Consider the following 72089-nt stretch of genomic DNA (forward strand, 5'->3'; position numbering starts at 1 on the left):
ACATTGTTCTGTCTTCTTTGGGGAACAGAGTAATGATTCAGTAAATATTTGCTGAATAAATGAATTATTTCTAGTTTGTGGGTCTCCAGAAAATTGCACAAATCCAATTTTTATTTTGTATAAGCCCCATGCTCATATAAGCAATTTTTTATTGCAAAATTGGACTTAAATGTAAAAGGGGGTGCTACCATTTGTCCTAATTAGGCCAAGGTGAAGCATGCCTTTTGTAACACACCAGCGAGAATAACTATTATTCTTCACAAAAGATTCAGCTGAGAAACAGGATTTTTAAATATAGCAATATTTAGATTAGAAAGCAGACAGTAAGCCTTGTTAGTGAGGGCTACAGCAATAGAACAGAGCATCTAGAACAGTATACAGCATCAAACATTTTATTGAGCATCTGTTATGTAAGGAGAGTTGTAGAACTTCTTTCTTCAAAAACTCAATCATGGGGCTTCCCTGGGCACAGCGGTTAAGAATCCGCCTGCCAATGCAGGGGACACGGGTTCGAGCCCTGGCCTAGGAAGATCCCACGTGCCGCGGAGCAACTAAGCCTGTGCACCACAACTACTGAGCCTGTGCTCTAGAGCCCGCGAGCCACAGCTACCGAGCCCGCATGCTGCAACTCCTGAAGCCCGCATGCCTAGAGCCCCTGCTCTGCAACGAGAGAAGCCACCGCAATGAGAAGCCCATACACCGCATCGAAGAGCAGCCCCCGCTCGCCGCAACTAGAGAAAGCCCGCGCGCAGCAACGAAGACCCAACGCAGCCAAAAATAAAAAATATAAATAAATAAATATTTTAAAAATTAAAAAAGTCACCTAAAATCTCAGATACCAGTTCTTTTTAAATTTTATTTATTTATTTATTTATTTTTGGCTGCGTTGGGTCCCCGCTGCTGTGTGCGGGCTTTCTCAAGTTGAGGCAAGCGGGGGCTACTCTTCATTGTGGTGCGCGGGCCTCTCATGGCGGTGGCCTCTCTTGTTGCAGAGCACGGGCTCCAGGCACGTGGGCTTCAGCAGTTGTGGCTCACGGGCCCAGCAGCTGTGGCTCGCGGACTCTAGAGCACAGGCTCAGTAGTTGTGGCATGTGGGCTTAGTTTCTCTGCGGCATGTGGGATCTTCCCGGACCAGGGCTTGAACCCGTGTCCCCTGCACTGGCAGGCAGACTCTTAACCACTGCGCCACCAGGGAAACCCAGATACCAGTTTTTCAATGAAAGCACATTTATCACTGAAGAGTCGCACAGTGTAAAATTCCCCTTAGGAGTGGTCTCCGTGTCCCTCAGACACCTTTTCTCAGGTGGGTAAAAGAGCTGGAGAAGGGAGAGCAGTGCGACGGGTACACCATGCTTGACAGAGACCCATGTGTGCAGACACGGGACTGCTCTGAGTTACCACCTCACACACTGGCACTCCTCTGCCCCCAGACAGAGAAGATCGGCGGAGACTAACCACCTACCACCCTCTACCTGCAATTTAGGGAAACTGCTTCTGCTGCCTTTCATTGCTGGCCCCTTAAAAGGACAGCTTGCTGCAGATGCTTGAGAAACTAGTGGAAAGGGGGAAGGAAGAAAATTATAATCACCACTCAGAGATAAGCATAAGCACGACTCATGTGTACACACACAAACACACAATTTGTGCTCATACCACGTATGCAATGTGAGAGGCTGTGTGGGTCAAGGTTACAAGCCTAGCTGCTGGAGCCTGACGCTAGGTGTGGAGCCCGGCCGCACACTCACAAGCTCTGTAACATGAACAGATGCTCCGTCTCTGCTCCCATTCCCCCACCTGCAAAATTAGAATAAGAGTAATATTGATAGTATCTGCCCCACAGGCTTGTTATGGGCTTAAATGAGACGTTATGTATAAAGTGTGTAATAATACAGGACACACAGAAAGAAGATGCAGCTATAAGTTATCATGATGACACAGTTCTCCATCTGACCTTTACTTAACATTTCATCATAACCCTGTTGTCAAATATTCTTTGAAAATACTATTTTTAGAATTATAGTGTTCTGTAGCCTACCTTTTTTTACTTAACACTTTACCCTGACTATATGTTTTAAAATATTATTCTTGACGTCTATATTTTAATACTCTATTGTCTAAATATACCACAATTTATCATTTTCCCCTGTTGCTGGATATTTAAGTTGTTTCCTATTTATCACTATTATAAATAATACTGTGATGATATACTTAAAACTTGGGCCACATCCCTGGTCCCTTTCTTAGGATAAATTTCTAACATCGAATTTCTAGAATGAACATCATTCAATGTTCATGTTACCAAACTGCTATCCAGAAATAATAGGCCAAGTTTACCCTCATCAGTCCTGTGTGCAATGGCCTGTAACTATGCCATTGATAGAATTTTAGTAGTATCTCTTTTTCTTCTTTGCTATATGAGAAGAGGAAACTTTTTACTTCATTTCATTTTGATTTTGATAACTCGTGAGGTTAAACTTTTATGATTATATTGGTTGTGAGTATTTCTTCTTTTGGGAATCTTCTGTTCATGTCCCCATTTTTGTTTGTCTGATTTTTTTTAGTTGAGTTGTAAAGAGGTATTTTTCCATATTAATTGATAGATGCACTTTATATATTAGGAATTTAATTTTTCCGTCACATTTTCTTTTTTCCCAGTTTCCTTTATGGTTTATGTTTTACTTTACTCATCTATTCAGCATGGAGTTACTGAGTGCCTGCTATGTGCTGAGCACTGTGGTAGGTGCTGGGGATTCAGCAGGGAGCAAAGCTGACTAAAATCTCTGTCCCTGGAGGGCCTACATTTTAGTGGGAGCTTCTAGTTGAGGGTGTCATTTCAGTGGACACAATCATCTAGTTCCTGGAATGACCTATAATTGAGAAGGACCTATAATTACTTAAACATAATTGGTCCATTAATGCCATCTTCCTTTCAGAAAAGCACTGTACCCACATGAATATGGAGCAAGAGAGACCCCAGAGCTCAGCCTAAGAGAGAAAATTTGATAATATTTTCAGACAAGTATGACTAAAAAGACACCCTTAGACTTTCAGCTGGGACTCAAGCACACTCAGTGGTTATTTCTTTTTCTCCCTTCCACACAAGTGCCTCTTAAAATTTTACAGCCAGAATTTCCTGGTGGCGCAGTGATTAAGAATCCGCCTGCCAATGCAGGGGACAGAGGTTCGAGCCCTGGTCCGCGAAGATCCCACATGCCATGGAGCAACTGAGCCCGCGTGCCACAACTACTGAGCCCGCATGCCACAACTACTGAAGCCCGCCTGCTTAGAGCCCTGCTCTGCAATAAGAGAAGCCACCACAATGAGAAGCCCACGCACCGCAATGAAGAGTAGCCCCCGCTCGCTGCAACTAGAGAAAGCCCGCACGCAGCAACAAAGACCCAACACAGCCAAAAATAAATAAATAATAAATAAATAAGTTTATTTAAAAAATTTTTTTTTGCAACCACCTGTATACCTCACGATCTGGGGCTCGAGAGATGGGGGTGTCCAGGTGGGGTTGATGAGAAGAGGGAAGTTTGGGGTCTTACCTTGGGCTACTATACCAAAGTACCATAAACTGGGTGACTCATAGATAACAGAAATTTATTTCTCACAGTTCTGGAGGCTGGAAGTCCAACATCAGGGTGCCAGCAGGGTCAGGCTTCGGTGAGAACCTCTTCCGTGTTGCAGACTGCTGACCTCGTGTTCTGTCCTAATGTGGAGGAAAAAGATGGAGCTAGCTCTCCAGCCTCTTCTTAAAAGGGCACTAATCCCATGCCCTTGACGTACCTACCCAAATACCTCCCAAAGGCCCCACCTCCAAACACCATCACATTGGCGAACAGATTTCAACATGTGAATTTTGAGGGGATACAAACATTCAGTCCATAACAGGTCCCATAAGTAGAGAAGACTGCGCCAGGAATGACTTTATGGAATGACAGATGCAACAGCCAGTTTCACAAGAGATTCCTTTCCCTCAGTGGGGAAAGGAATGGGACTTGCAAAAGGAGCAAAACTACCTCTTCAGCAAGCTGTGTGCACATGTGACTCAAGGACCAGATGAGTGGCCACCCTCCAAAGGCCACCCTTCAGCACTTGGAAACAACTCCAAGGGAGGGGACTTGAATTCAGGAAGGGAATCCTGAATTGACAGAGATTGCGTTTGGGGCAGCAGCAGAACAGGAAATCAAAACAGAAGTTGAATGGAGTGATAGAAAGATAAGGTTCTATTTCTTATACATCTGAAAGATATCACTGTTTTTAAGAGGAATCACAGAAGAAAGAGAAAGAGAGAGAGAGAGATGTCATCATTTAAACACTTAAATTAGAATTTCCCACAATCCTGGGAATTCCCTGGCAGCCTAGTGGTTAGGACTCTGCCCTTCTACTGCAGGCGGGATGGGTTCAATCCCTAATTGGGGAACTAAGATCCTGCAGTCCACATAGCCAAAAAAAAAAAAAAAAAGAATTTCCCACAGTCCTTAAGAAGAAACTGAAAATGCAAATGAAAAATTCCATTAAATTAGTATAAGTTCAAGCTAATTTTTTTTTTTTTTTTTGCAGTCCGCGGGCCTCTCACTGTTGTGGCCTCTCCCGTTGCGGAGCACAGGCTCCGGACGTGCAGGCTCAGCAGCCATGGCTCACGGGCCCAGCCGCTCCGCGGCATGTGTGATCCTCCCGGACCGGGCAAGAACCCGTGTCCCCTGCATGGGCAGGCGGACTCTCAACCACTGCGCCACCAGGGAAGCCCTAAGCTAACTTTTAAAGGTGCAGTTTGGAAAACCTTATCTGTTCCAGGAATTCCAAGGTGGAGGTCATCAATTCCTTCTTCACCTGTTGGCCACTCATAAGCACCACATGCATAAATAACTCCACAGAACCAGATTAAACATAACTGACTCCAAAAGTTGCCCAGCACAGACAGGCAAGAACCTCCTGACAACAGGATCTCTAGACAGTCCTACTCAGAAGATTCCTCCTTCATCCCCTCTCCTTACGTGGCACAGGCTCATCTCTGCAGCTCCACTTAGCTCTTTCCCTCCCCCCCTTTATCAGAAGCTGGCCTCCATCACTCTCAGCTCTCTCCTCAGTGAAGCACAGCTGGCTCTTGCTAGGAGGAAGCAAGTAGGAGAAGGGTCGGAGAACCCAGATCCAAAAGAAATTTCAAAAAATATGCTCAACGTCAGTAATCACTAGGGAAATGCAAATCAAAACCATAATGAGGTAACACTTCACACGCATCAGGATGGCTGTTACAGACAGGAAGGAAGGAAGGAAGGAAGGGAGGGAGGGAGGGAGGGAGGAGGGAAGGGAGGAGGGAGGGAGGGAGAGAGGGGGAGAGAGGGAGGGAGGGAGGGAGAGAGGGAGGGAAGGGAGGGAGGGAGGGGGAGGGAAGGAGGAGGGAGGGAGGGAGAGAGGGAGGGAGGGGGAGGGAGGGAGGGGGAGGGAGGGAGGGAGAGAGGGAGGGAGGGGGAGGGAGGGAGGGAGAGAGGGAGGGAGGGGGAGGGAGGGAGGGGGAGGGAGGGAGGGGAGAGAAGGAGGGATGGGGAGAGAGGGAGGGAGGGAGGGAGGGAGAGAGGGAGGGAGGGGGAGGGAGGGAGGGAGAGAGGGAGGGAGGGGGAGGGAGGGAGGAAGGGAGGGAGGGGGAGGAAGGGAGGGAGGGGGAGGGAGGGAGGGAGGGGGAGGGAGGGAGGGAGGGGGAGGGAGAGAGGGGGAGGGAGGGAGGGAGAGAGGGAGGGAGGGGGAGGGAGGGAGGAAGGGAGGGAGGGGGAGGGAGGGAGGGAGGGGGAGGGAGGGAGGGAGAGAGGGAGGGAGGGAGGAAGGGAGGGAGGGGGAGGGAGGGAGGGAGGGGGAGGGAGGGTGAGAGAGAGGGAGGAAGAGAGGGGGAGGGAGGGAGGGAGGGAGGGAGGGAGGGGGAGAGAGAGGGGGAGAGAGGGGGAGGGAGGGAGGGAGGGAGGGAGGGAAGGGAGGGAGGGGGCGAGAGGGAGGGAGGGAGAGGGAGAGAGGGAGGGAAGGAGGGATGGGGAGAGAGGGAGGGAGGGAGAGAGGGAGGGAGGGAGAGAGGGAGGGAGGGAGGGAGGGGGACGGAGGGAGGGAGGGAGGGAGGGAGGAAGGGAGGGAGGGGGAGGGAGGGAGGGAGGGGGAGGGAGGGTGAGAGAGAGGGAGGAAGAGAGGGGGAGGGAGGGAGGGAGGGAGGGAGGGGGAGAGAGAGGGGGAGAGAGGGGGAGGGAGGGAGGGAGGGAGGGAGGGAGGGAGGGAGGAAGGGAGGGAGGGGGAGGGAGGGAGGGAGGGGGAGGGAGGGTGAGAGAGAGGGAGGGAGGGAGGGGGAGGGAGGGAGGGAGGGAGAGAGGGAGGGGGAGGAGGGGGAGGGAGGGAGGGAGAGAGGGAGGGAGGAAGGACAGAAGTAAAGAGGGAAGAAAGGAAGAGGGAAAGAAAATAGCAAGTGTTGGCAGGATGTGGAGAAATAGAAACCTTTGCGCACTGTTGGTGGGAATGTGAAACAGTGCAGCTGCTGCGGAAAATGGTATGAAAAATTAAAAACAGAATTACCATATGATTCATCAGTTGTATTTCTGGATATGTACCCAAAAGAACTGAGAGTAAGGTCTCAAAGAGATATTTACACATCCATATTCACTGCAGCATTATTCACAATAACCAAAATGTGGAAGCAACCCAGTGTCCATCAACTGATAAAGGGGTAAAGACAATGTGGTGCATACACACAATGGAATATGATTCAGCCTTAAAAAGGGATGCAATTCTGACACATGCAACAATGTGGACGAACTCTGAAGACATGCTCAGTGAAACAAGATAGGACAAGTACTGTACAATTTCACTACATGAGGTTCTGAAAGTCGTCAAGCTCATAGAGCCAGAAAGTAGAATGGTGGTTGCCAGGTCAGGGGGATGGGGTGGATGTGGAAGGGAGGAGGTAATGTGTAATGGATGCAGAGTTTCAGGTCGGGATGATGAAAACGTTTTGGAGGTGGATGGTGGTGACGGCTGCACAGCAGTGTGAATGTACTTAATGCCACTGAACTGTGCGCTTAAAAAAAAAACAACGGTTAAAATGATGAGAAAAGAACTAGGAGGAAGGAGACAGGAAGGGGTGAGGGAAGGAGGAGGAGGTGGAGGAGGGTCCCTCACAGGTCAATTGAACGGAAACAGGGAACACACAGGACTGGATTTAGCACGTGGAGAGCTGGGGTGAATTTCCTATTCTGTGGGCGGAGAAGACAAGGGGAGCGACGCTCAAGAGATCTGGCTTCGAAAAAGTAAAATGAAAGCCAGGAAGTTCTAAGGGTGTGGCACTAATGCTAAGGCTCCCAGTCCCCACCTTTGGGGAGACAGGACATCCCAGATCTCAAAGGCCTCAGTGCAGAAGTCAGGGAAGGCGGAGGGGTGGAGCCTGCAGAGGCCATTTCAAAGTTAAAGGCATATCTTAACTGCCACTCCCTCCATAGGGCTCTTCTGATGTCCCAAACCAGGCATTCTCAACGCTGGCCCTATCCTCGCCAAGGGGGCAAAAATTGTCTCCTGGAGGTGAAAAAATCTTATTCTTTCTATGCACCTAGCACAGAAGGGCACAGGGCAAATTCACACATACGCGGTGTATCTATGGTATCAAAATTTTATGGTGGGGGGGTTGGTGATTAAGGGGGGAATATCCAAAGGAGAGGGAGAGGGGCAATAACACAACCACGCAAAGGCTGAGAACCACTGCCCTAAAGCTGGGGGGCTCCGGCATGTGGCTCCGTCCTCCGGGCCCGCACAGCCCTCTGGGCTTCTCGCACAGCTCGAGCGCGTGTGGTCCGGCAGGAGAGCACGCGCGACCTCACCCCTTCCAGCTTCCGCGGCCGGGCACCCAGACGGCCGGGTCGTCGTCACGCTCACTGTCACGGCGCGCGGCCGCCCGGGAGAACCGCTCCAGCGCGCACGGGGCAGGGGAGGGTGCCGCCCCCCCGGGCCCCCGGGCCCCCGGGCCCCCGGAGCCGCGACACGCTCCGGCCCCGAGGAACTCCGCGGCTCCACCCGAGCCTCTGCCTGCAGCCCGGCTCCTCCTCGGCGCCCTCCTCCGAGGTGCCAGCGCGGCTACGCCCAGGGCGGCGAGAGAGCCGCCGCAGCCGCGGAAATCTGTACACACCGCAGCGCGGTTTCAGTAGCCCTGTCTCTGTGGCGCAATCGGTTAGCGCGTTCGGCTGTTAACCGAAAGGTTGGTGGTTCGAGCCCACCCAGGGACGAAGAAGCTTGTTTTTCTCTACAGGGATTCATTTTAAAACTACAACTCCGAGATTTTTAATCAAATAGGAGTACGACACTGCTACGTTTCTAGGCCAGAGGAAGACAACGTCCTCTTAATAGTATTCGGTGCCCAACGCAGTGAATCCAAGAGCGGCACAGCTGCTGAACTGGGAGCCCATGGATTGCTAATTCTAGTCCTACCGAATATCTGGGGGAAATGTGCATATATGCTTCAGGAGACCTGCCCAGCATTGTTCATCAACAGCAGACATTGTAACGGCAAAAACAAACAAACAAAAAACACTCAATTGCCCATTGACAGGTGAATGAATAAATACCATTGGTTTCTCTCAGAAAATCTGATACCACCAAAAAGCAAATGTAGTTATTCAATTTTGCCATATCTGTGGCCAAAAGCATTTGAGAAGCAAATGCAGATGCAAACATTCAAGAGGAGACATCTCAGAGTTCAAAGTATGTGGAGGCACCGTTATACCAAGAAACTATTTGCTGGATTAAGCTGTGTTACAGCTTTTGGATCAAGAACTTGAATCTAGGCAAAGCCTTAACGTTTTCTTTAGATTGCTGGCAGATTTTTTTCTGAAATTAAACTCAAGCAGAAATTGATCATTGATCATTAATATGGGTTCCTGTTAAAACGTCTCAAATGACGTATTTTCAACTCGTCTCACAGAAGACACAAATATTTTTCAAGCAGATGATTTGCATAAGACTTTCTTTTTTTCTGATTTTATTGAGAAATAATTGACATGTGTATCACTGTATACATACGAGTTTCTATAAAGATAGAGAACCACATGATAATATGATAACATGAAGATGTAATTCATTTCTGCCAAGATTGAGGTCATGTGGTAGGTGCTTTTTCTCTGGGTCGTTCTTATCAGGGATAGAATTTTGAGACCTAGAAGAAGGAATAGTTGACTGTCTCACTAGGGTGTCTCCTAGGGAATGCCTTGGCAAATGCTGGCTGACAATTATTTATCAAATTATGGTTGATAATAAAATATCCTCTACTGTCTCGTTAGGACCCCTCAGGAAGGAGACACAATATTGCACTTATGGTGGAACTCCAGGCAGAATGGCAGGTAGCCACCCCCCAAAAATGTTCTTAGGTAGGGGCCTTTCTGATGCCTCTCAAAATTCCAAACTTGCCACCTACACTTAAGGATAGCTTACAGTGACACAGAGAACTATATTCAATATCCTATGATAAACCATAATGGAAAAGAATATTTTTTAAAAAGTATAAAAAGAAGAATGTATATATATATATATATATATATGTATAACTGAATCACTTTGCTGTACAGCAGTAATTAAGACAACATTGTAAATCAACTAGACTTCAATTTAAAAAAAGGATAGCTTACAGTGGAAATAAGAAACGGGGAGGGGGTGGCAGTGGAATTATGTCATAAGATCATTTATACACTGTTGAAATTGAGTCTCACATTTCAAGATGAAGAAGGTGTAATATTTGCTATTACTGAAGTGATGGGGACTTAGCATGTCCTTCCACCTTGAAGCTGAGTGTACTTACACTAGGGTATAAGCTCCTTGAGGGAAGAGACCATTTTCTGTTATTAATGATCAATTTAGGGTCCAAAGGATTTCCTTCAGGACACAGTTCAAATTCTTGAGCTTAGCGCACAAGGGCTTTCATGATCCGCAGCTGTGTCTCCTGCCCAGTTTCCGCATGAGAGAGGTTATAAGCACTTACCAGGAGTTCCTTGAATGGCCCAGGATGACCTACACCCCCTTCCCGGCCAGACACCTGTCCCTACACCCCGATGTGCCCCATTCTGCTTACCTGGGTAACATCTGCTGAGGAGCTACCCCCTCAGGAAGCCTCCCCTGACACTACCTCCATCTAATTTAGAGGTCCATCCTCCACGCATGCATCACAGTACCCTGAAACCAGAGAGTTACTTGTCCCCTGCACAGGAATATGACCTCTTCAGAGTAGGCACCATGTCTCCGTTCATCTAGCACAGGCCTGTCCCATGGCACACGCTCAGGACCAGAGCAATCCCTGCCTTCTCAGGGTATGTGTTTAACAGAGACCGACAGATAAAAATGCATATGATGAAGGGTCGGCATGAGAAACACAGAAAAATGCTCCCAGGCCTTGAAGGAGGAAGTCAGCTTAGATGGGCTGGATGGTGTCTTCATGGAGGATTTGAAATGACCCTGAAAGATCTGGACACGCCAGAGGCAGAGGAGGGGTGTCTAAGGCTGGGGAAATTTCAGGACAAGATGAGGGCATGATGGGGGTGATGGACAAAGTGTACTTAAATAGGGAGCAGTGAAAACGTTCATAGCTTGTGGAAGGGCCCTGAAGAGCAAGAGAAGAGGCTGTCCGAGAACAGTATGGAGGTTCCTTAAAAAACTAAAAACAGGGCTTCCCCGGTGGTGCAGTGGTTGAGAATCTGCCTGCCAATGCAGGGAACATGGGTTCGAGCCCTGGTGTGGGAGGATCCCACATACTGCGGAGCAGCTGGGGTCATGAGCCACAACTACTGAGCCTGCGCGTCTGGAGCCTATGCTCTGCAACAAGAGAGGCCGCAATAGCGAGAGGCCTGCGCACCGCGATGAAGAGTGGCCCCCGCTTGCCGCAACTAGAGAAAGCCCTCGCACAGAAACGAAGACTGAACACAGCCATTAATTAATTATTTTTTTAAAAAACTAAAATCAGAGCTACATATGACCCTGCAATCCCACTCCTGGGCACGTACCCAGAAAAAAACATAGTCCAAAAGGATACATGCACCCCAATGTTCATTGCAGCGCTGTTTGCAATAGTCAAGCCATGGAAGCAACCTAAGTGTCCATCGACAGAGGAACGAGTAAAGATGTGGCCCATATATACAATGAATATTAGTCATAAAGAAGAATGAAATAATGCCATTTGCACTAACATGGATGGACCTAGAGATTGTCACACTGAGTGAAGTAAGTCAGAGGAAGAGAAATATCGTATAATATCGCTTATCTGCAGAATCTAAAAGAAATGATACAAATGAATGTATTTACAAACCAGAAATGAACTCACAGACTTCGAGAATGAACTTACGGTTACCTGGGGAGAAAGGGTGGAGGGAAGGGATAGTTACGGAGTTTGGGATTGACATGTACACCCTGCTGTATTTAAAAAGGATAACCAACAAGGACCTGCTGTATAGCACAGGGAACTCTGCTCAATGTTATGTGGCAGCCTGGATGGGGGGGGAGTCTGGGGGAGAATGGATCCATGTATATGTATGGCTGAGTCGCTCTGCTGTGCACCCGAGACTCTCACAACATTGGTAATCGGTTATACTCCAGTATAAAATAAAAAGTTTAAAAAAAAGAGAGAGAGAAGAGGCTGCACTTTACCCTGTAGAGTAAGAGAGTCACAATTAAAGGTTTCTGTTTCAGGACAGAATGAAATCTATTTTAGGTGGTTGGGTTGGCAACAATGTCAATAAGAAATAAGAGGGCTTCCCTGGTGGCGCAGTGGTTGAGAGTCCGCCTGCCAATGCAGGGGACACAGGTTCGTGCCCCGGTCCGGGAGGATCCCACATGCCGCGGAGCGGCTGGGCCCGTGAGCCATGGCCGCTGAGCCTGCACATCCAGAGCCTGTGCTCCGCGACGGGAGAGGCCACAGCAGTGAGAGGCCCGCGTACCGCAAAAAAAAAAAAATAATAATAATAATAATAAGAGATCAGAGGACAGTTTAGATGCAATTATATTTCAAAGGAGAGGCAGTGACGCTCTGGGTTAAGGTGGGTAAAGGAAAGAAGGCATGGATTGATTCAAGGAAAGCCTGGTCAAGATTTAGGGACTGAAACAGGAGGGAAGTTTGAGGGTGAAGCCCGCATTTAGAGCCTGGGAGACCCAGAAAATGGTGATACCATTGCTTGATGTGGGACTTTGGAGGGGTCTTAAAGAAACCTTGAAATTAGAAAAATTATAAATTGTCCGTACTCTTAGCTTTCCTAACTTGTGGCCTGTTCTCCACCATGGAGTTCATCTAGAACCTAGTCTCAGAAACAATCTTCATTTTAAGTTAAACTTCATTTATTTAAGATAAACTTCCCAAGAGACTGCTTAGGGGTCCACAGAGCCCAGTGAAAATCTGAATGGGAAGCTAAGGACCCTCTCCCCAGAATGTACACATTCACAGAGAAAATCTTATGTACAATGTCCAGGAGAGTCACAGGGCCTCTGGAGCAGAGTTCTTGGCCCCCAGATCTTGAAGGCCCGGCTTTGCATTTTATTTATTGGATTTGTATTCTAATTACTGATAAAGGTCATAAAGCATGTCAAATCCAAAGTGTGTAGGTATGGAAAAATTACTAAACTGAAGATTTTAAGGTAACACAAAGAACTAGAAGAGTCTAATATTATTGACAAGTCACAAAGAGAAGCCAGTAGCCATCTTTTTTTTTTTTTTTTTTTTTTTTTGCTGAGCAATTAATTACATATGTAAAATTAGTAATAAAGGACTTGAGACAAAAAAACTGCCTTGAGGTTTTAACATTTAATGCTTTATTGTTGTAGTCTGGAGCGACTGGAGGTACTGGCTGTAAAGGGCTTTAATATAGTGATCCTTCCAGGGTCCCTTCTATAGGGATTTACACCATCACCAGATACCAATTTGTATTTCTTTCCTTGGGAGTCACTTTAATGACACCCAGCAAACTATCATATTTTAGTCACCCCCTCATAGGATTTGAGCCCCCTTTTTTTTTTTTAGTAAAAACAAACCAAAAATTATCGTCTGTCAAAGATGACTCAAACTAGTTATTCCTAAACAAGTGAATCAAATACAAACTTTAAAATAAGGAGATCTTCAACTACCTTAGTAATAAACTGCAAAGTAGATCATAGATTATTATATGCATGTGTGAGCATAATGGTGGTTTATTTATACTTAATTATCCAATATATTCACTGGTACAAGAACATAGACTGGCTTGATAATTGGAATTCTAGTGAGGTGGATGGACCTAGAGTCTGTCATACAGAGTGAAATAAGTCAGAAAGAGAAAAACATATACCGTATGCTAACACATATATATGGAATCTAAGAGAAAAAAAAAAGGTCATGAAGAACCTAGGGGTAAGACGGGAATAAAGACACAGACCTACTAGAGAATGCACTTGAGGACACGAGGAAGGGGAAGGGTAAGCTGTGACAAAGTGAGAGAGAGGCATGGACATATATACGCTACCAAACGTAAAATAGCTAGCTAGCGGGAAGCAGCCGCATAGCACAGGGAGATCAGCTCGGTGGTTTGTGATCACCTAGAGGGGTGGGATAGGGAGGGTGGGAGGGAGGGAGGTGCAAGAGGGAAGAGATATGGGAACATATGTACATGTATAACTGATTCACTTTGTTATAAAGCAGAAACTAACACACCATTGTAAAGCAATTTTACTCCAATGAAGATGTTAAAAAAAAAAAAGGAATTCACTATACTACTACTACAGAGGTGAAAATCTGCAATGGATAAGAACTAAATATAGAACTGAAGTTTTAAATACAGAATTTCCCTATTAGTTACCAAGCACAGGATGCTTTACAGTAACCACAAGGTCCATATCAGTGGGACTCCAGTTTACAACTCAAATATCTTGACATCCTGTTGAACAGGCCCCGTTTACGTTGCCTTGGCGCTGGGGGAGTTTTAAATATCAGGTGAGTTGTAGACACACTTGAACTTCTCAGCATATTTAGATCATCTCTGCCTCCAAACCCAGTGGGAAGGTTATAATAACGAGAAAGCCGGCAGGAAGGGTGCTTGATCAAGCTATTAAGTGCCTGCAATAACTAAACAGAAAATGCATTTTCATTTTGAGATTTGAAGTATTTCATAGGAGCTCCTTTTCTCCTGATGACCTCTTGCTTCTGTGGTTACATTTAATCTCCTGATTAAACTTCTCCAGTACCAGATTTATTGTCGCTTTGGCACTTTGCTGTCTTGCAGAAGTTAATAAGCGCCTTTTGTGGGTCTACTTTACTCAGAAGCATCCTGTAGTGCCTGTCGGCCACCTTTGCCTCTTCTGTGGCTTCCTGAGGGAACACGGGTGGGGAGAAAGGGGAGAGGAGCTCCTGGAGGTGAAAAGCAAAGAAGGGCCAGAAAGACAGTCACAGATAAGCTTACTGAACAGGCCTGTTTCAGAGCCACCAACGGTATGGGGCTCTTTACCTGCGGCAGGAGCGCCCACAGGAGATGCCTCTGGAAACGGCTCAGAAAAAGTCATTAGTTTAAGGTCACTCCTTTGCGATGGTCCCTCTAACCTGCCAGCTCGATTCCACCCTTCCTCCCCTGCCGTAACACATATGGACACGGCTCACTGTTTTTGGCCCCAGATTCTGAGTTTGGAAAAGCTAGTCCATTTTGTGTTGTTTGCATTTGCGGTACCCAGGAAAACACTAAGATAACTAAACTTACTGCAGTAATCATTTCACAATATATGTAACTCAAACCATTATGCTGTACACCTTAAACTTATACAGTGCTGTATGTCAATTATATCTCAGTAAAACTGGAACAAAACTCTAATAAACTGTATCTTCTGCTTTTCATATACTTTTTCTGACTTGCAGAGTGGGTGACTGCAATAATGTTAACTGGAAGAAAAATTGGCTAAAATTGAGACTTTCCTCCTAGCCTTTTTTCCCCCCACTAGGAAATTGATATTTACACTGTTTAATTGCCTTCTATAATTGATCACTAAGTTTCTTCCCACACAACTTCAATAAACTATAGGAATTGAGTATTTGTTAACATAATATGAAAGATACGTGAATGGTGTATTTTGAATGGTTAAAGAACAGTGAGGTGATTCAATAAATGGTATTCGAACAAATATACTGTTGGGGTGAAAAAGAAACCTCACGGCACCACATCAAGATACACTGCAAAAGAATTAAAGATTCATGGAAGGAAGAAAGGGAGGGAGGGACAAAAGAAAAGAAGGAAAGGAAAGAAAGAAAAAGGAAGAAAGAAAGAAAGGAGAAAGAGAGGGAGGAAGGAAGGAAGGAGGAAGGAAGGGAGGGAAAGAAAGAAAGAAAGGGAGAGAGAGAGAGGGAGGGAGGAAGGAAGGAAGGAAGGGGAAAGAAGGAAGAAAAGGAAGAAACCTAGTTCCATTGACACGCCTACTTGCCAAAATTTATTTGTAACCCTAAAAATCAATACTTGCAGTGCTCTTGTGGTCATTTATGGACATGTACACAGCAATGAAAAATCTGAAACCCTTGCAGTACATTTGGTCCATGCCAAATATCGAGGCTCTTGCTATTTGGTATGGATCATTTGGAGTGGACCAAATATGCTCATGGACATTTTGGGTAGGACCAAATTTCAAGGACCATTGGCATGGACCAAATGTCTTATGGACATTTTTTGTCCTTTTTGTTGGTTATTTCACTTGTTTAAAATGGCCCCCAAGTGTGGTGCTCAAGTGCTGTCTAGTATTCCAAAGTGCAAGAAAGGTGTGACATGCCTCATGGAAAAAAACATGCGTGGGATGAGCTCCATTCAGGCAGGAGTTACAGCGCTGGTGACCTTGTGTTCGATACTAATAAATCAACAATATATATTACATAAGGTATCTTTAAACAGAAACACACAAAAAACAACATTTGTTGATCAGGTGACAAAAATGTTGTGACCAGAGGCTCACAGGAACCTAACTGTATTCCCCCAGGAGCGGTGGTCCGGTATTTGCTAATTCAGTGTTTGTGGTGACTTGATACAACAGAAGTACCGCAAATAACAGGAGTCAACCGTACGTATCCCCTATGACCACCCAACATTATATATTTACCTCCTTGTTTAGAAGGCAAATTACTAAAAGGCAAGAATTTCCTTTTATTTATTTATTTTTATTGCCTTATATCTGAGGTTTACAACAGTGCTTGGCACTCAGCAGAAATCTAGAAATAGTTGAATAAATAATTAATAACAAGTAAAGGACGGATAAGCAATTCCTCAAAGGAACTCAACTGGCCAATAAAGTTACAGAAAATATTCAACCTCACTAATAATCATGGAAATGTAACCAAAACCAGCCAAGGTTTTTTCCCCCTTCAATGCTACTACCTGGTGTTGGTGAGGGTTCAGCAAAGCCATGCAAACAATCATTAAGAGACTGTAAAAAAGTGCATATTCTTTGACCCAGAAATTCCACTCCCAGAAAATAAAACTTGGATCTGTGAAAATTTTTATCAATAAGGATAATTAACAATAACAAAACAATACAAATCACCTCAAAATATAAATTGGTGAAACAATGGTAATACACACAATGTAACGTTATATAGCTATCCAAAAGTTGTCAAAAACTAAGGTGGAAAAATGCTCATTAAACATTAACACAGATCATTAACAAATAGGTACAACAGAATCTCATATTTATGTCTTAAAGTCTAAATGCATAAAAATATGAAAATGTTTGCAGTAGTTATTACCACTAAGTGTTAAGATGAATGCTCCGAAATCTTCTTGGTGTTTTCCTGTATTTTCCCAGTTTTTCCTTACAATAAACATGACTTTTTATTTTGCAATCAGAAAAAAAGGGAGGGGGAGGTTTGGGAGTAATTTTGACAAATCATTTTTGCAGTACTGAGTCCCTAGCAAAGTATTCTCCCCCAAGACTGCCACCTTCAAACCTTAGTAACTCTGCTACTAACTCAAATCACTACAGCAGTGGTGCTGTTTGGGCACCCAAACTTTAAATGAAGCTAGAGGTAGAACATATGTTAAGTTCAAGCACTGTAGTAACCACTCTATACTCAATCCCAGCTCTACAACTTACTAGTTCTGTGCTGTTTCCTTATCTGTTAAAAGTGATGAGTACCTTGCTCATAGGAATGCTGAGGTTTAAATGAATTGTTTCATTTACAGTAGAATCCAACATAGGCAAGCCTTACATGCACTGCTATTTCTCTCAAAATATAACTGTTAGATGGTGTCCCACTTTGGTTACAGAAATAAATGTCTTGGGGGAGAAAGATGATACTTATAATGTAAACTCTTAGCACATCAACACAAAAATAGGTTACTTTTTCCTGTTACAGATCATTTTTTTGATCACCTAACATTATATAAAGTTCTAGTAACAAGTTTCCTGCCATCTTTTGTAAAGAGAGAAAGAGGAAACAAGTTGTATGAGGGGAGCTTACATTCTACACCACTCTACTGGTAGAAGAGACAGGCTTAGGCTCTTATGTAAGACCACAAGACCATTAGCAAAACAGTCATGTGTTCACGTATCATATACAATGACTTAAGTTTGTATCAACTAGTGTTTTGCCTGAACCAACATAACTAAAATTTAAAATGTAGAAATTTAATGTACCCAACTGTACAAACTGCCAGAAACTATAAACTACTTTTCATTTTTAACATTTTGAAATCCTCATTCTCCTACAAACACAAAATGAAGCCAACAAGGAGAACAAATTCTTCATCATTTAAACTTGTGAAACAGATCATATGCTTTGTGGGCATAACCAAAGGTAAAACCTTCAGTAGCTTACATTTTGTTCATGACAAGGCCAGTGTGTAAACACTACCTAAAAACAGTAAATTTTTCCAAGAGTAATAATAAATATTAACCTAAAAAGAGTTAACAAGCATTCAACAATTCTCAAACAGATAGTCATCAAAATGAGGGAAGTCTAATGTGTCACTTGCTAAAGAATTTAATGCGGAAGTAGAAAAAAACTCATCAAAAATATCAGTCTTCATGGGATTTTCCGAGTTCAATGTCATAACATAGGCATTATTTGTGAGTGAGTCTGGCTGAACTTTGCATTGATTTTTCTTGGTGGGGCTGCAGTAATTATGGTCCTGTCTCAGATGTATGTCTTGGGGAATATTGTTTAATTCATTAGGTACTGGTGCTGGGATATGATTATCTCCCATTTCTAAGTATCTAAAGTCAGCCTCCTCATTTTCTGAGAGCTCTGTTGAAACAACAGTTGTAGGGGACAGTAATTCTGCTAAAATTTCTTCATGAGTTTGACTACTGTATGAGGAAACACTAGGAACTGTGGCGCATCCAGATTTACTATCGGCAATATCAATTTGATGTTGTAGTTCTTTTAACAAGTCTTCTATTGATTCACAATCATTTGGAGATTCACAATCATTTGGAGATCCACAATGGGACATAGGTTCTAAATTTTCACTTGGAAGTGTTCCATTTTGGGGGGAAGACATAAGGGCAGCTAATTTCTTCTTTTTTGCCTTAAGTTTTTTAAGAAGTTTTAAACGAAGTTTATGAATCTGACCCTCAACTGAGTCTCCATGGTTTGCTGAAGAAACACCATTTTCATTTCCATGAGAATTGTGGTTGAGGTGAGCTCCATATGAGGCGTTTTCACATTTCTTCAAAACTTCCAAATCACCATAACCATTAGCAGGGAGAGAAGCTGTGCTGACTGGTGATGGATGGCTTGGTGCAGGGTTACTAACTGGAGGAGGCTTACTTGCACACCTATGAGCTTCCCTGGATGCCCAGTTACCCTTTTGTTTTGTACCTTTAGTTTTAAAGCCACCAAAATTACTTGCCCCCTTAACTGGAGGCTGCAAATCAGTCACAGTGTTTCTATTATGAGCTGAAACACGAAACGGCATAAAAGGAACACCCTTGCTTAGTAAGCCTTTAACCCAGCTTCCCACAAATGGTTTTTTCTGATTTTCTTTCAGAAATGGATTCTGTGACGGGTTAGCTGTTACGGTTTGAGAAGATGCTGCAGTTTCTTTTTCCTTCAAATCAGACACCTGAGATGTAACATGTTGTTCTGGTTTTAATTTCTCAGTTTTTGGTAAAAGAAGTTGTTTCGATGGAGCATCCTTCTCTAGGGCAACTGTACCCTCAGTTTCTACTGACTTTACTCTCTGTGTAAGGTCAGTAGCACGAATATCATTCACAGGCTGAGTAACTACAGTATCTTCTGTATTCAGCTGTACTGATGGCACATTTGTATTTACAAGTTGAGATGAAAAACTTAAATCCACAAACTGGTCTTGGGTAAGCTCGTCCTTGCATGGAGCCGATACTAAAGAAGCCATTAGTGACTCCTGCGATTGCAAAGTATGTGTTTTGACAACCCCTGCATTCTCTGCCACAGGTTTATTTTCTAATAAAAAACCTTCAGAGTTAACCTGTATTTCTTCAAATGTCAAAGGTGAAATACTCTTGTCGACCAAACCTTTCGGACCTGAAAATAAATGATGCTCAAAAGTTACGGCTTCATCCTGTGAAAGAGTATTAGGAGCAACTGACACATTTGTGGGGTGAGTTCCTGAGGACATTTCAGCTGAGGCAGCACCACCTACAGAACACAATGCTGGAGATACTTGATTCTCATCTCCGAAAGCGTGTTGATCATAAGTCTTTTTAAGTGGGCAGCAGGCAGGTGCTTTATCTGTCATTTGGGATGTTTTTCTTTCCCAGATAACAATATGTATCTCTGAAGCAGGAACTTGAAATTTCTCATGCCTTTCAGAACATGGGCCTTTTAAGTCATCACATTCCAGCCAACTTCCTGGGGGATGGGGAAGGAAAGTGAAAGATGTTAGACATTCAAAAAAACCACCATCCTGGGTTAACTTTCTTCTGGCCTTTTTAACCGCTGTATCACTGGATATCCACCAAAGGAGAATGCTTGAAAACATGGCCTATCCTTATGTCACCATTTTTCTCTGCCAAATGTTAGAAGTCCTTATTCAGATAACAAAAGTTATACACTAACATCCAGAAATGTGAAAAATTGAGGTAGTGTTTACTCTTTTCTAAAATGCCCACAAAAATCAAGACAGAAGTATCTTTAACTTCTGGAACTTAGAAATACAGTACAGTATCACCTAATATATCTAACAATATTAGAAAATAGATTAAGTTTTTCATAATACAATGAATTTTCAAGATAAATGAAGCTTGTTAATTCAAATGCCAACACTTAATTCAATTCTTATTTTATTTCTTTTTGGGGTTAGAAAAAGAGGCTTAGGTTTTTAGGTGTCTGCTCTTATTTTATTTCTGAGCTCCTGATTTCTCATTTGTCAAGTAGGAATGAGATGATGGATGAAGGGAAAGAGGTTAATGTCCCTCTACACACCAAAAAACCCCAAATAAAACCATCTGTTACGTTTATGTGGATACACCCTTATAAACTATCTGAACCCACCACTTTTTATCCTATACCCATTAAAACGTTGAGAATATTTTCTTTGCCTAGGTCAGTGGTTCTCCACCACACATACACATTAGAATCATCTGATCAATATTTAGGCTGAATTCTCAGAGACTGATTCACTAGTCTAGGAGAGAGCCAGGATGTTTTTTATAAGCTAACCATACAATTTTTATATGCTGTCAAAGTTGGAAACCATCTAACCTCTTCTACCTGAAGCAGACTTTTCATACTCTAGAATGCAATAAAAAAGTAAAATAATTTTTTTCAAAGTTTTTTTATGTTATTGAGAACCACTTCCCCCCCACCCCAAATTCTGAAGTAGGGTAAAACTTTAAGGTAATAACTATATTTATAACATGAGTTTCAATTTGCAAAGTGCTTTTATAAACACGTTATTGTGTCATCTAACCAAACCATCCCCAGGAAGAAAACATCAAATATGAAAAATTTCTTAACAACTGTAAATGGAAAAATAGAACAAAATCAAAGTGACCCCTTATCAATGAACTGATATAACACTTTAAGGAGACTGAGTTATCTTGTCTAAGACAAAGTGAACATCGTGAGGGGAAACAAACTCAATAATAAACCACATTAAATATACAGAAGGGAAAAAGCAAAATTCATGAGCTGTACTAGTTAACCTTGTATTGAAAAGTTTAATTATTTAAATAAAGGCTTTACCTTGACTGTTAGCAAACTATGGTTTTCAGATATTCTATTTCACAGTGAGAGAAGGTTACATAGTCTGCAATGTCTAATAGTCTTAGAAATAGATGTTTACTTTTACTTATATTACTAACAATTGCAAACTCAGCAAAACTTATTTTATTTTTGTTCTCAACTAAAAAACCTCCAGAACAATGCACTTTCTTTTTAAAAGAAATACAAGGTTATAGATCTAAAAACTCAAAATTGCCACCATTTTTTATACTGAACATATATGACTCATATAATAAAAAATGAAAGCAAAGGCATTAAGTGAAAAATAGCAAACTGTAAACCAACAGTAGTATTATCACCTCAATCTCTGTCTAAAAAAGAAAGACGCATATGCATGTGTATACCCATACATATGCTAATATAAATAAGCAAAGTTAAAAGTTAGGAGTGATTCTAAAGCATAGTGATGGAATAGAGGAGAGGGGCGGAACAGTAACAGGCAAGGACAAGAAGAGAGAAAAAAGAGCCAAGGCCAAGTCTGTCTTAAAAGAACAAACTACAGTTTAGTCTCCATGCCTATTATCGTAAAAGAAAAACGTTTAAACACTTACCATCAGCATCTAAAATCCATGTTATAAAATGATTATTTGCTTGGTACTGAATTACAGAAGTTATTTGATAAAGACAGCCTTCAGAATGAAATGAATAGTGCTGCAAGTCATTATGCGGTAAGCCTTCCACAAAGTGCAACATGAATATGAGAGAGACTCTGTGGGAGAGAAAGGTAAGAGAAGTCAAACAAATGTAATACCATGTGTCTGGTTATACAAAAGATGGTCTAAAGCGAGTAAGTCACACATAACATTTTCAAGGCCAACTGCACTGATTTTTCTTGAGAACCTCCAGATGTGTGCCTTAATTAGAAATGGAGAACTCACTCTAAGAAGAATGTAACAGTAAACCCTTCTCAGAATGGTATCACTGACAGTTGGAAGCCATCATGCAATAAGGCTCTAACACAGACCATTAAACAAAAATTGCTCTGTGAGCCACGATGCTGCTTTGGCTTAAAGAAGATCTCTCGGAAACTACTTCACAGAATCAAAAGAAAAAAATCCAGACCTTTGAGAATTCTCCTTGGCATCAAGTGCCCAAATTAATTGCCTTTGTTAGATGGGACAGGTGATATGTGAAACAAAATAACAAACCTAAGATATTCAAACAAACATTAAAAAAACCGCAACATGCTAATGCTTTGGCCTATTTCTCTCAGTTTTCTCAGGAAGTAGAGAGACCCATCAAACTAAATTTTCTACTTACAAAAAGTTTATTTGTGAGGAAGTAGAGAAGAAAATACAACATGATGGTTGATTTACTATAAACTTCAAGACATCCATAATTTCAAAGATACATTTTATTATTACAGTAACATAACAAACCAGAAAATAGAACCCAGAATAGGCCTCAAATAATTAAATTTAACAAAGCTCTCAGGATTTACAAAAAATGTTGAATACCTCTTCCCAATATTTAAACAGCTGTCAAAACTTACTTAGCTTACCAAAATTTATTCAGCTGAAATAAACTTGAATCAATGTCCAAAATGCAGATTATTCAAACTGACGAGAGATAATTTGTAAATTATCCCTTGTCAATCTTTCTGTTAGAGAATAATCAAGTCTTTAAAACTTAAGTACCGATAAATAAAAAGTCCTGCAAAACCGTCCATAACACTAAATTCTCATTGTTTTTTGCCACACATTGATCTGAGATGCCACTGATTACATAAAATGTACCATTATGAAAGAAGACTGCCAATTAAACTACACCATGCCATCGATTTTTAGATGTATTCCCATTTCAAACATGTCAAAAGGTGAAACTGTGTCTCTGAATCAGTGATCCACAGTAAAACCAGAGATTTACTCTCACAGCTGGACAGGCAGGCTTCAGGCCTCTTCAAGTACTAATATTTAGTTCTTTTGGCCTCAAATGTTACCTTTTCAATATATTTGCTGAGGCTAGTTACTAAAACATTCTCTTGCTGAGCCCTAGACTACACAATCTTACTAGTTTCTATGTGAGTTTACGCGTGGAAAATGTTAAATAGGCAGCATTTATTTCTTAATGGCATAATTTTAAAACAGTACAACTTAGAAACGTTGGCTTCTTGGAGTCAACAAAATAAAGCATAGGCCTCCTCCTTTTCTAGTTTATTTTCCTTTCTACGTCTCCTAAACCCTAAAAGTCACGGTATTTTCCTACCCATAATTCCAGCTTGTCTCATTTCCAGCCTCTCAGGTGAGGGTTGAAGTTTACCTCTAGCTTGGCAATAACAGATTTTGTTCTCACACTTCTTCCTACCCACAGTACCTTGAGTGTCAAAGACAGTGCTCAGAGCTGAAGAGAGCAAGTCAGATTCTGACTCAACCATAAAAAACTGGATGGGACAGGTTAACAGAACTGGAACCAAGAGTCACAAGAGATTTCAAGCTACGATCCACTTGTACTCACCTCCCTAACATGAGATTCAACTCCTCCTATTATAAGGATCTACCCTCAGGAAGAGAAGAAAAAATAGGAAAGAGAGAAAGCAAGCACAAGGGAACTGTGCTAACTGCCCTGCTATGCAAGTCAGCAGGGCACACTGAGTCAGCTCCACAAAAAGTAGCCAGTCTTGTGCTAATGGCCTGGAGTACAAGTTTTTGATTTTCATCCAACTAATGTAATATAATCATTCATATTTTAGAAAAAGCATATTTAACAATGTGCACATATGTACTTCTGAACTGTAATAATGTAGGCTTTAGGCAGAAAAAAAATCTGCAACTGTAATTTTTAAACCTCATTACATTTTAGATCTATTATACCATTGTTTGAATTTGCAATATGACAAAAAATGAAAAATATGAGTAAAATTAGGTATAATTCAAAGAATTAGAATTCGTTCATGTTAATTGTAAAAAAGAAAATACATCTTTAGAAAAAATTCAACCGTTCAGGAATTCCCTGGCTGTCCACTGGTTAAGACTCCATGCTTCCACTGCAGGGGGTGTGGGTTCAATCCCTAGTTGGGGAACAAGGATCTCACATGCTGCGTGGCCAAAAAAAAAAAACCTCAACTGTTCAACAAAGGTTTACAAACTGTGTTTTCTGAAGGTGGTTCAAGGATCTCACAAATAATGAAACATTTCCTGCCAAACAATGAAGACTTAAATTAAGAAACATAATTTTAACTATTTTTTATATCAGTATTCCATCCAAAATTTGTAGGGGAGAGTGTACTTTATCTGTTTTTAAAAAGTCTGAAAATCATTGCATTAGACAGTTTAACAAAGCTCTCTCTATAAGCACAGAGCAGAAATGTCTTATTTCAATTCTCCCTACCCCCCTATCCTTTAGAAATAGTTGTTTAAAAAACAGATCATTGTTAAAACTTTAAGTAAGTAAGCTTTTCAAATGACAATCCAGGAGAGTGTATGACCAGATTCCTAAAGGAGATCGTGGCAGTAATGAGAGGTTCATTTCAAGAGTCTGTGAAGTAAAATTAAATCACATTCTAAGTCTATGTCACCATGCTCTGGATATAATTCCTAACCAATTTACTCAGATTTACTTAAAGAAAAGTAGCAGATTTGGACTCACCAGATTTATCAATGGGCTCTTTTTCCAATGGGAACATATAGAGATGGGGATTACCTGAGACAAGGTGTTCAGGGAACACTATTAGTTTTTAGAATGCTACAAGATTGAGTTATGCACGATATCATGATGGACCTAATTACTTTTAAGTTATCCCTAAAAGCTATATTAAATTTGCTTCTAAATTCCATTAGATACCAACAATCAAGTTACACAAATTTCAAAGTAAAAAAATTACCAGGGACTTTATAGACCTTGTCATTTAAAATTTAAGTGAAATTTTACACACTAGTTCAATTTACTTTTGAATACAGTAAATGTCCAAATTATAAATTCTGCTTATAAATTGGCCCATTCATTAGAACGTTAAACTTAACATTTCCCATTGAAACACTGTCTGGATACATTTCCAGATCAGAGCATGAATCTTTAATGTAAGTAAAGCAACATATTTGTATAATTAAAAATTATGTGTTGCAATACAACAAATTAATAGATCAAACAAAATAGTAGTGAGTTTATCGTCAATGTTAGGGCTTGAGAAAAAGCACTATAAACTGTGATAATGATATATACCAAAAAGCCTCCAGTGGTCCAGTGATCCAGGGCAGGACGACAGACTTCCACTCCTGCCGCCCTTCTAACTCATCACTGAGGACAGCACTTCAAAAAAAAAGGATTCCCTGGGAATTCCCTGGTGGTCCAGTGGTTAGGACTCTGTGCTTTCACTGCCGAGGGTGTGGATTCAGTCCCTGGCTGGGGAACTAAGATCTCACAAGCCATGAAGCACAGTCAAAAAAATAAAAGGGTTGTGGGGGGGGATTCCCTCAAGACTTAAATCTCAAAGCTTGGACCCCAGACAGCCTATGGACTTTTGGTTAAAGATATCTCCACTGTCTCCCCAATCAAATGCTATCAAATGATAGTAAAGGACAAAAAAAGGTAATAAACCAAAAGGACAAAAAAAGGGAAAGGAGACATGAGCAAACGAGAAGACAATAAATACTTAGAAGACAAAAAGCAAACAGAAATATGGTAACTTAGCAGAATGAATGAAGTGATGAAATGACTGCTACAGAGTGGGGATACTGATGAGAAGAGCTTATATGCTCCCAAAGAACCCCTAAAGACTCAATATTGATAGGCAACAGATGTTGAAGAAGGTAGGGGTAAGGCCCTGGGCTGAATACTGAGATAGTGACCACAAGTGTGTATAAAGAGGACTCCCAGGACTTCCCTGGTGGCGTAGTGGTTAAGAATACGCCTGCCAATGCAGGGGACACTGGTTCGAGCCCTCATCTGGGAAGATCCCACATGCTGCGGAGCAACTAAGCCCGTGCGCCACAACTACTGAGCCTGTGCTCTAAAGCCCACCCGCCGCAACTACTGAAGCCCACGCGCCACAACTACTGAAGCCCACCCGCCTAGAGCCCGTGCTCCGCAAAGCCACCAGAACGAGAAGCCCGTGCACCTCAAAGAAGAGTAGCTCCTGCTTGCCGCAACTAGAGAAAGCCCACACGCAGCAACAAAGACCCAACGCAGCGAAATATAAATAAATAAAATAAATAAATTTATTTAAAAAAAAAAAAGACTCCCAAGCAGCAGACCCAGGGAGGAACCAGTATAGATTAGAACCCTGGAGCAAAAGGATAAAAGGTAGCCAGAAGAGAGGTTTCCAGAAAAAAAGGGGGAGGAGAACTTAAAAAACTGTGAAGCATTTGAGTGTTTAGAAAATTTACTAATGGCTATTTGAAGAATTTGGAAAAAAAATCACAATGTATATATAACAAAGTAAGTGAAAACACAGGCAATTAATAATTCCAGGAAAACTAAAGAGTTATAAAAGAAATGAAACATAACCACGTACCCTGCTTGGCTGGAGAGGGAATATATGCATATTCATAATAAACAATAAGTACTGAAGCACTGATTTAACCAAAAATGTAATCATATTGGAAGGACAGGGAGAGGTTAAATAGAGATGGGGCCCAGGTGTTGGTTAAGAGCCCTTAGTCCTCAACTACTATAAAAGAAGACTATATAAAGGTGGAATAAGTACACTGTTTTGAAATCTCAAAGTAAATACTACCTTAAAGGTTTAAAAAGCAGATGTCTGGGGCTTCCCTGGTGGTGCAGTAATTAAGAATCCGCCTGCCAACGCAGGGGACATGGGTTCAAGCCCTGGTCCGGGAAGATCCCACATGCCATGGAGCAACTAAGCCTGTGTGCCACAACTACTGAGCCTGCACTCTAGAGCCCGCGAGCCACAACTACTGAGCCTACGAGCCACAACTACTGAAGCCCGGGCGCCTAGAGCCTGTGCTGTGCAACAAGAGAAGCCACCGCAGTGAGAAGCCCACGCGCTGCCACAAAGAGTAGCCCCTGCTCGCCACAACTAGAGAAAACCCGTGTGCAGCAGCGAAGACCCAATGCAGCTAAAAAATTAAATAAATGAATAAATAAAAATTTAAAAAAATCAGATGCCTGGAGATGGGGTAGGAGTGGCACTGCTCTTTTTTCCTTTTAAGTCTTGGCACTATTAGATTAACTGAGAATTTATTACTTGGATGATAATAAACCTTTAGGAAAGATTCTGAGAGGTTTCTTGGCACATCCAAGGGCATCAGGAAAAGGTTAAGAAAAGGTTAATGTCACTGGTTCTTTATTACATCAAATTAAAACTCAAAACATTTCCTTTATGTAGAGATAAGGGCAACTGAAAGCAAAGGTTAAAGAGGAGGTATGTGTGTGAGTGTATTAACAAAAGAGAGACAAACTGCCTAAAATGGAATTTACCTGTGAGGTTTTAAAGATATGGGGCTTCTGAAAACACTGGAAAAGATAATTCTTATCAGTCCTCCCACTGAGGAAAAAATAGAAGAGCTGGCAAAATATAAAAATGATACATCTGCTCAAGGGCAGCAGAAAGCTTACAAAAGGATGAAGAATTAGCAGGCTGAGGTCTGGAAGAAGAGGGAAATTCAGACAGATGAGCCTATGGCTCATCTTTGAATCATCTTAGTTCTTGAAATTAGATTAAGGACATTCCAGAATTCTAATGACTCCAGGCACTTGGCAGAGGTGAGAAAAATGGAAGTTTAATATCCTTAAAGAGAGAAAAAGGCAAAAGAAGGTAAGACAGTAGGACAGTGGGGTCAGACAATCACCCTAAGTCAGCTCTGCAGTGGTATGTTGCCTGAACAGCTTGCTTATTGGCCAGAGTTCCTGATAGAGAGAAGCATTTTGGCAATTCACAGACATACATTAACTCAAACTTCTGAAAGTAGGTTGTAGTCATCACTTTCAATTCTACGCATGAAAAAAAAAAGTAAATCCACCTTCATTTTGTTCTAAAAATAGTAGCGCAATTTAAACTCACTTTTCTAATACCATTTTTCTTATCTGTGACTTATTGTTGCAATTGTTACATGGACCAAAATGGGCAGCATTAACTGGGTGCCACTCAGGGATGACGTTTGTAAAGGTGACCAGATTCTTCATACATCTATAAAAAAAGAAGACAAAACTTTGATGAAGTTAAATTCATTCATGTTAACTCAATCAACACCTAAAATAAAAAGGTGCTTTCCTTTATTTGTTTATTCATATTTTCCTATTCCCTCAAATCAATGTATCAATGTTCCTCCCGAACCCTACTCTAGTAAAGCTCTCGTAAGGACTCTCCACATTAATTACCTGTAGTTTTTCAGCTATGAGATGAAGAAAATGTTAAGGCAGAGTTTCTCAAGAGCAATACCACTGCTATTTTGCACTGGGTTATTCTTTGCTGTGGGGCACAGTACTCTGCATTGCTGGATATGTGGCCTCATCCCTGGCCTCTACCCACTAGTTGCCAGTAACAGCCTCCAGCTGTAGCAGCTAGTTATCTCCAGACATTGCCAAATGTCCCATGGGACAAAAACAGCCCCCCAAAAATATTTTTCTCAAAAAACGGTTGAGAACCACTGTTCTAAGGCTTTCAAATTTATTAAGAGCTCATCCCTTACTCAAAAACTTCACAATCTGGCTATCCATTATTGACAACCTAAAACAAAAAGGGGCGCTTACAAATATATACAATCAGGAAGAGAGACAACTTAATTATCTTCATCCTTAAAATATAAGAATATCAGCTGTGAAAGAATATTGTTTTCACAGTTTACACAAGTTCTAAATTTGCACTTTAGCCTGAATACTTGATAGCAATAGGCATCTAAAAAGATGATCTTTACAGATGCACACTGTACCTCAACTAGATTCGCTTTAGTAATATCTTTAAAAGAGCAATTATTTATTATCTAGGAGACACCACCTTCTTCTCGAAACAGTAACAAATACTGGTAAATCATAAGTGAGATAAGCACAGGCCGTTAAAAATAGATCAGGGAAGCTAACATTTTAAAAGCAAAGACACATAGAGGTATCAACAAATACACTGACTATATTTCTGCTAAATTCTTAGTTCTCAAAGATAAACGTGAAGTAAAGGCTCCTATTTTTTAGTTAATAAAAGGGAGTTTGTCTCAGCAAGTAAGTGTTAATGCTCCACATGACATCTAACATTTCTGAGCACTTACTATGTACAAGTCACTGTGCTAAGCACTCATGTACCAAACAAATCGAGGCGGCAGGTACTATTCTTATCTCCATTTTACAGATGAGGAAAGTGAAATACATCAGATGATAAATGACAGACTTGAGATAGGAATTCAGGGAGTCCAACTCCAAAGACCATGTTTTTAACTGCCTCCAGAACATATCTTCTAAATTAAGTAAAAGCTGTTCAACTGGCACTAAAAACAGCAGCACAAAAATGAATGAGTTTGCTGGGTATTCTTCCACCAGATTAAGTGAAAATAGTTTTAGTAAAATGCCACTTCATTTTAGCTTTTCCTCTATAACTCCTTTTACTTTTAGAACAAAGAACTAAAAAAAAAAAAAAAAAAAAAAAGGCAAACCCAAGTGGTTGGTGGCTTCTGTGCCTTGAGCTCTCAGAGTTTTTTCTATACAGCTCCAAAATGCACTTATCACCTTGTATTCAAAGCCAACAGATCAAAATAATGACTAAGTCACTGGTCCTCTATTATGTTCATATGTTATTTCCCTAACTAACTGGTCTGAATTTGGCCAGAATACAGGTTACTTCTGTTAAGTTCCTGGCACATCGGATATGCTCAATGAAAAGCTGTCAAACAACTGAGATGGGGATTTTGGAAAAGCTATAATGAAGCTGATTTTAATCATCAGACTTGTATATGTTATTTATATTATTTAAAATCCAGGTGGTGATTAGGCAGTATACCACAGTGAGCAGGAAAGTCTTAGAGAACAGAAAACCGAAGCCTGAATTTTGCCATTTACTAGCGTGTCACCTTGGGCATCAGTCTAACCCCTTTAAAGCTTCAGTTTTCACATTGTCAAATGAGGAGAAAGTCAGATAATTTACAGAAATTAATGACAGAAGACCTAGAAGCAGGTATTTGTTCTCATACTCACACAAAATTATTTAAGTCCTAGGTATGAGTGAAATGCTAATTCTTACTCTGTTCTAGTACTTTCAAGCTAACTGGTGAAAAAACCAATGTTTCCTGGTTCTGTAGCTTGGATTCCCTAGAGTGTTCTCTCAGTCCCAGCTCTCCTCAACGGATCCCTAAATACCTAAAAATATCTCAATTAAGATAATGCATATCTAAAGCAATACTTTTCTCTCATAGTTTTATTTAATAACTTGGAGAGACTCCAAATTTTCTAGTTTACTAATAGTTGACTTTCAGAAAAGAGGAAAGGCCAGCCAGCCAGAGACTTTCTCATATATGGAGAAAGTGAGGGTATCATGCCTGATGAAGTTTCTCTCCCTGACTCCTCTTCTAAAACCTAATTTCCCTCCTTATTTACGTGGTAGGTGTATGGGGGCAAAATAAATTTGCAGCTTCTTTCTTCTCCATGCTTCCTCCCAAGTACCAATCTCAGGGTCATGTACAACAGTCATGATCCCTCTAATCCTCACCTAGAGGCATCAGGGGAGTAGAAAGGACGGCTGGGACAGCTCACGTGTGGAAGGCTGATGGAAGGTGATGGCTGGTCTTTCATGGGACTAAGGGAAGGAATGGGAAAGCGTAAGTCACCTCTGAGGACCGCTACCAGACTCTGGGAGCCTCAAATCAAGTTTCCATGATGTTAAAAACAAGCAAACAAAAGCCCTAGTCCCTAATATTGGAGTAAACAAAACACACATAGTTTTTCAAAGAATTCTAAGAGGTATTCTGACTCGGCAGGGAATCCAGAGGGGAGGGGAGGACAGGGGAACGACCACGCTACGTTCCCATTTGTCCCCCTTCCCACTAAAGAACTTCTTAAGAAAATGCCTTCTAGTAATCTATCAAACCATTTTTTTTTTTTTGTACTCTTCTAGTATGAAGAAGCAAGCAAATTGCAATTTCTGAGGCTCTAAATTTTCCTTTTAACCTTAATGGTGGAAAAATGTCAATATATGGTGGGAAATTTTATCAAGGGTAGAGAGAGCAGTGCTACAAGTGGAAGCAAGTTTTCTTCAAATTTTATTACTTGGAGCCCTTTTCAATAGAATGAATCCATTTTAAAAAACAGAAAAACTAACCTGTTTTGATATTTGTGTCCACACTGTGAACATTCAAAATTCCAAGAAAAAGAATATGTGAAGAGCTTCTCAACGTGGGGTTCTGTTTTTAAGAGCAGGGGAAATGCAAACACAGGGCTTTCCATATCACCTTGAAGAAGAAAAAAAAAATTATTGCTCATAATTAACTGAAAAAAGATAAACCAAGATTACAAATTGTTGTCTTTTCTCACTATATTCACAGTGTGAGTATATGTGAATATGTATGTATGACAGAGTAAGTTATTCACAGTTGGGCAAGGGAAGTTTTCAAAGCATTTTCTAAAAATGTCCATCATAAAGATTTAATTAACACTCAGTATCTTTCATTCGTCCTGGTGGACACTTATGAAAACTTCTTAAGACAAAAGATAGAAAAGGCTCAATACTGTCTCCTCAGATCTTTTTAGGTTTTCTCAGGGAAAAAATATCCTCAGAACTATAACAGCCCTAGAGTATTATAAAACCAAAGTAAAAATATATACAGGTTTGTTTGGTACAGATACTAAAAGTAATATGACTGGTGACACTGTACGATAATAATTTCAGAGCTGGACAAAACCATTAAAAAGCCATCTCTATTCTGACTCTCTTGTTCTACATGTGGTGAGGGCATGACAAACCAGGCTTAGAGGACCAGATTCAAATCTCCAGACTCCTTACCTACTACTCTTCTTAATCTTTTAACAATTAAAATTAAACGTCAACAACTTTAAGGCTAAAGAAGATCTGAATTTTGTTGTCATTAAAACAAAAACCCAACTGTGGATTCTGTTTTCCAATTTAGAGACCAGCAAGCAAGTTAGTAGGAGGATTTATATTCTCCTCTTACATTCATCCTCCAATTGGTTTCTCTCCTTCCTATCCTCCAGGGAGCTTAGATGCTGCCTTACTGATTTGGCCTGAGAAAGAACCTGAGTCCTTCTAGCCTCTCCGTCCCCTGGGACAGTCTCACTTCCGTGGTTCAGTTCTCCCCGTGGCCTGGAACTACAGTTGCCTGGAACACAGCCAGGAGTCACCTTGGCAGGACCAAAAGGCAGAACAGTGGGTTTTATTGCCTAAGCACACTCTATAAATATCGGTGGTCACAAAGGCTATTTTAATAGTCATCTTTGTGGTATAGTCCCACAGCTATTTTTGTACAAAAAACATAAAACAAAATATTTTTTATAAACAGAAATAAATACAAATCAATCTCCTAAAAATGAACATATGCAACATCATACGCATAAACAGTGCACAGTATAGCATGAGTTTGTAATTAGTTATCAGCCTTTAAATGCTTACTCTATTGTAACTAAATATTAAGTGAAAAAGTAAATAATTTATATTTCATGACGACATAGAATCTTTAGGTCTAAAAATACATGAAGTTTTCAATGAATCAAAATATCATGAAAGAGCTCAAAACACAGTTAAATAAGTTACATGATTACAGATCATTTTAGATAATTTACATAGCTCCTAAATTGATCTTAATTATTTTTCCTTTGATTATAAGTTTTATGGGTATAAAGCATCCTATTAGAGAACATATAATGCCAATACCTAATTCTAATTTTTAGAACCTCCAGCCTAAATTAGTTAAGTGGTTTATTGATTGATTGATTGACTTATGGCTGCGTTGGGTCTTCGTTACTGCGCTCGGGCTTTCTCTAGTTGCGGCGAGCGGGGGCTACTCCTCATTGCAGTGCATGGGCCTCTCATTGTGGTGGCTTCTCTTGTTGCGAAGCACAGGCTCTAGGCTTGCGGGCTTCAGCAGTTGTCGCACACGGGCTCAGTAGTTGTGGCTCGCGGGCTCTAGAGCACAAGCTCAGCAGTTGTGGCGCACGGGCTTAGTTGCTCCGCGGCATGTGGGATCTTCCCGGACCAGGGCTCGAACCCATGTTCCCTGCATTGGCAGGCGGCTTCTTAACCACTGAGCCACCAGGGAAGCCCTAGATAAGTGGTTTCTTTGCCTGTAGTACCTTATCGCCAACTCCTACCCAACTACAGATCTTCCTCATCTTATGATAGGGTTAGGTCCCAATAAACCTTTATACTGTAAGCTGAAAATATCATTAAGTCGAAAATGCATTTAATACACCTAACCTACTGAATATCACAGCTTAACCCAGCCTAACTTCAATGTGCTCAGAAAACTTAACATTAGACTACAGTTGGGCAAAATCATTGAATACAAAGCCTATTTTTAAATAAAGTATTGAATATCTCATATAATTTATTGAATACTATAATGAAAGTGAAAAACAGAACGGTGGTCTGGGTCTAGCATGGTTGTAAGTGTATCGGTTGTTTACCCCATGACTGCATAGCTGGCTGGGAGCTGCAGCTCACTGCCACTGCCCAGCATCACAAGTATCATACCACTTACCACTAGCCCAGGAAAAGATCAAAATTCAAAGTGCAGTTTCTACTGAATGCATTTATCTCTTTAACATCATTGTAAACTCAAAAAGTCAAAAGTCAGACCATTGAAAGATGGGGATCATCTGTACCTAGTTTGCATATTTCCCTAAAGTACCTTCGTTTACTACCAGGATGCAAACCTTTCAGGGACTCCTTGCTGTCTAGCTATTCAAGTTTCCTCTTCTGTTAATTTCTCATTAATGTCTTCTGGCCATTTTTCTATCAGTTTTTGTCTTTTTTTTTTTTTTTTTTTAACTGATGTACAGGAGTTCTTTGTAAGATATCCTGGGTATTATTTCTTTGTTCTATCTTTGCCCAGAGGTTTTAAACTTTAATGTAATCACAGTCACCAATCTCTTCTTTTATGTATCTTATTTAGGAAATTCTTCCCCACTGAGTGGTAGAATATTCACCTATATTTTCTTCCAAAGTTTTACAACTCTGCTTTTCATGTCTAGGCTTTTAAATATGCTGAAGTTTCTTTCTAATTATGGTGTGAAGTAGGGATCTAATTTTCCCCCTGTATCAGGAAACTACTGTCCCAAGCACCGTTTCCTGGATGGCCTTTTCTTTCCCCACCTACCTGCATCAGTACCTCCATCATGGTTATGAAGTAACCAAACGGGGAGGGTTCTGATCTGGACTTTCTATTCTGTTCTAGTGGTCTGTTTATCCTTACACTGGTACACAACACTCAAAGGCTAACTTACTCTTTACACTTACATAAATAAGTAGAAACCATAACAATAACAGCTTTTTCCTTTTTTAAAAAAAAGAAAGAAATATACACATTAGAGGGAAAGAAAACACCAAACTGAAGATAGTAGTTACCTTTGTGGGGAGGTAAGGAAGAATTGGGGAAGAGTACAAAAAGGGCTTCAGTTGTATTTGTAATGTTATATTTCTTAAACTGTGGGGAGGGAGAGCAGAGAGGACAGTTTACAATGCGTTTTTTAAAAACAATAATCAAAACGAGGAAGTAGCTGGCTGACCTTAAAAATTTAACAAACATTCTGGGTCAATACAGATTCCACTTCTCTTTCTTTAGTACTTTAAAATACACGTTAATATTCAGAATGAGGACACATATGTTGTAAGACTCTAAAGTGCTCCCTGAAACAAAGATTTCATTAGTAAGATCTTAGCCTCTAATGCAGCACCTCTCACTGCTGACTGAGTAGTACAAACACAAATGAGAGGATTCTACTGGATTGGAGGAGCTGTATGCATGCCCAATGGCTATGAGTGCACAAATTTACAAATCCCAGACCCAAGGTAGCAATGGAGCAAGACGCCACCTTGTAAATACAATTAGCAGGGATAAGAAGAGTGATGATTCAGACTGGGGAAGAAACCACTCTTTAATTCAATTGGGAACTGGAGTAGGGAACCTGAATAAAACATCTCAGGTCACTCTAGGAGGGAAATGATACCTGCAAAATGCAACACGGGAGCCCCTCAGTCTACACTCTGGCAATCTCATGAAAAAGGCTCCTTTGAAATGAGTATCCACCCAACAGATCAGTGATCGGGGGTAAGGAAAGGGGCTGACCATAAAGGAGCCAGGGGAACATTTTCATGGTGATAGAACTGTTCTATATTTTGATTGTGGAAATGGTAACACAACTGTATACATCTGAAAAGGATTTTACTATATGTAAATCATACTTTGATAAAAAGAATAAAAGAATATTCATCCCATCTGAGATCCCACCTGATGATGAATTAGAATAGCCCTTCAGTCCTAGAGGAGGCAATGCCAAAGATCTGGCATATGGAAAATCAGTTTATAAGAACAGAGTAAACTTATATATGTAAGAGTTCATAAAAAACAAAATAGCAAAACTAGGGGACAAAACTGTGGGACAAAGAAATAGGGGATACAACCATGCAAAAAAGACACTGCTTCCAGCTACACTATCTGGGTCTGATGAAATAAATGCCACTTGTTGAGAGAAAAACTTGAAGGCATTGATATTTTACGTAATTTAACAGGAGTATTATACTAATAGGAGTATCATACATTCAGCTACTACAACACAATGTTAATTGAAGAGTTAATACAAGGATAAAGAGAGGGACTTCCCTGGTGGCGCGCTGGTTGGGAATACGCCTACCAATGCAGGGTTCAAGCCCTGGTCCGGGAAGATCCCACATGCCGCGGAGCAACTAAGCCCGTGCGCCACAACTACTAAAGCCTGCACGCCTAGAGTCCATGCTCCGCAACAAGAGAAGCCACCGCAATGAGAAGCCCACGCACCACAACTACTGAGCCTGCAAGCCACAACTACTGAGCCCACGTGCCACAACTACTGAAGCCCACGTGCCTAGAGCCCGTGCTCCGCAACAAATGAAGCCATTCAATGAGAAGCCCGCGCACTGCAATGAAGAGTAGCCCCCGCTCGCTGCAACTAGAGAAAGCCCACATGCAGCAACGAAGACCCAACACAGCCAAAAATAAATAAAAATTTTAAAAAATAGACTTTAAAAAAAAAAGGATAAAGAGAAATATGGTAATTCCCTGGCGGTCCAGTGGTTAGGACTCAGCTCTTTCATTGCTGGGGCCCTGGGTTCAATCCCTGGTCGGGGAACTAAGATCCTGTGAGCCGTGTGGCGGGGGGAAAAAAAAAAAAAAAGAGAAAGAGAAATAAAACATAAAGAGAAATAAAACAAAAGGCACCCCCTCAAAAAAATAATCACTACCAGCTCCTTTTTGCAATACAAAAAAATTTTATAAAGACCTGGAGACTCTAGCACCCCTGTTCCACTCTGTTCCCAGAGGCCAAAAGACAATTCATAAAGGACAAAGCGGGTCTCATTCTTATGCCCTTTTTAAAAGTAAGAAAACTTTCCCAAAAGGTCATCAGTATATATCTCCTCATATTCCATTGGCTAAAATTGTACCATATGTCCATTCCTAAACCAATCACTAGCAGGGGAAATAGAATTACTATGGTTGGTGTAGACCAGAGATTCTCAACCCCATCCGTCCATAAGAATCACAGGGAGGCTTCTAAAAATTACTGATACTTGAACTCCATCTTGAGATTCTTATATAATGGGCCCCCAGCACTAGTTATTTACTTTTAAACTTCCTAGGTGCTTTTTGAATGCACAGTCAGTCAAGGTTGAAAACGCTGGAGTAGTCTACTGGGGGACAGTATTGGGAAAGCAACTGAGGGTGTATCCCGTGAGTATTCAGCTGGGTCTGAGAACTGCATCCACGCTGAAGGGGTGGGACACATGCCGGCATATTTATATAGAACACCTCCATCCACGAATGATTTAACCAGTGATGAAATGATCAGATTCCAAGAATCTGATCATCCCAAGTAGTAAAACAGTATTATATTTCCTTTTGATATAAGTATGTCTTTATGGTAGATGAGTAATACAATTAAATTCCATAAATTACTTACCTAATGTACACCTAAGCTGAGGCTGAAGCCTAATAAAAATATCATCTCTGACTTCATTCAGACAGGTCTCTATCTTTGCAAATATTTCAGAAGGAAGTTTTTTACAATCTCCATCTGATAATAGAATACAGAACATTATCAATTTCTCATCAACCTATTTCTTTCTACAGACAATTAAGACATTACCAAAATGAAAGTTTACCAGAGTCAACAAATTTTGCAGAGACAAAAATGGAAAATACAAAATTCCTTCATTCTTCTTCCTCTCTCTGTGGTATACCATATATTCCCTCAATGTGTGTGAACAGCTCAATATCATTAGTACCGACTGCCTGGCTCAACATCATTCTGCCTGAGTAAAATCTCAGTGCAAGTCTTTCTCATCCAAATAATCACAGGCCTAGCTAAAGAGCCACACTTTCAGATACTTTGCCCATCCCTGAAACAGCTGAAGCTCTCTCTTTTCATGAAATTATTACTTACGCTAGAGGCAAAATCTAACCATTTAATCCTCTCTGTTTAACTTTTATTGAACTTAACTAGGTCACAGGAGCAGACAAATTTATAAGGAGTCTCAATAAAGTCATGATTATTTCCCAATGAAGGGTCTTCAATGACATCATCGCATTTCATACAATTCTACATTCTGCTTTTTTTTTTTTACACAAATCTGCTTCATTAAAAAATTTGCAGGCTAGTAATTACACTCTGACTGAACCATAGTTTTATTAGCCATTCCCTATTGCTGGACATTTAAGTTGTTTCTTTTTTTACTATTATAAATATTATCATGTTAAACATCTTTGGGCACACACCTGTCCATGTTTTTCATCATTTCTTTAGGGTAAAAGTCCTCAAGATGCAATTACTCTGGCAGGAAGCTACCTAAGTTTAATAAGAAAATTATTTTGAATAAAAACCGCCATATGCATCTGACTCTAGTTACTTTTAAGCTACAAACAGATCTTTTCACTCAAATCTCTTATGAATAAATAATTCATACAGCCTGATCACACTCTGCTTATATGTTTCACTATGAAAACATCCGGAGTCTTCTGTAATATGAAGTAAGCATTAACCAGAATTTTTGTTATTTGACCACACTGAAGAAAAGAGAAAACTTACAATCCAAAGTAATGTAGCTTGAACAAATGTAATTACAACTATATTGTAAAAACTACAATTATCTTGTAAAAAAGTAATATAATATTAAAATAAAAAGTTAATACTAATTTAATATTCAAGTCAAAATTTGAATGAGGTATGTTCTTCTACAACAACCAACTGTCAACAACTCAGTACTGGGGTTTCTATAATTATAGAAAACAGAAATAAAGAGAAAAGGCAAAAGCAAATATGCTTGTGAGAAACTGAATTTTAAAATTGCAAAAAAATTCAATCTCAAAGAAACTCAAATGGAAACAAAATATTTTTTATCTAAAAAACTTACAACTTTTTAAACGTTTCTATGCAAAAGTGATTAGAGTGTTCTGGGATGTTTATTTCTACATATGAAAATGGAATTATTATGTTGGTATAACCCTTCCGGAAAGCCATTTAGAAAGACTCTTTTTTTTTTTAAAGGATCCCCAAGGGGATCCCCTTCTTTTTTTTAATATAAATTTATTTATTTTATTTATTTACTTTTGGATGTGTTGGGTCTTTGTTGCTGTGCATGGGCTTTCTCTAGTTGCAGCCAGTGGGGGCTACTCTTTATATAAATATAAATATTTTAACATCCCTTCTAGGGTATAATCAGCAATAGATTCAAAGAATACACGGATATCTGCCATGGTATTTACACATAATAGCAAAAAAAAAAAAATGGTAAGTAGCCTGAATGGTTAACAATGGGGAAACAATGTATAAGAGTATACTAATAAAGTAAAATGTTGCACAACCGAAGTCAAACTGCATAAAGGTTAGGATTCTCCACCTACCAAAACCCCAAAAGCCATAATAATTAAAGAGTATGGCATTGGTACAGAGACAGAAAAATAGTCAACAATGGGGAAACAATGTATAAGATCTATATAAAAGATTGCATGGGGGGCTTCCCTGGTGGCGCAGTGGTTGAGAGTCCGCCTGCCGATGCAGGGGACACGGGTTCAGGCCCCGGTCCAGGAAGATCCCACATGCCGCGGAGTGGCTGGGCCCGTGAGCCATGGCCGCTGAGCCTGCGCGTCCGGAGCCTGTGCTCCGCAACGGGAGAGGCCACAACAATGAGAGGCCCGCGTACCGCAAAAAAAAAAAAAAAAAAAAAAAAAAAGATTGCATGATCAAAGTCAAGTTGAATAAAGATGAGGATAGCAAGACCTAAAATGCCCTAATAATTAAAATAGTGTGGTACTGGTGCAGGGACAGATAAAGTGACCAAGAAAACAAAACAGAGTTCAGGAACAGCTGCACACATACATAGAATGTTATATGACAAAGGGGGCATGGCAGATCAATTGAGGAAAAAGGTGGAGCTAGAAAAACTGGCTATGCAATGGAAAAAAATGAACCGTTACCACATACCAGACACAATTACCTCCAGTTGAACTAAGAATTTCAATGTAAAAAGCAAAGCTCTGTGACTTCTCAGTGAAAACAGAGGTAAATGACTTTCTGATCTTGGAGAAAGGAAACATTTCTTTTTAAAACCACAGACATTACTAGCTATACAAGGAAAGATTAACAATTTCTGTCATCAAAAGATATCTTTAAAAAAGTAGAAACATGAGATACAAACTGGGAGATTCAGTAACCTGTCTGAATAAATATAGCAACAAGGACATATAAAAACCCACACAAATCAATAAGAACATGACAATACAACAAACAGGGATAAGACACAAACAGGCTTCACAGAGGGAACAGAGAGGCTCAATCTACATACAAAGAGCTGTTCAACCTCTTTAAAATCTGGGAAAAGCAAATCAAGACCACAAACCATTTTATATCATTCAAATTGCAAAAATCACCACGTGTGAAAAAAACCAACGGAGGAAATATGGATTAGGAAGATCTCTTCTACATTGCTAATGGGAGTAGACTGGTACAACCACTTCGGAAAAAAACCCATTAGCCATTATCTAGTAAATCTGAACTCAGAGCCTATCCTATGGTATATCCAAGAAAAACTCTTGTGCCCCAGGAGACTTGCCTAAGAATAGTCACAGCAGCAGTATTTACAATTGCAAAAAAACAACCCAATGACAGATGAATAAAAACACTTATGTACTTACAAACTGATATACTTACGAACTGGAAATATTATATAGCAATAAAAATCAATGAAACACAAACACAAGCAGCAGCATAGATAAATCTTTATAAAAAGAAAAGAAAGTCCCAGAAGAAATACTGTACATATGTCTTTTTTTATAAAGTTCAAAATATTAAATTACGCAATATATTGCTTAGCCATATATATGTAGGAAAAACTATTAAAAAACAAGAAACGATATAACACATTTCAGGATAATGATTAACTTTGGGGGAGGTAGATGATGGGATGTGGAGGAACACATAGGTAGATGCAAGTCACTGGAAATATTTTAATTTATCTTGGGTTCATGGGTATCCTATTTTATAGAAAATAAAAATATAGCCCTCACTGTGAAAAGAGATTTTTGGGGAGTTGTGGGATTATGGATTGTTTGTATTTACTTCTTTATTCTGCTTTACGGCAACTCAAAAACTTAAAGTTGTACTTTGATGGACTCTATGTTGACCACCATTACCCTGACAGCTAAGATACAGCCATAGCCTCTTTATTCTTTACTCTTAGTTTTTGAAAAAGACTGCCTTTTGGGAAGTCATGATAACACAACTGGTGTTCACTCAAGCTTCAAGACAGACTCGGTCCCTGTGCTCCTTGCTCCGAGGTTCTACGTAAAACAAAAGCTATTGATGGCACCTTTTCGCGTGCTACAAGACAACGTTCAACATTAACCTCTTTAAAAATTAAAGAGAAATAAAATGTTATTACTAACCTTTAACTCCATCCAACTGACTGGTGTGCAGAAACTCATTGGCTTGATTATACCTGGTAAACAACCGACCGAACACAGACTCCTCTTTAGAGCATAGGTCAGTCACAGTGTTTTTCAACCCTTCCAAGTGCACCAATGCTGACAGGATACAGTCTAACCAACAGAGAGCATGTGCGTTTTTCCATTGGACACATGAAGTCTGGCAAAACGAGGTATGCTTGCTCTCCAACGGCATTTCCAGTTCAGACGTGCATCCTTCATTTTGAGGGGAAGTCCCTCCAGTTCCAGAAACATCAACCATAGTAGAATCTTCTTCAGCAGGCATGTCAACAATATCAGCTTCCAAAATCTCATTCTGCTCCAAGGAATCAGTTGTCCTAATTGGATTCTGTTGACCACCGTGTAGTAAACCAGGTAAGTCTGATGAGGTTTCATCATACTTTTCTTCATTATGTTTACTGTTCAAAACTTGTTCACCATCAATACCATTATGATTTTTAGTCTTTTTGGAATTTGCTAAAAGAGGTGAATCTTTATAGTTGGTTTCCACAATCTTTCTTTTTTGAGGCTTATTTGGAGTGTGACAGTCTTCCAAATCAGGAGTAATTAAGTTATTAAGTGATTTAGAGCCCAAGGGATAGATGCACTAGAAAGAAAAAAATAACAAAAACTAAAAATTCAAATAAGCTCAAGCTTTAACTTCACAGATTCTATATCATGAAAAATATGTATAAAATTTGAGCATTAATTTGACATGAGAGGGTATATAATGTTATCAATCTAAATTTGAAGGAGCCAGGGATAAACAGCTATTTAATCAAAAATTTCGTCCCCAAAAGAGTAATTTTTCCTAGTTAATTTGAACAATCAAGGGTTTAATCTGAGTTACTCTAGAGTAAGCTAGCAAGGAAAACATACATAATTTTGCTTTAATAAAGAATCTAATGTTGAGTGAATTAAAAATTCCAACATTTTATGAGTGTATTATTCTTTTTAAGACAGGTACACTGCATAGCATTAAAAACTAGAAAAGTATTTTCAAACCAATAAAGTCGCACAGAGTAATCTGTATTGTTTCTCAGTTTTGAGACTGAGTATTAATCTGAGAGCACATCAGCATATCAATTTTACACCATATTGGGTCTAAGAATCAAACTGGCTGAATTTTAATAACTTCACCATGCATGAACACAATTGCAGGCAAATATCAAGAGTAAACAAATCACTAAAATAATCAATGAATTTCCCCTAAGTTTGAAAACTAGTAAAATATTTTACAAGACAACTGCAAGAAATCTACATACTGTGTGCCCTCATTTAAAATATGCTTTCTTCTACACAAGTATGGTAGATTGCTCCCTTGGTGGCCTCTAGTGAACTGAAGAACTATACCTCCAGACACTCATGCCCTTGTACAGTCAGCCCCCTGCCACACAGCCTCAGGCTTGGCCACGTGACTAGCTTTAATGGGACATTAGCAACCAGGATGCACATGTTTCATAAGCACTGGCTTATTGGGCTTGCCCTCTGGGAGCCCTCTTTCTGAACAATCTTTCTTAGTCCCAGCCATCACACTGTAAGGATCCCAGTTAGCCTCACCGAGAGACCCTCATGGAAAAGAAGTGAGATCCTGGCTGACTACCTGAGTTGAGTTCCCAGCTGGCAGCTAGCATCCACAGCCTGCCATGTGTACATTTTAGTTGTCCCAGCCAACAGTATGTAAAGTGTAAGAACTGCCTTGTCAACCCACAGAATCATAAGTGAAGCCATTAAGTTACTCTAGTGACTAAGTTTTGAGATGGTTCACTTCACAGCAACAACTAACTGAAATGCTCTCATTTAAAGTATAGCATTTTCTATACAAGCAAACACTATATGCATAATATTGTACTTACTTTGAAATTCTTTAGTTTAACAGGACAAGTTCTTGATTTTTCTGTTACCAACTAGCTGTGCAATCACCATCAACTAACAACTTGACCCTCAACTTTATACCCTGAGGTTATTTCCTTAGTCCTACCACACATCAGAAGACAGAGAACACTAATCAATAGCAGTAATTTTGTATTCAGAGTCATCCAAAAAAATTGAAAACAAAACCTCAAAGAGATATTTGCACACCCATATTCACTGCAGCATTATTGACAATAGCCAGGAGGTAGAAGCAAACCAAATGTCCATGGACAAACAAATGGATAAAGAAAACGTGGTATATACATACAATAGAATATCATTCAGCCTTAAAAAGGGAAATCCTGTCATATGCGACAATAAGGATAAACCTTGAGGACATTATGCTAAGTAAAATCACAAAAGACAAAAACTGTATGATTCCACTTATATGAGGTACCTAGAGTAGTCAAATTCATAGAGACAAAGTAGAATGGTAGTTGCCAGGGCTACAGGGAGAAGTTGTTATTCAACGGGTACAGAATTTCAGTTTCGCAAGATGAAAAGGTTCTAGAGATATGTTATACAACAATGTGAATATAGCAAACACTCCTGAACTGTACACTTAAAAATGGTTAAGATGGCTTCCCTGGTGGCACAGTGGTTGAGAGTCCGCCTGCCGACTCAGGGGACACGGGTTCGTGCCCCGGTCTGGGAAGATCCCACATGCCGCGGAGCGGCTAGGCCCGTGAGCCACGGCCGCTGAGCCTGCGCGTCCGGAGCCTGTGCTCCGCAGCGGGTGAGGCCACAACAGTGAGAGGCCCGTGTACCGCAAAAAAAAAAAAAAAAGGTTAAGATGGTAAATTTTATGTTTTTTTTAACAAAAAAATTTTTACTTTTTTTTTTTAAAGGCAAAAAATTTTTAAAAAACCTTTACCATTCTCAAGCAGAGTCAAAATCATGGTGTGCACATCCCACCAGCACCCCTACTTAATTAAAAACAACAACAACAACAACAAATCACTCTTAGCCAGTGGGTAATATACAAAGAGTTTGCTGACTCCTGGTGTAAACCAATGTACTTCATAAAATACACTGGGCTCTTACTGATGATTAGAACATTTTCTAAAAACTGGATCAATAATTACTCTAAAGTTCTTTTTTTACATTTGCAAAGTATATACTTAAAACTCTTGGTTATTTTTTTTTCCTCATTGCTTAAAAAAGAATGCTTCAAAAACTAAAAATGCAAAAAAACCACATCTAACCATAATAGTTAAAACCACTGTTCTGAGAACAGAGACTTCTCTATTCTGGTAGTCCTTGGTTAAAGAACTCTACTGAAATATTACGTATTGTTCAGAAGAGGGAAAAAAGTAATTTTCTTCTAGAATCAGTAAATTTTATTTTTCTCTCTTTCCAGTGCTCACAATTCTATAACTTTATTCTGAGCTAGTTAATTAGTAAACTCTGTAGAGTCTGGTGTTACAGATGAGCTGACCTGTCAAGTCTCCTAAAGTCAAGCCCTCCCCTTGTGCAACAGAGCCTGTCATTTGCTCTAGGGATATCCCTCCAGCAATTCTGTGACACTTTCTCCTATTTTTCCCTCTCCACTGGATATAACCAGCATACAAACATGCTGTTGTTTTTCCCAACTTAAAAACAAACAAAAGTAAAACTGTTCCCTCCGGGTACTACCTCACGTCTATATTTCTCAATTCTTCCTCTCCCATTTTCCATCACTCAGTCCAATCAGGCTTTTACCACTACTACTTTACCAAAACTACTCTAATCAAGGCCTGCAAGGACCCCCATGACACTCCAGTCAATGGTGAGTTGAGTCCTCAGCCACCTTGAGTTCTCACTGGAATTGACAGTAAATCATTCCTTCCTTCATTAAGTATTTTTTCACTTGACATCCAGGACAATATACTTTCCTTCCTGAGATTACGCCTACCTCACTCTCCACGTCTCTCACTTCTTTGCTGGCTCCACTTCACCTCTCAAACTTTTTAATGCTGGAGTGTTCCAGGGCTCAGTTTTGCAACTCTTTATCCACACTCTTGGTAAACTCACCCAGCCCCATGGTTCAATTACTTACTGAACCATGTAAGTTCATGTAAGTTTGCTGATGACTCCCAAATGTATATATCCAATCTTAGACTCTCCACCTAACACCAGACACATAGATCCAACTGTTTACTCCATATACCCAGTTATTAGATAGATGCCTCAAGCTTGATTGCTCCTGATCTCCTGATCTTTCCCCCAGATCTTCCTCTTCCCAAAGTCTTTCTCAGTTCAGCAACCGGCAGCTCCATTCTTCCAATTATTCAAGCCAAATATCTGGGGATCATCCTTGATTCCTCCCTTTCCTACCATGTACCCCACTCTTTCAGCATATCCTTTTAACTATCAAAATACGTATAGAATCCAACCATGCCTCATCAACCTGGCCGCTACTTGTTCTCCCTGGAATACTACAACTGCCTTCCAACCATTTCCCTGCTTCAGATCTTGCCCATCACATTTTTTTCAACATGAAAATCAGATCATGTCACTCCTCTGCCAAAATCCCTACTATGGTTCTTTATTTCATAGTAAAAGCCAGCAAATGGCCTACAAGGCTTTACTGGATCCATCCCATCTTCCCTTATTCTGCTTCACTCACTCCGATCCAGCTCTGCTGGTTTCCCTGCAGTAGCACAAACGTGGACAGGCAGCCTCCGCTCTCTCAGGACCTTGTATCTGCTACTCTCCCCACCTGGAAGGCTCACTCCTCAGGTATCCGCAGGACTTGTTCCTCTTCATCTCTTTCAGATCTTTGCTCAAATGTCACTTTCTCAATTAACAGTTTCCTCCTATACTTTATTTAAAATTGCAAATTACCCACTCTCTGATACTCCAGTCCCTGTGGCTTTATTTTTCTCTACAGCACTTTTCATTACCTCACACAAAAAAGTATGCTTTCCTTTTTTATTTTCTTTCCCAATCTAGTATATAGCCTTGTTGAGAACAAGAAATTTTTGTTTTATTCCCTGTATCCTAGCATCTGGAACAGTGCCAACATGGTGACACACAAATAAATATTTATTGCATAAATGCAAAAAAATAATTTATTTCTATTTGTAAGAATACCTGAAATTTTCTTTAAGTGTTACCCAACAAAAGTATCTATCACCAACAATATAATATAGTCTAGTATTTTCCAAAACTGGCTGGTCATCAGACAGTTTATAAAAGTTATAAAACTACAGAACTCTGGGCCAACTCTATTCAATAAGCATCTAGGTGAGACCCAGAAATTTTTAAAAAGCTTTCCAAGGATTCTGATGAACTGCTAGTTTACCTGGAATAATACATATCTGAAATTAGACGACTGTATTCCAATCACTGCTCTGCTGCTTTATGAAGATGTGGTGTTCCTAAACCCTCTGCATCTGTTTTCTTATTCATAACATGGAAATACCTACTTTACAAAGTTTTGAGAATTAAGTATGTATATGACAGTTTCATAAGTTGTCAAGTACAGTAAGGTATAGAGCATTATGGAATTTAACGAGCTCCTGTGTAAAAAGTTGTGCCAGTGGGTACAAATTACTATAATTCTAAGATATTTAGAGCCTTATGTACATAATACTTAGAGATTAATAACCTTTTCAGTAAGTCCCAAAGTTAATAAACAACACATGAGAATAACAACAGCTAAAAGGACCTCCACAAGGTTTAAAAAAAAAAATCTTGAAATATATTCTCTCTTCTCACAAGTCTAATGACAATAAAAACAAACATCTTCATGTAATGACTCAGGAAATCAAGTGGCAAAATAAAATATTTAAAATTACATACCAGACAGATCTAGAGACTAACTACATATTAAAAACATACAGTCTAAAAACTACAAAATGAGTACAAATTTAAACACTGAAGAAAAAAGCAAAAGGCGAAAACTTCAATACCATCTAAGATTAATACTTTACCTGCAGATCCTCACACAAAAAGACAGATTCTTGAAAACTAATTCGGTAAGTCTTTAAGGCTTTTAACTTTCCCTTTGTCCTACAAGCAGGGCAATACCCATCTGACGGTACTTTAGATGAATCATAATTCTAAAAGAGAAAAAAAGTAAATTAAAATATAGACATTCCTAGATTGTATAAAATTACAAAAAGTTAAATGGAAAAGTAACCAGAAAAAAAATGTACAATTTTCACCTAGAAGTGTCCTGGCAAGATATCTTAAAGATAGCAAATAAAAGAAGTGCACATAGCCTTTAATACAGCTATTGTTCCAAAAAGAATATATTCTAGTTTTAAATATTAAATTAAGTATTAAAGATAGCATCAGTTTTATCTGCAAGAAAAAAAGTAATGTCAACTGTCACTGAAAATACATTCAACATTTTCAAATAGTAAACTATACGGTCTATGTTTTATTTCTACTTTTACATATCAATAAAACATAGAGAGGTAAACAGAGAACAATCTTTCGCCATTACTGTAAGATTTCCGTGGAAGATACAGTTTTTTTAAAATTAACTGGTAAAGTTAAAACCAAATTTAAGTCTTAAAAATAGGAGAGAAAAAAACCAACTTTGCACTGAGGCAAAAAATAAGTTCACTAACTTTTCCCAAATACCCCACCATGTGGAGTGAAGATATCCCTATATCAGTCCCTGGTCCAATCACTGGCAAACCATTTCCAATCTTCGGGGAATCCATCATTCCGAGTCATTGGCTAATTTATGTCACTTGAAACATGTCAATATCACTAAGGATTTTTCAATGAACCCTGGAAAAAAAAAAGTTAATAGACAATTTTTATAAGATGTATGCATATTAAGTATATTTTGAGAACTATATATCTTATGTTAAACATATTCTGAAATTGTAATCTTGAAGTGAAAACAAAATACCTAAATTTATTTAAAGATCTAGCAAATTTGTGGAGAGAGGGCAAAAACTGGCAATAGGACCAGTCTTCACAGTAGACTAATTTGTAAGCAAATTTATCAAAACTTGTAATAGAGATAGCTATTTCTTAAATATATTGACGAGAGCTTGAAAACCTAAGTTTTTAGTCTACGCGCAACTTGAAACAAATATGTAAGCATTATACCAAGAAAATATTTAAATAAAACACAGATCCGTTGTGCCATTACTTAACAAGGACAAACGAACCCTATACATTCCTATTGCTTTCAACTGCCAAGAATACATCACCAACTGAGAACAGTGCCACTTTTTAAATAAAAGCTACCAACAAAATACTATTTTACATTAAAGTAAATAATCTGTAACGGAACACTGTCAATCGTACAATGTTTTGAGTGTAGACCCATGGAGTAGAATCACATTTAGTAAAGTTGAAATTATGAAACTGGAGCTCAGTGTAAGGGAAAAGTAATTGTTAACAGTGGTTCAGATATGGATTTAAAATACAACGAAAACAAGATAAAGGAGAACTTTAAGCAGAGTGAATCACCACTTCACAGGGATGTTGTAAAACACTTTCAAGCAAAAGTCTTTCCCAAATCTAAGAATCCATGATTCTATGACAACCACTTCCTAGGAAACTGGGGCTCACAGATTCACTTTAAAAACTAGTTATGCTATTGTTTCCTGCTGTATAAACTTTACACACCTTTCAAGCCAAGGAATAATTTCAAAAATAAAAATGCTTTTTAGAAAAGTATCAGTGGAGGATAGCCTCATCCACCAGAGGGCAGACAGCAGAAGCAAGAAGAACTACAATTCTGCAACCTGTGGAAGGAAAACCACATTCACAGAAAGAGAGACAAAACGAAAAGGGAGAGGACTTTGTACCAGATGAAGGAACAAGACAAAACCCCAGAAAAACAACTAAATGAAGTGGAGAGAGGCAACCTTCCAGAAAAAGAATTCGAATAATGATAGCGAAGATGATCCAGGACCTCGGAAAAAGAATGGAGGCAAAGATTGAGAAGGTGCAAGAAATGTTTAGCAAAGACCTAGAAGAATTAAAGAACAAACACCTAGAAGAATTAAAGAACCAACAAACAGAGATGAACAATACAATAACTGAAATGAAAAATACACTAGGAAGGAATCAATAACAGAATAACTGAGGCAGAAGAATGGATAAGTGACCTGGGAGACAGAATGGTGAAATTCACTGCTGCGGAACAGAATAAAGAAAAAAGAATGAAAAGAAATGAAGACAGCCTAAGAGACCTCTGGGACAACATTAAACACAACAACATTTGCATTATAAGGGTCCCAGAAGGAGATGAGAGAGAGACAGAAAGGACCCAAGAAAATATTTGAAGAGATTATACTCAAAAACTTCCCTAACATGGTAAAGGAAACAGCCACCCAAGTCCAGGAAGCGCAGAGAGTCCCAGGCAGGTTAAACCCAAGGAGAAACATGCTGAGACACATAGTAATCAAATTCACAAAAATTAAAGACACAAAAAAATTATCGAAACCAACAAGGGAAAAAACGACAAAAAACATACAAGGGAACTCCCATAAGGTTAACAGCTGATTTCTCAGCAGAAATTCTACAAGCCAGAAGGAAGTGGCACGATATATTTAAAGTGATGAAAGGGAAGAACCTACAACCAAGATTACTCTACCGGCAAGGATCTCATTCAGATTCAACGGAGAAATCAAAAGCTTTACAGACAAGCAAAAGCTAAGAGAATTCAGCACCACCAAACCAACTCCACAACAAATACTAAAGGAACTTCTCTAAGTAGGAAACACAAGAGAAGAAAAGGACCTACAGAAACAAACCCATAACAATTAAGAAAATGGTAACAGGAACATACATATTGATAATTACCTTAAACGTGAATGGATTAAATGCTCCAACCAAAAGACACAGGCTTGCTGAATGGATACAAAAACAAGACCCATCTATATGCTGTCTACAAAAGACCCACTTCAGACCGAGGGACACATATAGACTGAATGTGAGGGGATGTAAAGCTATTCCACGCAAATGGAAATCGAAAGAAAGCTGGAGTAGCAATACATGTATCAGATAAAATAGACTTTGACATAAAGAATGTTACAAGAGACAAGGAAGGACACTACATAATGATCAAGGGATCAATCCAAAAAGAAGATATAACAATTACAAATGTTTATGCACCCAACATAGGAGCACATCAATGCATAAGGCAACTGCTAACAGCTATAAAAGAGGAAATCGACAGTAACACAATAGTGGGGGACTTAAACACCTCACGCTAATGGACAGATCATCCAGACAGAAAACTAATAAGAAAACACAAGCTTTAAATGACACAGTAGACCAGATAGATTTAATTGATATTTATAGGACATTCCATCCAAAAGCAGCAGATTACACTTTCTTCTCAAGTGCACATGGAACATTCTCCAGGATAGATCACATCTTGGGTCACAAATCAAGCCTCAGTAAATTTAACAAAATTGAAATCATATCAAGCATCTTTTCTGATCACAATGCTATGAGATTAGAAATCAATTACAGGGAAAAAATCATAAAAAACAGAAACACATAGAGGCTGAACAATACATTACTAAATAACCAAGAGATCACTGAAGAAATCAAAGAGGAAATCAAAAAATACCTAGAGACAAATTACAATGAAACACAATGATCCAAAACCTATGGGATGCAGCAAAAGCAGTTCTAAGAGGGAAGTTTATAGCAATACAAGCCTACCTCAAGAAACAGAAAAATCTCCAATAAACAATCTAACCTTACACCTAAAGGAACTAGAGAAAGAAGAACAAACAAAACCCAAAATTAGTAGAAGGAAAGAAATCATAAAGATCAGAGCAGAAATAAATGAAATAGAAACAAAGAAAACAATAGGAAAGATCAATAAAACTAAAAGCTGGTTCTTTGAGAGGATAAACAAAATTGATAAACCTTTAGCCAGACTCATCAAGAAAAGAGGGAAAGGACTCAAATCAATAAAATCAGAAATGAAAAAGAAGTTACAACAGACACCCCAGAAATACAAAGCATCATAAGAGACTACTACAAGCAACTCTGCCAATAAAATGGACAACCTGGAAGAAATGGACGAATTCTTAGAAGGGTATAACCTTCCAAGACTGAACCAGGAAGAAACAGAAAATATGAACAGACCAATTGCAAGTAATGAAATTGAAACTGTGATTAACAATCTTCCGACAAACAAAAGTCCAGGACCAGATGGCTTCACAAGTGAATTCTATCAAACGTTTAGAGAAGAGCTAACACCCATCCTTCTCAAACTCTTCCAAAAAACTGAAGAGGAAGGAACACTCCCAAACTCATTCTATGAGGCCACCACCATCCTGACACCAAAACCAGACAAAGATTCTACAAAAAAAGAAAATTACAGACCAACATCACTAATGAATATAGATGCAAAAACCCTCAACAAAATACTAGCAAACAGAATCCAACAACACATTAAAAGGATCATACACCACGATCAACTGGGATTTATCCCAGGGATGCAAGGATTCTTCAGTATACGCAAATCAATCAATGTGATACACCACATTAACAAATTGAAGAATAAAAACCATATGTTCATCTCAATAGATGCAGCAAAAGCTTTTGACGAAATTCAACACCCATTTATGATAAAAACTCTCCAGAACGTTGGCAGAGAGGGAACCTACCTCAACATAATAAAAGCCATATATGACAAACCCACAACAAACATCATTCTCAATGGTGAAAAACTGAAAGCATTTCCTCTAAAATCAGGAACAAGACAAGGATGTCCACTCTCGCCACTATTATTCAACATCGTTTGAAAGTCCTAGCCATGGCAATCAGAGAAGAAAAAGAAATAAAAGGAGTACAAATTGGAAAAGAAGAAGTAAAACTGTTGCTGTTTGCAGATGACACGATACTATACAGTCTTTAGAGAAATACTATTTTCTTTAGAGAATCCTAAAGATGCCACCAGAAAACTACTAGAGCTAATCAATGAATTTGGTAAAGTTGCAGGATACAAAAATTAATGCACAGAAATCTCTTGCATTCCTATACACTAAAAACAAAAGATCAGAAAGAGAAATTAAGGAAACAATCTCATTCACCACTGCAACAAAAAGAATAAAGTACCTAGAAATAAACCTACCTCAGGAGATAAAAAGACCTGTACTCAGAAAACTATAAGACACTGATGAAAGAAATCAAAGATGACACAAACAGATGGAGAGACATATCATGTTCTTGGATTGGAAGAATCAACATTGTGAAAATGACTATACTACCCAAAGCAATCTACAGATTCAATGCAATCCCTATCAAATTACCAGTGGCATTTTTTACAGAACTAGAACAAAAAAATCTTAAAGTTTGTATGGAAGCACAATAGACCCCGAATAGCCAAAGCAGTCTTGAGGGAAAAAAATGGAGCTGGAGGAATCAGACTCCCTGACTTCAGATGATACTACAAAGCTACAGTAATCAAGATAGTATGGTACTGGCACAAAAACAGAAATATAGATCAATGGAACAGGATAGAAAGCCCAGAGATAAACCCACGCACCTGTGGTCAACTAAGCTATGAAAAAGGAGGCAAGGATATACAATGGAGAAAAGACAGCCTCTTCAATAAGTGGTGCTGGGAAAACTGGACAGCTACATGTAAAAGAATGAAATTAGAACACTCCCTAACACCATACACAAAAATAAACTCAAAATGGATTAGAGACCTAAATGTAAGACCAGACAGTATAAAATTCTTAGAGGAAAACATAGGCAGAACACTATGACATAAATCACAGCAAGATCCTTTTTGACCCACCTCTTAGAGAAATGGAAATAAAAACAGAAATAAACAAATGGGACCTAATGAAACTTAAAAGCTTTTGCACAGCAAAGGAAACCATAAACAAGACGAAAAGACAACCTCAGAATGGGAGAAAATATTTGCATGTATTTTGAAGCAACTGACATAGGATTAATCTCCAAAATTTACAAGCAGCTCATGCAGCTCAATATCAAAAAAACAAACAACCCAATCCAAAAATGGGCAGAAGACCTAAATAGACATTTCTCCAAAGAAGATATACAGATTGCCAACAAACACATGAAAGAATGCTCAACATCATTAATCATTAGAGAAATACAAATCAAAACTACAATGAGATATCATCTCACACTGGTCAGAATGGCCATCATCAAAAAATCCAGAAACAATAAATGCTGGAGAAGGTGTGGAGAAAAGGGAACGCTCTTGCACTGCTGGTGGGAATGTGAATTGGTACAGCCACTATGGAGAACAGTATGGAGGTTCCTTAAAAAACTAGAAATAGAATTACCATATGACCCAGCAATCCCACTACTGGGCATATACCCTGAGAAAACCATAATTCAAAAAGAGTCATGTACCAAAATGTTCACTGCAGCTCTATTTACAATAGCCAGGAGATGGAAGCAACCTAAGTGTCCATCATCGGATGAATGGATAAAGAAGATGTGGCACATATATACAATGGAATATTACTCAGCCATAAAAAGAAACGAAATTGAGTTCTTTGTAGTGAGGTGGATGGCCCTAGAGTCTGTCATATAGAGTGAAGTAAGTCAGAAAGAGAAAAACAAATATCGTATATGAACGCATATATGTGGAACCTAGAAAAATGGTACAGATGAACTGGTTCGCAGGGTATAAATAGAGACACAGATGTAGAGAACAAACGTATGGACACCAAGGGGGGAAAGTGGTGGGGCGGTGGTGGTGGGGGGATGAACTGGGAGACTGGGATTGACATGTATACACTAAAAGGTATAAAATAGATAACAAGAACCTGCTGTATACAAAATAAATAAAATTCAAATATTCAAAAAAAAAAGTATCAGTGGATGTCAATATGCTATTCCTAAAGAAATATCCAAAAGCAGGGTTTCTCAACCACAGGATTATCGACATTTTGGCCCAGATAATTCTTCTGTTGTGAGGGCTGCCCTGTGTGTTAAGAGGATGTTTAGCAGCATAAATGACCGCTATGTGCTAGATGCCAACAGCACCCACCCCTCAGCTGTGACCATGTCTCTAGACATTGCCAAATGTCCCTCCCTCCTCTCCCCTCCCAGGGGGAGGGGAGAATCACCCCATTGAGAACCACTGCCAAAAGGGTAAAAACGAGTGTGGTGATAGCTTTTTCGTTTTAATCTCCTCACAGACAATACTAATTGGTTAACTTTGGCTGGTTCTATTTATAATCTACTTACAAAAGGGAACTATATAGTAAAGTGTCAAACTTCTGGTTCCAGAGTGGATAAAAGCATGAGCTTTAGGTTCAGAAATTTATTTGTGATGTTAGTTTGTTCTAAGAATTAAATGTGATAATACACGTAAAATGCTTAGCACCTGACACAGAGTAAATTGCAACCACTATTTGGTGCTATTTTATACTTTATGCAGAAAATATGCAGCACTGCTTGGATCATTATGCAGTATTCTCAAAAGAGAAGTTGGTAAGCTATGTATCTGGAACAAATTTTTTTTGATGAAAATTTCCATCCACCTGAGGGATTAAGAAAACTTTTCCAGCTGTTCTCTCTCTCTCTCTCTGCTATAAATAAAACATGAGGAGCCTTCAAATCTGCTCTCCTGATCCTATCACCCAACATTTCAATGGGAAAAACAGGCAGGTTGGTGGTTGAAATTCTTAACATGCAGAACATCCAAAAGAAAATTCACTTAAAAAATACCCTATGTACAAAACCTGGGGTGATTCGTACAACTTAACTTGTTTCTAAATGACCTCCTTCATTGTCCTCCCTTCAAAATTACCTGTTCCTGCTCCTCTTGTTTGTATCTCACCTAGACTTTGGCATCTCCATCCTTACAAACACACAAACTAGAAAATCTGAGTGGTTCTCGGGACTTCCCTGGTGGTCCAATGGTTAAGACTCCGTCCTCCCAATGCAGGGGGCACGGGTTCCACCCATGTTCGGGGAACTGGGGAACTAAGATACCGCATGTCACATGACGCGCACAAAAAAGAAAAAGAAAAATGTGAGTGGTTCTCTACTCTTTCACTTCCCTCTTCTTTACTTAGTGAAAGTCATCAAATCCTACGGACAGTTCTTTGGAAGCATCTCAAATCCCCACCTCTCTTTCTATCCCATTCCCACTCAGTATCATGCCAAAGTGATGCTTCTATAAAACAAGTCTGAGTCTGTCGCTACTCAACTGAAAATCCTCTGCTGACTCCAGTGTGATTATAGGAAAGTTCAAACAGCTCCGTATGACCTAAAGGTAGTGCTATGACCTAAAGCTCACTGCACTATGAGACCACTGGTTTTCCAGCCTTACCCTCCTCTACATTTCAACTTCCCAAAAGCCCGAATGTCAATTACTAACCCAGTAGGGACCCAGGTACGGCACAACCAAAGTGTGAAGTTGTCTCTGGGGACAGCGAAAGAAGCAATTAAGCTTAATTCACAGCCCCATGTGCAAAATGGGGAAACCCAGAGAACCAGCTGTTCGAAGAAGGCCTTATACCCGTTAGAGCTTTCCCTCCAAGACCAAGTGGGCTCAGCACGCGAACTGTCAAAGGTAAGGCCACAACAGACTTGAAACCGAGGATCGGGTCGGCTTTCGGCGCCCAGCCCTGTCTGGTACCCAACCCAGCCGTCCCGAATCACAGACTAAGACACGTCACTTGCAAAACCCAACCTTGGAAACCTAGGAGGAGCAGGGTTCCGTTAATTCTCCCCATCTCCACGCTCCTTGGGAAAGCGGGGGCGGGGGAGACTCTGGTTTCTCTTCAGCATTTACCTCTCTGAGTCCAAACGAATGAATCTGTGACTCCATTCCAATACCTTAACCACCAAGCCTTCCCACCTGAACCTACTCCCATCCTTTCCCCCTCCCAGCCTAGCCCCTCCTTTCAGCGAGCAACTGTCCCATAGATCAGCCCAGCTCTGTCCCCCTTCCCTATTTCAGGAGCTGAATCAGGAAACTACTCCGTGTTCTCCCTTACCTGCCGCGGGTTCTCCCCTTCTTCGCGCCGGATCGCTCCGAACTGCTCCACACCAGAGTGCAACGTTCAACGCACGTTCCCCTCAGCCTGCTCCTCCCCCACCGGCCCCTCCGCTGGAAAAGCAGCTTCCGGTTTGAGTCCGCGGCTAAAGAGTTCCCCTTCCTGCCCCGCGCGGGGCCTGAAAGGACGTAAGCGTGGTGGGGAAGGCAAAGACTGCAGCACTTCCGTCAGACCTCCGCAGAGAGGCGTGGCTGTCCGCCCGGCTGCCGCAGTCGTAGTTTCAGCTGCGGCGACGACTAGGGGCGGGGCCGGTGGCTGCAGAGCCCGCCATATGTGAGTGGCGGGGTTTGGGGTGGCGACATTTCTGGAAGCTGCTGGAAAGCGCTCGAGTGGCGGAGGTGACGCCGGCGGCCAGGGGGTGGGGCGTGATTAAAACTAGTGCGCGGTCGGCAGCGGAGGGATTACGCTGAGGAAAGAAACCGGAACGCATCTCGTTGCGCTCTGGCCGCGCGAGCCCGGGTCGGAAGGCGACGCGCCCCTGAGTGACTTGGGTGGGTGGGCGGGTGGCCGGGGAGGGAAGGGCTCCCCATCCGGCGGAGGGTGCGATGGAGGCTCTTGGCCGGCGTCTCCTTGCAGCGCCGAGGTCACCGCGACGGCGGGCCGCGCGAGGCCCCCTTAGTCCGCTCTCCTAAAGCTTCGGTGAGAGCCGAGCTGCCACAGAGCGTGTTCACAAAGGGTCACCACACACGGAGCTGCCCCTCCCTGTCCCCCTAAACCCCATCTGCGAGGCCAGGGGCTTTTCCACCAGGATTCTGGGTGTTTCTCCTCCTTTCCTCCCTCCCAGATCTTCTAACGGTAAGGGGAGTAGCCGAAGCACAGGGACTTTGCTCTCCAGGACCCATTCTTACTAGGCAGTGGCCGACGTGTCCCTTTTGCGCTCATTTCAGCTGCCCTGCCTTGTTTTAACTTCAGAGGAGGGGGGAGTTCTCATGGAGTTTCTAAGTTTAAGGCTCTGCTTTCGTAGGAAGGTCATGTGGTTTAAGGGACATCGTGACCGCGCGTGCTATTTCTGAGTCTGCGTTCTGAATCTTGGGGGCAGCATATTCCAGACGTCCTTCGCTCGATTGAGTTGTGTCCTGGATTAACAATGTGTAGTTTCTGACCATTTCTTTATAGAATAATCACCATGGGCATTTTGGACTGTGGCTTTTTTTTTAAGTGGTCTCAAACTAATTATATTCTGGAATAATGCTGATAATTTTGATAGGGTGGTATAGAGGAAGGAAGTCCCGTGTACCAAGAAATTCTTCAGTGAGAAGGAATTTTAGTTTTCGGTTCTTCTGAATGCAAATGGCCAAGAATCCAACAGAGTTTGTTGTTTTGTTTTTCTCCAGAAAACTGAAAACTAGGCTGGTTGGTTTTTGTTTACCTTTTTTGTGGTTGTACTAGATACCTAACGTGCCGGTGTATTGGTTGTCAGATCTAGCTAATTAGATTTTCTTTTATTTTAATGAATTATGATGAAAATGCGAGGATGTAGTAAGTGTTTCTTCCTGAAATAGTAGCGGTAATTCAGAAGGTTTTTCTTTTTCACCCTTGGTGTTTCCATTTTTAGAATGGAATACACTTTTTTGTAATGAACACTCTCTGAATGTTAACGTCATACATTGAACAAATAATTGATTCAGTTAAAATGTCGCTAAAAATTTTAAGATTGAAAGTCAACATGCCCAAACTGAATCATATCAGTCATTGTTGTCTGCAAAGTTGATTTATAGTCTTTTAGTGCAAATTTGATTTTTTTACCAGGAGAAATTCTGTAATAGTAACAGAAACAAAATGGAGGTGGGGCTTGAGTTGTGGAAAGAAAAGAATAGATTTTAGTGTGTGCTGTGTTTTGATTCCAGACCTCTTCCTCTTGTAAAAAGTAGGAAAAGGCATAAAAGAGTTTATACGATTAAGGAGAGGTTGACTAGAAAACTCCCCTTTCGTTTATATTAGAGTAATGGTCCGAAGGTGAGAAAATTTGTGTACATTTCTGCTTATTTCTCACCAATATATTTGGAATGCCTCTTTCTATGAACATTGGTCCCCAAGAGTGCAGTTACCATCCAGTAGGATTCAAGCTCATTGCCTCCATACCGTTGTTAGCAATGTATAAAACTCCTGTCAGGAGGAGTTTTATTTACCTATTTTCATTTAAAAAATAATGTGATTTAATCAAATGGAGTTTTTTATTAAATTAATAATGAATAAGCAGCCCCAATAGGAATACAGTGTTGTACAATTAGGATTCTTTTTTTTCCTCTTCTCACATTGTCAGCTTTTGCCCCCCTCTGCTAGATTGGATTCCTTAATAACAAAACAAGTCTGCCCAAACATGGGATATAAAAGCTGCCTGCTATAACTGCTTGTTCCGGGCTCATCAGAAAGATGAGCGTCGAGGTGACTAACCATATTTTCTAGCAGCACCGTTGTGAGTACAGTCTGTAGTCTCGTATCTAATTCCAACATTCAGAAGGCTTTGAGAACCAGAAACGTTTTAAGCTTGGAGACAAAATTCATTTGGTAGCAAAATACAACCTGAACTAATGAAAAGTTATATATATTCTGTATTTATCCCATATGTTTTGCTGAAGAAATATTAATATGTTTGATTATGGGGTGCTATTCTTGGCCACTGGTATATGAAGTGTTACATAATGGGTTGTGTGCCTTGTGACATTTTTTAATTCCCGAAATTTCTTATTTCTAGAACACGTTCAGCCCCTGGGTTTTGGTTAAGGAATGTGAACCTATATTAATATTTTTGGTAGTACACTTGTGCTAGGCATTGACATATTTTATTTATTTTTCGTTTTGTTTTTGTTTTTTTTTGCCATGTTTCTTAGTTTATTTTTTTTAACATCTTTATTGGAGTATAATTGCTTTACATTGTTGTGTTAGTTTCTGCTGTATAACAAAGTGAATCAGCTATATGTATACATAGATCCCCATAATCGCTCTTTCTTGCGTCTCCCTCCCACCCTCCCTATCCCACCCCTCTAGGTGGTCACAAAGCACCGACTGATCTCCCTGTGCTATGCAACTGTTTCTCACGAGCTATTTTACGTTTGGTAGTGTATATATATGTCCATGCCACTCTCTCACTTCGGCCCAGCTTACCCTTCCCCCTCCCCACGTCCTCAAGTACATTCTCCATGTCTGCGTCTTCATTCCTGCTCCTAGGTTCTTCGGAACCCCTTTTTTTTTTTTTTTTAGATGCCATATATATGTGTTAGCATATGGTATTTGTTTTTCTCTTTCTGACTTACTTCACTCTGTATGACAGACTCTAGGTCCATCCACCTCACTACAAAGAACTCAGTTTCATTTCTTTTTATGGCTGAGTAGTATTCCATTGTATATATGTACCACATCTTCTTTATCCATTCATCTGTTGATGGACACTTCGGTTGCTTCCATGTCCTGGCTATTGTAAATAAGGCTGCAATGAACATTTTGGTACATGACTCTTTTTGAATTACGGTTTTCTCAGGTTATATGCCCAGTAGTGGGATTGCTGGGTCATATGGTAATTCTATTTCTAGTTTTTTAAGGAACCTCCATACTCTTCTCCATAGTGGCTGTGTTAATTTACATTCCCACCAACAGTGCAAGAGGGTTCCCTTTTCTCCACACCCTCTCCAGCATTTACTGTTTGTAGATTGTTTGATGATGGCCATTCTGACCAGTGTGAGGTGATGCCTCATTGTAGTTTTGATTTGCATTTCTTTAATAGTTAGTGATGTTGAGCATTCTTTCATGTATTTGTTGCCAATCTGTATATCTTCTCTGGAGAAATGTCTCTTTAGGTCTTCTGCCCATTTTTGGATTGGGTTGTTTGTTTTTTTGATATTGAGCTGCATGAGCTGCTTGTAAATTTTGGAGATTAATCCTTTGTCAGTTGCTTCAAAATATATGCAAATATTTTCTCTCATTCTGAGGGTTGTCTTTTCGTCTTGTTTATGGTTTCCTTTGCTGTGCAAAAGCTTTTAAGTTTCATTAGGTCCCATTTGTTTATTTTTGTCTTTATTTCCATTTCTCTAGGAGGTGGGTCAAAAAGGATCTTGCTGTGATTTATGTCATAGAGTGTTCTGCCTATGTTTTCCTCTAAGAATTTTATACTGTCTGGTCTTACATTTAGGTCTCTAATCCATTTTGAGTTTATTTTTGTGTATGGTGTTAGGGAGTGTTCTAATTTTATTCTTGTACACGTAGCTGTCCAGTTTTCCCAGCACCACTTATTGAAGAGGCTGTCTTTTCTCCATTGTATATCCTTGCCTCTTTTGTCATAGATTAGTTGACCATAGGTGCATGGGTTTATCTCTGGGCTTTCTATCCTGTGCCATGGATCTGTATTTCTGTTTTTGTGTCAGTACCATACTGTCTTGATTACTTAGCTTTGTAGTATAGTCTGAAGTCCAGGAGCCTGATTCCTCCAGCTCCGTTTTTCTTTCTCAAGATTGCTTTGGCTGTTCGGGCTCTTTTGTGTTTCCATACAAATTGTGAAATTTTTTGTTCTAGTTCTGTGAAATATGCCATTGGTAGTTTGATAGGGATTGCACTGAATCTGTAGATTGCTTTGGGTGGTATAGTTATTTTCACAATGTTGATTCTTCTAATCCAAGAACATGGTATATCTCTCCATCTGTTTGTATCGTCTTTAATTTCTTTCATCAGTGTCTTGTAGTTTTCTGCATACAGGTCTTTTGTCTCCTTAAGTAGCTTTATTCCTAGGTAGTTTATTATTTTTGTTGCAATGGTAAATGGGAGTGTTTCCTTAATTTCTTATTCAGATTTTTTATCATTAGTGTATAGGAATGCAAGAGATTTCTGTGCATTAATTCTGTATCCTGCTACTTTACTAAATTCATTGATTAGCTCTAGTAGTTTTCTGGTAGCATCTTTAGGATTCTCTATGTATAGTATCATGTCATCTGCAAACAGTGACTGTTTTACTTCTTGTTTTCTGATTTGGATTCCTTTTATTTCTTTTTTGTCCCTGATTGCTGTGGCTAAAATTTTGAAAACTATGGCATATTTAAAAAGAAAAAAAGTTAAGACATTTTAGTTCTTGCCCTCAGTGATTTCAGTTGAGTTAGAAGGATAGATCTTTCATACTGTGGTATGTGCAGTGATAGATATGCACAACCTATTTGTAAGTATAGCCATATAGTGACCACACAAGAAATTAGTAGTCTGAGGGTTTGATGTTATTTTGTACTTTAAGACTCTTAAAATTTAGACAGGTGACAGCCCATTATATAGCCTAAACTTAACTTGGCCCTGGTTTACCCACACAAAATGAGAAGACAGAAAGATAAAGAAGAGTCTTAGAGCAGGTGCTGAGATTTCTGATGCTGACTCTTATTTGTGACCTTACACAAGTCACTTAATTTTCAAGGCCTTGGTTTAGAGATCTATACAGTGAGAAGTTTGGGATAGATGTATCATTTAAGGAAGGTCCCTTATAGTTAAAACATTCTACCTGCAGGTATTTACCCTTAGAACTATGTCTACTTTTTATAAATGTTTTCCACTAAGAATGTGATCCTGTTTCATCACAAACTACTTTCTTGCTGATCTAAATTTTGTGTTTTCTTTTTGGTTAGGTAATACATTCACATGGTTCAAAATTGGAAACGAAAAAAAAAGAATATGCAGTGAAAAGTCTTTCTTCCACACATGTCCCTCAGCCACCTGGTTCCTTGCCTAGGAAACAACCAGTGCTAACAGTTTCTTGTGTATTTCCCCACCGCCCCCAAATATATGCTTATACAAGCAAATAAGTACTATATATATTTTCTCTTCTCTCTTTTTACATAAATGGTACATACTATGCATAGTTTATGTACCTTTTTCCCCCACTTATCTTAGAAGTTGTGTATATCATTGTATACAATGTTTCCTCATTCTTTTTTATGGCTGCATAATATTCCATCGTATGATGTATCATTTCATCAGTCCTCTCTTTTTGGACGTTTAGGTTTTTGTCTGATCTTATTAAAAGCATTATGCAGGGCTTCCCTGGTGGCACAGTGGTTGAGAGTCCACCTGCCAATGCAGGGGACACGGGTTCATGCCCCGGTCCGGGAGGATCCCACATGCCGCGAAGCGGCTAGGCCCGTGAGCCATGGCCACTGAGCCTGCGTGTCTGGAGCCTGTGCTCCACAACGGGAGAGGCCACAACAGTGAGAGGCCCATGTACTGCAAAAAAAAAAAAAAAAAAGCATTATGCAGTGAATAACTTTGTACATCATTTCCTACATATGTGAATATATCTGTGCCCTAGACAGTGACACAGCTGTATTGAGATAGTGACATAGTTCATAAAATATGTTATTTAGTAACCAGTATCATAAATAAATTGATAAATCAGGGTCTCAAAAGTGTACTTCTAGGGTTCCATCAACTTTGACTTATGTGTTCCCTATGGCAATATAATATGATGGTATAGTAGACTCAGCATTCTATTTGGTTCTGAAGTAAACGTGAGAGAAATCACATCACCTGCATGGCTGTTTCTTCGTTTGAGCTTCTTGAGCCCTAGATAAAGGATTATGTGGGGACCTTGTCCTAAACAGACAAAAAATATATATAAAATTTAAAACACTAAAATCATGCATTAGAGTAAGATTTTCACTGAGAGGCATATAAGAGCTGAGACCAATTGATGTAACAGCAGATTTGTGCTTTCCAGCTCATGCTCACTCCAGGGCAAATGCTCCTTGAGTGCTATTTAAGTTGATGTTTTTCTTTTAAATTTTTTGCCAAGCACATATAGTCAAATTTTTATAATATGCAACATCTATGTATTCCCTCTTTACCAATAAGAAAACTCTAAAAGTAGTAAACAGTTTACCCATATTTGCATAACGAAGTGGCAGACCTAGGACTAGAACCTGCATCCTTTAATTTCTAATCCAGAACTTTTTCCAGTATGTCACATCCTCTTCTAATTTACATGTAGCACCAGCAGATCTGAGCATGCCCAGTGATTAGGGAGCACTTTAGGGAACTTTACTCTGCCTAGGCTCCAGAGCAATGTAGAGTTCCGAAAGCAGCAGTGCATTTTTATGATGACAAAATAACATTCTGTAAGTAATTGTTGAAGTAATCATACAACATGTTGATTAGCAATCAGGAGGGCTCCAAATCAGAAAATGAAAGCTGATATAGAGGAAACACTCTTTCCTAATTGGGAAAGAGTTGTCACTTGGAGATGAATTTATCAGTCATAAGGACTGAAAGGAAATCAGGATTATTTGGAAGGAACCTTACATTCCCCGGAGTTAATGCTGTCATTTAATTTAGCCAGGCAAATCTGAACCATCAGAAAAGAAGTGGTGATAGAGACAATAGCAAAAGAATTGAAAAAATAGAAGATTGGGGAATGTGCTGTAATAACTATCCCCCTGAAACTGGCATTGCGGCACATGACCCACACACACCTTTAGGCCCTTAACTGCTGACTCTTCTCCTCTTTGCACAACTGACTCTTACCCTTCAAGTTTCAGCTTAAATTTCGCTTGTTAAGCTGTCCACCTACCTGAGCAGCCTTTTACCCTCCACTCCTACTCTAATTCCTTATTACCACTTGCTGTTTGTTTTCTTCCTAGCATGCATATGTGTGTGTGTGTGTGTATATATGCTTGCTATTGTCTGTCTTTGTACTAGGTGTGAATTTTGTGAGGGCAAGAGCTAATCTGTTTTGTTCACTGTTCTATATACATTGCCTGATACTAATACATATTTGTTGATGCATGAATGATCTTGGCGGTCCACAATTCCCAATTCACATGGCTGACCAAACCCACTCTTAAAGTGGAATGTTTTCAAAAGTATATTTCCCCTTGTTCTTATATTTGTTCATTCAGGGTTGATTTAGGAAATGTATATGTAATTTATGTGCTCATCTTCTTAATGAGAAAAATGTTAACTTACTCATCAACAAGCTTTTTTTTTAAATTTGCAAGGCACTGTGCTAAATGCTGGGTGAATACAAAGGTGAATAATGCATAGTCCTTATCCCTAAAGAGGAGCAGAAACATTTTTAAACAAATAGCTTTCATACAAGGCAAGATGAAATAAATGCTAAATAGAGTTGTACAAGCAATGTTGTATAGCAGCAATGAAGAAAAAATGATGAATTTTAATTACAGGAAGGGCCTCACAGAGTTGAGTTTTGATTTTGGTCTTGTAGATAGAAAAGTAGAACTGAAGTCCCTATACGTGGAGAATAGATACAATCAATGTTTAGTTTCACTTTTTAAAAAGTTCTTAAAATAGTAATATTGACCACAAAATCGTATAAAACGTTGTCATAAAGCAATCTTTAAAAATTTCAGTTATAAATAAAATTACTCTGTCCTTAACATTACAATTCTAAAATTGAGGCCAATCATAAAATTAATTTGACTTTTGACTAGGTTGGTGCTTTCCAGCTAGTTGCTCCATCATCCATTCAATGTAACAGTTGGATCCTGACTGACTGCTGATGGCAGTTAGTAATTATTTAGTAAACTAAATAATTGAGACAAAACCGTAACGATTAAACAATTATTTTTTGAGTGCTTTTTAAGCCATTGGTGGCCTTTAATGTATGGTCTCTGGCTGCATCACAAGTTAAAATGTATCTGTTTTGTAATGGTCTAATATGTCTTTTGTTAAGTTTGCTTTTGCTTTCCTTCTTTTGTATGTTTTCGTAAGCAATATAGATCTCCTTCCCCCCTTATTTAAAAAAAAAAAAAAGGAAGCATAGCCTTTAGATTCACAGACCTGATTTCAGCTTGGCCACTTATAAATCACGGTTGTGACACTTTCCAGTTTTGTTACTTCTGACAAAATATTTTACCTCCCTGAGGCTCAATTTCATCTCTAAAATGAAAATATCTACTAATCCCATTCTGTCATTTAACTAGTTTTGTGACCTCAGGCAAATTATTTAATCTGTCTGAGCCTCAGTTTTTCCATATATGAAATGAAATTGTCTTAAATGAGGTGATATGTAGAAAAGTGTCTGCTGTTATTAAGACCTCAGCATGCGCTGTTTTCCCCTCATACTCTTCCACCTCGTCTAAATCCTGCATATCATTTAAAGTTTGCTTCAAGTTTTATTTGCTATAATCTTTCCTTTGCTAGGTCATAGCATGCTCCTTTTTTCCAGAGTCATTGCACTTGCTTTGTATATCTTGGGTTCTTATTGATAGATTGGTATGGGTCAGCATTGTATTGAGAACTTATTAAAAATGCAATTGCTTGGGTTCCATTCCTGATTTTATGGGTTTGGCATGGGGTGAGGTCAGGGCATCTGTGTTTTTACCTTTCTCCTTCAGATTTTCTGATTCTCAAAGATGATCATAATTTCTCACATATTTGGTAGTAATTATGTGCTTCTTATAGTTTATATTTGTTAGGTAATTCTTATATTATTATGTAACCCTTCAGGTGTTCTAGTTTATACCCAAATAGGCTGTAAACTCCACAAGGGCACAAAATACCCATAATAGTACTTTGTACTTAGTTTAAAGGTTGATAAGTTCCCCCCCCTTTTTTTTCTTTTCCATACTGAAGTTTGGATCCAGTTTAGAAATAGGACACAGAAGTCAGATAGATGAAGATTCAAATGTAAGTTTATTTAATTAATTAATTTATTTTTATTTACAACAGTTTTACTGATCCTGTGTTAATTTAAGACCCAGTGTTTCCACTCACAGTTTTTTTAAAGTTGCAAATGCAACCCTGATTTTTCTTTTAAAAGATTACAATGTACACTACATTTTATGAAGGGAAACAAAGAGTTAATTGCAAGATGCAAAAAGATAAGAAAGAGACAAACTACAGCGTGAGTATTGTTCAGAGGTAGTAAGTGAGCACTCTAAGCTACAGAACATGTTGAAATTCTATTGGTTTGTATGAGTTCGCATGAGGTAATAAAGCTGTGTTTTGATTGGTGAGATGTATAAATACTCTTGCTACACTATATACAGCACTCCAGAGAGCAGGGCCTTTGTGAATGCCCGGAGGACGTAGCAAACCTTGACAAGTCTGTGCAGCACCCAGTGCACACCATAAAACCCCAGATGGATCCCACGGTCACCTCTATCAGCAGCAAGTATCTTCAGCTCTCAAAACAATCTGGATCCATAATTTAATTTCTGAGAAGACTCTGGGCACTGGTGCTTTCGGAGAGAGAAAAGATGCTACCGGTCTCTGATCTAATTATAACATAAGAGATTGAAACCCAAGTGTGATGAGGAAGATTCTTAAACACAACCATCATTAACAGGTAGCCAATCAGCTCCTTTATTCCAACTCCATTAGTGATATGAAAGAAGGACAATCAAAGTCTGCAGTGGAAATATGCAAGAAGTTCAATTTAGGTGAGGTGAGTCTTTGTATCTGCTTTAGCGACTGAGGTTTAGCATATATTGTACTTTTTACCCTTAAGGCCAAGTAATTGGCAAGTGAGAAACCGTTAATGTAAAATATTGGTAATAAATTATAATAAAATAGCTATAGGACTGTCAACAGTGTTAAATCTTGGCCTAATTGGATAAAGTGCTTTTTTAACATTGTGTGTTTTTAAGTACAAATACAAATGATTATGATTCCTTAAAAAAACAGATTTACCAAATTCTCTAATAAGACAGGGTTTTACAGTAAAGCTGTAGATGGTGGGCTACAAAAACGCTTCCCTTTTCCTCCTGTTGCTCTGAATGCACTTATCAAGGCATGTCAGCTCAGGGAAAAGTGTTGCCAGAGATTAGTTAGAGGTATCAGAGTGCACACTTCTGGGCCTTCTGTAGAAGAAGTCACAGAAGATGGAGTTGTTGCGTCCTGCCAGCCTCCATTAGCATTTAAATCATGTGGACTGTACAGTGAATTTCCTCCAAGGCCATCAGTGTAGCCCCCCATCTGATTGGTCACATGACGGAGGGTACCCACCAGAATTTGGCGTGGTGGGTGAGTTGGTCTGCTGGTTCTGCACGGCTGCGGCCGCTGCGTGTGCAGCTGTCACAGCTGTCTTTGCAGCGTGGAGATGGGCTTCTTCCTGAAACTTGCCGATGTTCTTCTTGTACCTGATTCGTTTGTTGCCAAACCAGTTGGATACCTGTGACACTGTGATGCTGCATTTCTTGGCCAGCTCCTCTTTGGCTTCTTCACTGCGGTAGGGGTTGCTGAGGTGTGAGTAAAAGTATTCATTCAAGATTTCTGTGGCCTGTTTACTGAACTTAACGCCTTTTTCGTCTGGCATCAAGGAACCTTGATCTTAAAACCATAACTGCTTCACAGGTGCTCTGTTTGAGCTGCATCTGAATGGAACTGAGTTTTCGATGGATGATGCCCACCATTCTTTCTGTCTCTTTTGGGGAAACGGGACGTGTTCTGCTCTGTTCTCGGAGAAGGTTCATCACGTGTGTAGTGAATTCATTACATGCCTTTCTCAGGACCTGAAACCCCTTCTGCCAAAAGCATATTGTCCAGTCTCATTAGCTGGGGATCGGGAGGGTCTCCCTCCTGGGCTCCTCTGATGCTGAGACCTGCTAGTGTTGGAGGGTCTCCTGCAGAGACGGGCGGTGGCTGTGGCTTACCGTGGGGACAAGGACACGGGCAGCAGAAGTTGTGGGAAGTACTCCTTGGCGTGAGCCCCCCCAGAGTCCGCCCAAATGTAAGTTTAATTACCGAAAAAGTTGTTTGCAAAATGCGGCTGAGGTTTGCAGCAACACTGAGCTTCCTAGTGTTGCGCTCCAGAATCACGCAGACTTAAACCTCAGGTTTCAGTGTCTTCAAGAGTAGAGCTTGTCCCACTACGTTTACTGTGTGACAGCAGACCAGAACACATGGCTCTCTTCAGTCAGACAAGTGCGAAATGGAAAGGAGAGGAGAAGGAGCTGAGCCTCAGAATTCCTTCTCTCTAACTTGTCATCAGACCAGTTACTCCCTCCTACCTAGGGAGGAGTTAATGAGAAGTTAGAGGTCAGCCGTGACTGTTACCCTGAGGAGGTTTCACGTGGAGTATGAGAGCTTTTTTGCCCTCAGTGGTACTCAGTAGGTATTTGTTAGTGGATTTTTTTACTACCTTACATTGCATCAGCATGCTGTGACTTTTAATACCTAAATGAGAAGTTATAGAGTTATAACTTCAACCAGTCAAATTAGTATATGTTATTATAGTATCCTTTGCTTTGTAAGAAATTTCCCCAAAACAGTTTAAAAGACAAACATTTATTATTTCACATAGTTTTTGATGGTCAGGAAACTGGGAGTGGTTTAGCTGAGTGGTTCCAGTTCAGGTTCTCATGTGGTTGCATTCATCTGAAGGCTGCTTGAGTGTCCTCACAACATGACAGCTGGCTTTCCCCCGGAGCAAGTGTCTGAGAGAGCGGCAGAAACCTCAGTGTCTCTTATAATATAGCCTTAGAAGCGACACAGCATCACTGTGTTGTACAGATCCACCTTGATACAATGTGGGAGGGATGTACACAGGCTGTAAGTACCAGGCGGCAGGGCCCACTGGAGCCCATCTTGTAGGCGGCTGCCACAAATATATACCGTTAGTTTCATTTTGTTACCTCACGTTGCTTCATATGAGAGCAAGTAATTCAGTAATGTTTAATATCCCATTAAAATTATTAAAGTAATAAGGTAGTTCTGTGAAATAACTGTATTTTTGTATATATTACTGTATAATTTCCTAGCTGGAGAATAAATTGAGAGGATGATTTTCCGCTGCTGGTTGGTCCCTCCCTCCCGTCTAGCTCTGCGTCTAAATCTAAAGTTTACATAGCATGATTATGGTCTTCCAGATAGTCTGTGAAAGTTCAAGTGATCTACAGGCTGACTTATTATAAGGTAATAATAGCTACAGTTTTGATTTTTATATGAATTAGTAATTCTGGTCTTAGGGAAGGTGTTTCTTAAAGTCTGATTCCCAGCTTCTGATTTATTCAAGGGAGGGTTTGTAATCAGGATGAGGTGGACTAGACGGCTGGTGAAGGGCACTTACCGCCCTGAGATGGTCCATAGGCCCAAAGGAGTCTCCATCTGTCTAAGTAAGCGCCAGTGGTTTGATGCACATTCCAATGCCAAGGCACTAAAAATCATTCACCATTTTATTTTACTCATTTATTTCATCATATGAGATGAACTCACTTATTTTGTCATAATTTAGATCTCATATAACATGCTAAATAATTTCAGGTTTTGTAAGATAAAAAAATAGCAATGCAAGTTAGAGGGAACTTGAAATGTTCATTGAATTAAAGAGTATAAAATTCATTTGTATAAAACATTCTATTTTTAATGTTTTCCAACACCGTGGAAAAGACAATAGTTTGCAGATTATGGCAGAAAATGTTTTAAGATAAATTGACAACACCTAAATGTTCCTTGGAATTATAGCTGTAAAAATTGTTGGGTCGATTTGCATTTTAAGTTGCTTAAAGAATGTTCATTAAGTTGTTTAAAGAATTTATACATGAATGACCAGTTATAGAAGCCCAAGTATGAGTATAATCAAATTTTTCGTCTGTATTTAAGCTGTTTACTACATAGACAGAAGGGCATACAGAACATGCCAGCACCAGCCCAGTGAACTCATGTGGCTGTTATAATTTCCAGTCATGTAGGCATATTTAACAGTAGCTTTCACCCTCAAGTATTAGGAGGCACTATTTTGCTAATCAGGAAAGAAATTCCAGATAATTCATTTTACTTTCTAAATGTAATTTGTTGTGGTTAATCAACAAAATGTTGTATGGTTTGGGTACTGATTAGCTTTAAGATGAGATCTCCCTTGAATTCTTATAGTAAATGAAAGATGGTAGTATATTTTTTCTGAATATAGAGTGTATAAGCCCTGAAAGTTGCTCAGTTGAGTCTTCAGAACTAATAGGTGGCAGTTAATTTTTTTAAAAAATCTCGGGGTAAATTGAGAATTTTCTGAAACTGAAGGGCTTTGCAGAGAGATATCAGAAAATTGGGAAATGTTAATTTTAGGATATTGTGCCAGGAATAATAAATGTATATACTACCCTCAAAGACTTCCCTTCCAGGATAGAAGAACAAGTTAAATGTCATAACAAAGAATCAATCCAATCCATTTTATAAAACAGGTCTTTTTAAAAAGTCATTGAGAGAGACCAAAGAAACCTGATAACCAAATGCAATTCATGGACTTGGATTAAATCCTAGTTTGAAAAAAAGAAAAACAAAACTGCTGTAAAACACATTGGGAGAATTTGAGTATGCCTGGATATAGAATATATTTGGGAATATATTTTTTATTCTTCTGGGTGTGTTAATGGTTATCACGGTTATGCAGGAGAAAGGCCTTTTTTAAAGGAGGTATATCTGAAGTATATGTAGAGGTGAAGTTATCTTCAGTATTCAGAAATGTGTGTGTGTATATGTGTATATGTATATACAGGAAAAACTAATATGATAGTGTTAAAATTTGAATCTCTGGGGTGGATATAAGGGGGGTTGTCATACTGTAAACTTTTCTGTATGTGCATATGTAAAACAAGAAGTTGGAAGAAAAAAAAAAATCCCCTCCAGGTATTATTGTTTCTTTACTCAGCTTTACAAAGGCCTGGAGAGAGTGGATCACTGTTTACAGCTACTATCTCTACCTTCCTCTACTATTAACTCTTTTGAGTCCAGGCGAGTCAGATTTTCATTCCTATGTCCCCACCAAAACTGTTCATTTCCACATCAGTGTTGGCATCTGTGTTGCCAGGTTTGGTGGTCATTTCTTAGTCCTCATTTTCCTTTTGACATCTGAGCAGCATTTGACACAGTTGATCATTCTCTTCTCTCCTCCTCTTACCTCAAGTTGTTTTCTTCATCTTCTTAGTATCTTTTACTGGCTCCTCCTCTTTAAACATTGGAATGCCTCAGAGCTCTTCTCAGTTTGCATTTGCTCTCTAAATAATATTAGCCTGTTCTGTAGCTTTAAATACTATACAGATGCTAAGAGTCCCAAGTTTTCTCTAGCCCCAACCTTGCCCCTGAACTTCAGACTCATATCCATTTGCCTACCTGATATATTTATTCACTTGGCGCCAAGTAGATAGATATTTCAAATTTAGTATGTCCAAAACCGAATGCTTGAATTCCATCAGTTACTTCTCACTCCCAAATAAAAACAAAGCACTTGTTCCCTACCCGCTACTCCCACATCCTTTCTCATCTCAGTACGAAGCACTTCATTCTTCTAATTGCTCAGATGAGAAACCTTGGTGTCATCTTTGATAGGAATCCTTTTCCCTTGTACTATACATTTAATCCCTCAGCAAATACAGTCAGCTCTACTTTTAAAATATTTTAAAATATATCCAGAATCTAAGCACTTCTCCACCTCTCCCCACTGCTGTCTTAATCCTTGCCACCATTCTGTGACACATTATAACAGAGTTTCTCAACCTCAGCACTATTGACATTTGGGACCATAATTCTTTTGGGGGGCAGTGGGCTATCCTGTGCATTGTAGGATGCTTAGCAGTATCCCTAGCATCTTCTGTACTCTGTGGCTTTAAAAATGATTTATAGTTTCTGCTAATTCTATAGGTGACTCTAAAGTTCTCTTGGTCTCACCTGGGTCCACTAATGCAGCTGCGGTGAGTTGGCAGCTGGCCTGGGGCTGAAGGGTCTGAGGCCAGGATGCTGCATCCCAGCTGGGCCTGTCTCTCTGTCTCCAAGCCGTCTCTCCTCATTCATAGTCTCCCTTGGACTTTTTAACAAGGCAGCAGGAGTGTTCCAAGGGGGCAAGAGCAAAAGGCGACAGGGTTTCTGGCCTGGTCTCAGAAGCTGCACATTGCTTCTGCTGCCTTCCACCACACTACTATGTATGCACATTACTCATTTAAACTTCATCATAGTGCTATAAAAAGTAGGGTACCATTGTTACCTTCATTTCTTAAAATGAGGAAACTGGAGCTCAGTACTAGTAGT

General features: G+C 39.9%; 1 protein-coding gene and 1 pseudogene across 2 annotated transcripts; both read right to left on the reverse strand.

Moving 5' to 3' along the window:
* Positions 1-17906: 17906 nt before the first annotated feature.
* USPL1 (ubiquitin specific peptidase like 1) lies at positions 17907-47834 on the reverse strand (the record flags this gene model as incomplete). The annotated part of the gene is made up of 8 exons (XM_079721803.1): positions 17907-19822; positions 21748-21905; positions 28158-28283; positions 31395-31524; positions 37241-37354; positions 41221-41866; positions 47091-47219; positions 47736-47834. The coding sequence occupies 8 exons, from the start codon at positions 47832-47834 to the stop codon at positions 17907-17909; spliced, it is 3318 nt and encodes a 1105-aa protein (XP_079577929.1).
* Positions 47835-66897: 19063 nt separating this feature from the next.
* LOC307064934 (pre-B-cell leukemia transcription factor 3-like) lies at positions 66898-71851 on the reverse strand (annotated as a pseudogene). Its single transcript has 2 exons — positions 71733-71851; positions 66898-67869 (listed from the first exon to the last, which is right to left on the reverse strand). The product of its transcript is annotated as a pre-B-cell leukemia transcription factor 3-like (transcript).
* Positions 71852-72089: the final 238 nt, after the last annotated feature.

The sequence above is a fragment of the Hyperoodon ampullatus genome (assembly GCF_949752795.1).
Source record: "Hyperoodon ampullatus genome assembly, chromosome: 16".
NCBI lineage: Eukaryota > Metazoa > Chordata > Mammalia > Artiodactyla > Ziphiidae > Hyperoodon > Hyperoodon ampullatus.